Source organism: Buteo buteo, chromosome 17 (assembly GCF_964188355.1).
Source record: "Buteo buteo chromosome 17, bButBut1.hap1.1, whole genome shotgun sequence".
NCBI classification, from domain to species: domain Eukaryota; kingdom Metazoa; phylum Chordata; class Aves; order Accipitriformes; family Accipitridae; genus Buteo; species Buteo buteo.
In genome coordinates, this window is record NC_134187.1 from 16647170 (window position 1) to 16719258 (window position 72089).

At 39.1% G+C, this 72089-nt stretch overlaps 1 protein-coding gene across 2 annotated transcripts; it reads right to left on the reverse strand.

Moving 5' to 3' along the window:
• Nucleotides 1-4643: 4643 nt before the first annotated feature.
• TAF1B (TATA-box binding protein associated factor, RNA polymerase I subunit B) lies at nt 4644-57076 on the reverse strand. Of its 2 annotated transcripts, none has more exons than XM_075049158.1 (15): nt 56990-57076; nt 55923-56021; nt 55338-55425; nt 53397-53494; nt 53008-53103; nt 52259-52391; nt 48177-48333; nt 41519-41618; nt 17983-18130; nt 15651-15828; nt 15299-15345; nt 12445-12535; nt 11917-11987; nt 9583-9808; nt 4644-5316 (listed from the first exon to the last, which is right to left on the reverse strand). In XM_075049158.1, exons 1-15 carry the CDS (start codon nt 57005-57007, stop codon nt 5124-5126), a joined length of 1743 nt encoding a protein of 580 aa, XP_074905259.1. In that variant the 5' UTR covers nt 57008-57076; the 3' UTR covers nt 4644-5123. The 2 variants fall into 2 exon arrangements, with proteins under 2 accessions (XP_074905259.1, XP_074905260.1); XM_075049159.1 differs by lacking the exon at nt 56990-57076 and adding an exon at nt 56289-56480.
• Nucleotides 57077-72089: the final 15013 nt, after the last annotated feature.

The following is a 72089-nucleotide window of genomic DNA, read 5'->3' on the forward strand; positions in this document are numbered from 1 at the left end:
CCTAAAGATAATGTAGATGCTGTTGAGAGCAGACTATTCAGGGGCAGGAGGTGCAGCTCCATCAGCCTAAGGACCCTCTAAAATTACTACAGTGTGAATTAATTGATTTTGCAGCAGCCCATATATTTAAAAAGTCAGCCTGAAGCCTAGAATTTTATTAACGATAAAATCTTTAGCATGTTATCCAGTCTCATTGAACTCTTTGCTCAATATTGTGCTTCCTCCGGGTTTGACTTCTGTGTACATAGGTCCTGCCGCACAGGCCGACAGTGGTGTAGCAAAAGAACAGCATGTGCAGCTCTTTCGCTGCATACTGTTCTCTGCCTAATCCGCTTTGCTCCGCAGCATGGAAACCATCCAGCTGCCCAGTTAGGAGTTCCAAACGCCACGGATCTCAGTTCAGTGAACAAAAATGTTTTGTCACAATTTTATATCAATGCAGCACGACTTACTGTGTGGATGAGATCCAGGGACGGGTGGATTCTTTCACATCCTAGCAAGTTGCAAGTGGTGGTCACAGGGAGCCCTGCTGCACCACGTCACGGGGCCATGGTCGAAGTCCTGCTCAGAAGCACACGAACCAGCCTGCCTGCAGGTATGAAGCCTGCCTCGCTTGCGAGGAGCTGACAGCACACCAGGAACTTGCTAGCTCTGCAGTCTGATATCCTGACCTTGAAAACTGGAGCACTTGGATGTAGTTTTAGGACACCCTTCTCTTCCCTGGGCCTGTAAAGAGGTGGCATCTTCACCCTTCTCTCTTGCAGCAGCCTCTACTTGGCATGCAATGCTCGATCAGACAGCCATTGGAGGGATCCTCCATGAAAAGCCAGCACAGAAGCATCCCAGGATCCAGACCAAGCTATGAGATCACAACATAGACACTAAACACACTTGGTGGCATTCTCACGAGGCAATGGCAGGGTCTGCAGCTGATGGGCAAAGCCACTGCTAGAACAAGAGGGCAGTCTATGAGCAGACACAGAATACTTCTACAATGCAGAGCAGCCATGTGAGATTATCAGAGGAATGTGCTTGTATTTTCTTTTAAAACCACCTGATGTACTGCCAGAGGCAGAGTGTAGACACTGAGGATTGGGGAGCGTTCTGGCTCTGGAAATGCTGCCATTAGCAGTTGTACAAGGGCAGCTATAACCTCACGTGAGGACACAAGCATTCATCATCTCCTGTTCTGCAGCCCTTACTCACTCTCGCGTTCACCGTTTCAGCAGCATCCTAGCACAGGCAGCAGTGAGGAAAGCTCTTTCACGTACGCCTGTTTCCAGATCTTGGCATGTCCTTTATGCTCTCCCTCATCTAATCTGGCCAGGAACAAAGTAGCTTCACATGTGAGGAGGAACAAGATCAGTAACTGCGGAGGAGATATTGGAAAGCAAGCATTCTGCATTTAATGCAAGGACAAATGCAGTGAGACACTGCTTTGACCAATCCACATACTAATGCTCAGCCAGGAAATATGTATGACCACATGTGCTGGAAAGCCCATTTCATTTTGGATCAAAACAGGAGATTAATTAAATGGAGTTATCCTGACTCTTCTCTGCCTGTGAAGCAGCATAAAGCTTATTCAACCTGACATGGAGAAAGGACAGATGAACCAGGGAGCAGACACCTTATTCAGGGATTGATTTAACATTTTCAGACTTTACCTCTCCCAAACTTTTGAGCTTTCCAGGAAGTTATGAGAAAGCAAGTTATTAATTGCATTGCCTGCAACATTGCACAAAGCTTTCTCAAATATTCCAAACACGATTGTTTCAGGGGTCATGCTAAAAACGGGTTAGGAAAGATGTAATTGCAGTGAAGCCCATACAACACACTATGGCCAATAAATTAGACTAGCATTGCTTGCGGGCACTGAACTTTGCTGATTGTCATTCTCTGGTTAAATCAGGTTCAGGGCCCTCACTGCGTAAAAGGTTAAGGAGAAAGTCAAACACCTCTCCTTCATGTCTGGAAAATGGTAAAAAATATAAAAAGAAAAATGTATTTCACTGAGACTAAGTTGATATTGAGAACGCAGACACCCTGAGGTAGTGAAAAACTAGTAAGGTAAAATACCAGTTCTGCTGAAGGCTGTACCTTTCAAATGGAAATGAAACTTCCATCATATTTCTCCACTGAAACAACAGAAAAGTTGCATTATTTAGGAGAATTCATAAAGCAAGGTTACTTTTGTACTCTTAAAGATAGGAAAACTGTGTTAAAAAATGTAACACACAAACTAGGAAAACCCCTAATTCACTTTAGAAGGCACATCAAGGTCTCAGAATAACCAATTTGCTATTGTCTAAGTTAATAATTATTTAACTATTATAAGTCTTCTCAATATATACTGTTTTAAAAAATTAATCTAAAAAGAACCCACTTAACTTTATGTATATACTTAAGAACTCTCATTCAACTTTTAGAGTAAGAAACAAAACAAACCAAGTTCTCTACTTAAAATTTCCATGGGAAGAAGTATAAAAAAGTAGCTATCAGAAGGCTGAGCTTTACCTGAACATTTTCAGCAAATAGTTACAGAAAGGACCTGTAAATTAAAAGTAGATAGAAGAGGTGGTTGGAACTGCTGGGTTGTGGCAGACACCCTGCCCTTCAGCTATCTGCCTGTAGCTGTCTGTTCAACCAGCATGGCTCCACCTCAGGGTTACATTAACTGGACTCAAAGTAGTTGTCCCAAGAGAGCTCAATTACACTTCACTGAAGATAAGGCACTCTTGTGGCTGGTCAGTCTCTTAAACATTGTTACTCCAACATAAGTGTTATTGATTAAACTGGATAGAACTAACATTAAGTATTTTAGGGGCACACCCTTTACTTTTAAATCTGACTCTTAACCTATGTGTCCAGAAGGCACGTGGCTCTTGATTAACTGCAAGCTTTATTCCTGTTTATTAAAGTACAGCCTTAATTTATTCAAACATCTAAGGGAGCTTTGTTACGTTTGTAACAATGTAACAATGAGTACAGTATTTTTAATTTATGAAGCTCAGATTTTACTACTACAGTAGTTTTAAAAGAAAGGTATACCTATAATTAAATGCATAAGTCTTTCAAATAAAGACTTCTGAATTAAATGAATCCTTTGTGTATAACAAGGTGTCTTTTAGATAGCTAATTCAAAACTTTAACAGATATTATAGTAAAAAGAATGAGACACTTTCAGTCACTTGAGCGAGCACTGTTGAAAACAGTGACAATGTGTATTACACTTCTGTAGATTTTTAACCGATACAAATACTCATCCAGAACAAGAACAATCAATAATTTTACCAAATATTTACAAACTTTAGTAATTCACTCAGGTGAGGTCAAACATAATAGATAATGGCTAATTTTAAAACACAAACACCAGACACAAGATGAGATTCAAATTGGTATATTCTGAGGCCATTAATGCAAACATCAGTTCAACACACATCTTGTCAGAAGTCTGAGGTATCTAGTGCAACGTGGCAATAGATTTAGACATACTAAACGGTAGCGACTTATGAAAACTCTAACACATACAACAAGTAACAACTCAGTCTGCTCTTTCCTCTTCCCCCATCAAGCACAGTTTAGCTCTGTATGGCTAAAACTGTGCCTTCTCTTCTGCGTGTTACAATCACTTTATGGGACAATTGCTCTAAATCCCTGTTCTACAGTAACTACTTAAAATATCTGAAAACCTAAAAACTTTCACCCAAACTGTCTTTTCTGTCACCTTAAATCAGGACACCACGCTTAATTACCTCCTGCCTCTACTGAGCCAATGAAGCCTCCTGGTTTGCCAGTATTTCCAAGTAACTATTGCAACTTAACAGTCCTGTCTGCTCTACCCGTGCTTGAAATACCACTTTATCACTCCAGACAGGTAGGGCAGCACATCTCCTCTCCTACCATTTGCCTGTTCCCAGTTTTTAGACAATGGCTTCACGGATTGAACTGCAACAGATTTTAAAAACTTCCATCATACTCGGAGTCTATGTGCTGAACTGATTACCTTCCCAGATTACATCTCACTGAAGCCCTTGCTCAGAAAGGTAGCTATTACTCTTTGTAAAGTCTGCAGGCACCATTTTTCTCTGTTGCTGTTGATTTAGGTTTTGATCAAATAGATTTGGCAACTTCTGTACTCCGTACTGACGGTTGGAGTTGCTGAATTTTATTTCATTCAACTGAAAGCAGCTTTATTCACCTGGGTATCCACTCAGCATCTCTGTTCAACATATGCATATGTTATGGTGTTTTTAATGTAGTGGCAGCACCCAACTTCATTTACACGTTGTCTGGGACAATTTAAATACGACTGAGCATGAGAAACTGGTAGAATGGCTGAGACACAAGCTGCTGGATTATAAAGCAGTCAGAAGAAATTCAAACGCAATAGAAGAATAACAGGAGGACCTGGCAGTTACCATTGCACAAGAAATAGGATGGGCAGTTCCAGGTATAAAAGTAGCTGCAAAATCTGTGAAGCCTGGAATGCAACATGAACCTGAAAGGTGGTAACTTGAATGAGAGGCTCAGGCATAACAAGAGATGGGGAGATAAACAGGATGCAAGGAAATGTAGAAAACAGTGCCAGAGTTGCTCCAGAACAGCCTGTTTAGAAACCATGACTGAAAAACTCACTGCAGTGAAAACATCAACCAACTGCTGCTTTTATTTGTTAACACACTATTTCAAAACAAAGTAAACATTACTTTCTAGAAATATATTTGCTGTCATACAACAGTAGGTAAAAAAATAGATAATACCTCAATTGCAAAATCTCGCAATGTAATTAGATGCTAACATGCCGTCCAGTACACTCAAAGCATGTACAAATATGCCCCAAAAATGGTAATTTCATAGCTTCCTGTTGGCTCTGATACAAAGTAAGGAAATAAATTGTGATAAACAGTTTCCTTGATAATTTTCCCAGCTGGAAACCAGTGACTTAAATTATAGATTAAATGACACTACAACCAAAGTACAGTAGTAGATCTCAGCACTACTATCTTAACAAAAAATTTCCATGCAGGCAAAAGGATCATTACAACTTTAGATGTAATACCATGGTTTGGGATCCAACCAACTAATTTACATGGTTTTAATACTGTTATTTTTAGGCCTTTTTACTTCCTTAGGGTTGTCTTGTATTTTGGCTTTTTACAGAGTTTTTTATTAAAAAGTTTGTGCTCTATCACACACACCTCATCATGGATATAAGAGGGCTGTATCCTCAGAAGAAAGGAGAATAACCTTAGTACAAAATGGTAACTCTGGGGAAAGTCCACTTCTCTGTAATGAGCCAGATGACCACACAATCTGAAAAGAAAGGTAAAAATAAAAAAAGCCCTAAATTACAAGTGTATTTAGTTAGTATTTAGCTAGCATTAATATATTTAATTGTAATCAGATAAAACCTCTACATTTTACCAACAGCATAAATCACAATTCTGGTCCACAATGTCAATTCTGTGAAGGGATCCACTCCTGCAAAACCTTGAAGTAGACCAAGACATGTTCAGAGATGGTGCAGACACGGTAAGAAGGAAAAGCCTGTATAGCTTCTTGCCCTATGAAGCAGGATCATACTCAACCAGGCAAAGAATACATTCTTTGCCACTGAGGACTAAATTGAACCAGTGTTCATTGTGCCAACTTTTAGCAAATTTAGTAAAGTGTGAAGATGGCTAACTTGCCCTATTTTTAAAATTCCTAAGACTATCCAATGCAGACACCCTAGGCTCTTTTCTAGATTCTTTGCCCACACTCTCCATAGGGTCCCCTCTCTCCTCTTCCTGAAACTATGCCATGGGATTATAATCCATCCATTTCTTGTCCATTGCCTCTGTGTGCTAAATATAAATCACCTGTCTAGAAACAAGAGAGAGAAGCTGAGTTCAAGTCAAGGTAGTAATATAGGAAACACTGGGGCAAACATTGACCAGATTGACAGAAAGTAATTAGTGCTATAGCAACCTTCTGCTTAATTATTTTGTAGCTTTCACAGTGAAAATGTTAATGAAAATGATGAGTTGATTTTATTGGTGAAATATATAATAAAAACAGTAGGCTGAACTTGCTGGTAACAAGTGTCAGACTGAACAAAAGATGACACAGAGGACAGACTGCAGAGACAGCTCTGTAAACATTAAGTTCAGCAACTTAGGTTGGAAAAATATCCTGTTCTGGGTTAGACTAAAATTTGTTTTTATTAAAAGTTGTAAGTTTAAAATAGTATAAAATCCAGCTGTTTTGATTTTTTAAAAAATCTTTTACATTGATAGGGGGATTCAGGTGCTATTCACCATAAAATCCTATGCATGTTCTAGCTTACTAGGTATTGCCCTGGGATGTGGAGAAACAGAGTTTAAAATTTCCCCTCTGTCTGATTCAGAGCAGCGGTCTTAAATATTCACCAGAACAAGGACTGGAATCTGTCTGTCCCAATTTATGGGCAAGTGTGCTAATTACTAGACTATAGAGTCATTTGCTTGCTCCCTCTGGCCCAACAAACATTTACATTTTACCTCAAAGTGGAGGAACAGACGGACCCATCCTGGAGTGTCATGCAAGCCATACTTCAAGGAGCGGAGTCTTTGTTTAAAGCCTCCCAAAGTCTGGCAGATTGGAAATCTGAAACTATCATGTCGTACATCCCATCCTATGGACTATCTCACGTTCCCCGAAAGCTGCCAGTGACTTCTTACAAAAACTAAATTTAATCAGATGTTTCAGCAGTGTCAGAATGCACTAGCTGACCCCCACAAGCCAATGTGTTGGCTAAATTCAAACTTAATTGAGAAATGTTGGTCGAACCAAACCTGCATTTTTTGCCTAATATGAATTAAGACATTTTGCTATGGGTTAGTCAACCCTAAGATTCAGCAACTAGAGCTCTGATGGCCGTTTAGGTGTCAAATCTCAGTTTTCATCGGGGGGGGGGGGGCAGGGGAGTGATATTGTATATTCTGAGGCAAATGTGTAATTACATCAGTACTGTAAAGCACCTATTTGATTAACTGCAGTTATACCTTTTCACAAGAGTACCTAAACACACACAATTTTGCCCCATTTTGTGCTATTTTTGTGCTATTTACCCTAAGAGCATATCTGAAGAGTTAAAGAAAAAATCCAGGTGATTTTAAATTTAGATGTAATAAGGGAAATCCATTTTTCTCAACATTTTTCCACACATTGTAATACCTCATCATATATAGAATCATAGAATCATTTATGTTGAAAAAGACCTTTAAGATCATCTAGTCCAACCGTAAAACTCCTATCACCTAACCACTTCTATAGCAAATCAATTTAGAATCCAGTTTAAAACTGAAAGTTCTAAAATAAAAGAAAATGTAAGAGCATTTCCCCAACCATTTGACTGATCTCAGCTTTGCCCACACTGAAATCATGCTTTAGTCCTAGGATTAAAGCATTTCAGTAGTCCCAGTTAGACCATGCTGATTTTTAGAGAAAGAGAATTTGTAAGTTTTTTTTTACTTCTATTACACATACACACACTTGCATAGGATAAACCCTCATATCTGAAGGAGTAGATGTTGTTTTCCAAAGTTAAGTAAGTGTCAGATGTATAATTAACTACTTGCATTGCAAATGATATAATGGGAAATTTAACTGGTAGGAATTTAAATTCAAATCTTGTTTCATGAAGGCTATGACAGTTTGCCATTAACATTTTAATATATTACATATGAAAATGTAGGCTTAAAAACAGACTTTGCATGAAAGATTATTCACACAAACATACACCGAAATATCCACTCATTCAGTGTGTACATAAGATTTACGCAAATTTGTGGTAAAGGGATTATTACCTCTCCTCCCTTCACAAAAAAAAGTTCTTATTCATACAAAAGAATGAATCCATGCAACCAAAGCTCTTGTAATATAACACTGTGTTTACATTATTCCAACTCATTTCTGTCATGGTGGATATGTGAAAGGTAATGTGGAAAGAAAATAGAGATAAGCAAATAAATCCACTGAAAGACAGAAAAGACTGCATACATGTAAAAGCCGGTTATTTTCAAGGGGACTATTTAAAAAATCAGGAACATATCGCCAATATTCTGTAGGGGCTATTGCTCTCTTAAGCATGCCATTTAGAAGTATATACCAGATAAAGATTTAAGATGTTATTTAACGCACTAATGAAATCTCATTTCACATTAATGTAACCTGACCTCCTTTCCAAAAAACACCCTCCAATTGCACACATGAGAAATTCAGGAGAATCCAAGCCATCTGCAAAGTTCATCTTTTTCACTGATACTCACCGCTACCTTCCTCTTTTGGATTAGGGTTTCATGATATAACCAATGGCAGAACCAAAATCTGGTGTATGATCCAGAAGCCGTATCTACGCTACCCGGGGAGTTTACAAGAAACACTGTTTTAGATATTTCCTATTCCTTGGAGTAAATGCTGCTGAACTCCTACACTCTGTCAGCAAGGCTTTTGCTGTCTGTCTCTGGCCATGGTCCTCTGCCAGCACCCACCAAGTAGAAAACTCACCGTTTTTTGCAGAATTTGATGCAAGAGGAGAAGGTATTAAAGGAAGAGTGAGAAGTTCGACAGAAACCAGGCAGATACTCAAATCAGGACATGGTTTAGTAGGCATGGTGGTGTTGGGTTGATGGTGGGACCTGATGATCTTAAAGGTCTTTTCCAACCTAAATGATTCTATGATTCTATAAATATCCATATAACTTTGTACAAGGCTGGATTAGCTGGGCTATCATTCTCCTTGCTACTTAGGTCCTTTAAAGAAAATAATTTTACTAACAAATACATATACCCTTAATTGAAAAAAAAATTCTCTTTCACTTGTGAAGGCAGGATTTGGGAACAGTTCTCTAGTAAGACAGACACTAAACTTCCTTAATAGCATAAAATGTTTTCTTTTCCCATATTTCTTCTTTTACTTTTCCAGTAAAATAAATTTCTTCTTTTACTTTTCTACTTGTAAAAAATACAACTGTTGATTGTCGATATGCTTAGATGAAATAGTGGTAAAGTCCTTTTCACTCGTAATTATTTTTTTTTTTAAATATGGTCTGGAGGTATTAATTGCCTGCTTATTTGAACTCCGACTGCTGATTTTAACTTTAATTTTGATTAAGGCCACCACAAAAGCACTATAGTGATTTAGAAAATCAATTTCCTATGCTTTTGGGGGGGCCAGGGGAGAGAGAGGAATGGAATCATTTTTCCATTCTCTGGAGAGCTGTGGTGCAAGTTTTTTCTAAAATACTATGAAGAAGAAAGTGAAGTGAGTATTTGTACCTAGCTGCTACTCTTGCCATGTGACTCTAGTTGTTGATTTTGTCTCATCTCCTCTCTTCTCAAAAGCTCACTTTGATCACTCTTCGTATTACAATTTGTCTACTCCCAATCCAAGACTAACCATTCTGCACATGCCCCTTTCTACAAATGATTTTAACTATATGTGAATACATAGCTGTGCACACACCCCATATTTGTCATTAGTAAAATATATATATGTGGCACTTTACTTTCAGGGGAACTTTCCAAAATGTATTTAACAAAAATTTGAATACTTACTTCTCAGTACATAGTTTAACAGTACACAGCCAATAGTCAGGGTTCATGGCGGTAAGCAAACCACATTTTTCTTGCAAAATTCCCTTCAGGCTATGCCCGTGAAAACAACTCCCATCTGTGTTTTCTTCATACCAACTTAACTGAAAACTTGAAGGATTTGGCTTTTCAGCAGGTTGCACTGAACCAGACAGCTTGCCAAACTGATTTTGTAAGTTCACAACCATTCCTGTACAAATAGAAACAAAAAGAATAAGGCAAAAGTATTAAGTATTAGAAAACTGTTTAGAGGCAATTCATACAGGAAGAAAATAGGGTATTTGTGCCATATCTTTTTTTCTTTTTTTTCTTTAAACCTCTGTGTGGAATACTGAGAAACCTTGAAGGTCTGCATGTTCTCTCCCCCATTCCATTTAAAAATCAACTCTGTCATGTGTTTTAGGGAAAGATTTTGAAAGATAATTCAAAATGCCATGTCTTTCATACCTAATAATATTAATACTGGGGCACTCCAAAAGCATTTCCCCAAGTTTGATACTGCTGGTATTTTTATCCTGATAGAAAACACAGGCCAGGATGCCTTTCGCTATTATTTACCTGGTTGTATGCTATCTCTCAGATTGGCTAAGATTTTTTTAGTAGTTTCCTGTGTATCAGAATTAAGGAAGCCTGGTTTCATACACATATGGATTTAAGGTTAAGCTTTTCCTAGTGCAAATTTCAACTGGGGAAAAAAACCAACAAAAAAACCACTTCACCTTTCCTCACTGCTAGTGAAAGAACGACAAACTTTCATAAGTTACTGAGGCTGAGAAGGGAAAGAATGTATGACGATAGATCAGCACACAAAATATGACCACCTAAGCCTTGTTCCCCTATGGTAAAAAGCAGGTTAAAAACCACTGTTGTTGGAGCTTCAACTTCTTTTATGACCTGTATCTGAATAAAATCATTCATAAACTGGGAAAAAAAGCAGAAAAGAAATTCTAAAGGAATCGAAGGACTGGGAAGCTTATCTTTCAAGAGGACACTAAAATCTACCATCAAAAACAAAGGCCAAGGAAGGTTTCTGAAAACCTGTATCTGGCACGTTTTAGAACACTCTCTGTCTCTACTATTTTAAATTTGTTTTAAGATGAATCTTGCCCAGTTACAATGGCATTATGTGATACTCCTGCCTGCAACAACTAGTGGTAAAGCTCCATAATCTAAGTGGTCCTCTTCTAGCTTGAAAAGAAGCAGAGCCAGAAGAGGAATCTAGAGTGCCACAGAAATGATGAACAATTAATCATTATCCACTTTTTCTTATAAACACAGGAATTAAAAGGCATCTGAGCAAACAATCAGCTTGAAATAAACAAATCTAAACATGTTTTCCATGGAACATGACTTGACTGCAGGATCACCCCTACTGAAGTTTGAAGAGTAAGAACATTCAAAAAGCCCCAATTGCATTCTTGAAAGAGAAATCTGACGTGAGTTATTCAAACCAAACAGGATTATACAAGTTGTTTATAAGTCCTTGAGCCAGTCACTTCCAGAAACTGGAAGAGTATATAAAGGGAAAAATATCACTTGCCACACTTAACACCTCTCTCCAAATATCTGTTGCTTACTAGATACTTACTAGATATTCTTAAATGTAGGATGAAGAACTTCAGACCTAATTTGGTTGAATAGAATTCTGATTTTCCGTATTTCCACAGATAAGTGGTTTTGTTGGTTTTTGTGTTTGCTTCTACATCAGCGTAAACCCCAGTCATTTCTTGTAAGTACTTCTAGAGCTACTAAAATAAAGTAGATGTACCTGCATTCTGACCACATATAGCTATAGCTATTCAAGTAAAGTCACGTTCAGGCAAGCCTTCCTCACTTTCTATAGAGGACTGCAAGAAGGAATGGGAGAGGAGAGGGACATGCAAGGTCTACCAAAGGACATACTGGGATATCCATACCAAAGGATATGAGAAACTAAAGGAGAAAATGGACAGAAAAGCTATGGAAGACCAGCAACAATTCATGAAGATCACAGTTATATAAAGGCAGCTGACAAACCAATAAAGTTGAGGACAGAGTACTCATTCTGAGATGTGGTTCCGTAGGTCATTAGGAAGACTGGGAAAGGCAGTTTCAGTTAAGCATGAGGAAAATGTCTGTTTGAAGAATTCCAGCCACAGGTTGTAAAATAGTACTACATTAATTGTACCCAGAGATGAGAGAGAGAAGGGAAATTATTTTAAGATGTAAATGTTATCACAGTCAGGGCTGCAGATTTTCTACGATGGGAAAAGTTGGAGCAGATTTCTGCGTTGCTGGGAGGAAGCAAAGTTTACTCACGTCTTCTCTTAAGAACTTTAGATTTCTTCTTGGCTGAATAAAACAGTGGCTTTTCACATCTCCACAGATACCTACCAGTAAGAGACATAAGAATTGTTAAGAAAAAGAAAGCTGAAGCAAACAAGTAAAAGAATAGTAATTTCTTACAAATACTGCTAGAACTATTAAATTAAAAATCAAAATAATCTAATGGTTAGTGCTATTAAAAGTCACTGACCCCCCAACACTTTTAGGAAGTCTTTTTTCAGAGTAGGCAAACTGAGGCATGTAAGCCTAGATTTAGTGTAATCAGTTAATTGTTCAGCTGTATAAGCTACTTGTCACAGAAAGTGAGCATTTAATTAATATGCTGCATAAACATTATCAGCGTAAATAGAAAATTAAGATAGGGATTTAATCACTCTATTCACCCAAGCTTGATGGATAGAAATGTGGAGCAAATTCCTAACTTTTAAAATTTCTGTGGGGGTCAGGATTTCATGTAAACTGTCTACCTTAACAAAGAAAAAGTACTTAAAAACCTCTTACTTGGCTCTTTCTTCATCCAATTTCTTTTGCTCCACATCCAAGGAACATTTTATCACCTTGTACCACTTTTTGAACTCAAAATATGGACCACCTGAATAAAACATACACATTTTAGGTTGGGAAGAAGTGAAAGAAATGTGTAGTACACAGAAGGTGGTCTCCACACAGTCAGACCCTGTGTCTTCCACCTGTATACAAACCTACCCTGAATTCTATGTGCTTAAAGAAAGGATACTTGATCTAACAATTCCGTAAGAAAGAGAAATGGAGAAATGCAGTGAAAGAACAGCATGTCATAAGCGCGAAGAAGCCCCTTAGCTTAGAATAGACTTCATAAATTCAGCATAATTCAAATCTTTTCCCTCCTTTCTGAAAGTTAAGCCTAGAAACTACCTCCTCTCTACCAAAGGAACTAGATCTCCACAGTGCAAAGTGGCCTCCACCTGTTTGAAAGCTGACTTCAAGGGATTAATGTAACTATTAAGATCTAAACGAGCTCAGATGTAAAATTTCAAACAGTTTCATCAACTCCCCACTGACTATCCTACTAGCCATGAAACCTTACAGGGCTGGAAAGATAAACTAGACAATTGTATTCACTTCTTATCAGCTTCCCATGTTTCTGAGCACAGGAACTTCACTCCTTGATATGTGAACAAATATTTACCAGCACGTGCAAAAACATTAAGGCATATGGCATTCTAGCAGCACATTTATCATTGGTGGTCCAAAGAGGCACAGGACGGAAGCAGACCAACTGTGTACAGTAAGTATAAGAATTCCAAACAGAACTATGGTGTAGATTTATATATTTAAAATATAATCAACTCTTATTACCTGTGGGTGGATTATCTGCACTGTGAATTAACTAGGCTTTGCATTTCCCCATCATCCCAGCTGCACTGCATGTGATGCTTGCATCATGCTTAGCTTTGCCAGCTAGCTGTTTAAAGCATTTTTAAGGTGAATATACTGTTCTTATAATCAAGCTTATATACATATTGTATTATCTGCATTTTTGCTATTGGGGTTATCCTGCCACAGGATGTCTTAAATGCTAGAAATATAGATGGAGTCAAAAAGCAACAGACAAATGAAGGAAAGACAGACCCTTCAGTAGTTCTTAAAATTCAAAGGTATGGATACAACTTCTTTTATGAACTCCTTAAACCCAGAGGTTTAAGTAAGTACTTCTAAACTGCTGGGAAGGCAGTTTTCTGGGAGGAGGGTGTGGAAATTTTTGTTAAACTTCATATGAATTATTAAGCATCTGTCACAAGCAAAACCATTGTCAGAGGCAGGATGCTACACTATAATAACCATTTACCTGGCCAGTACTGCTAGCCTGATGTTCATATAGCAGAGCTGACTGGACAATACACAGGTCTGTAATATACATACACATATATACATCTCAGTCAATTCTTATTTAAACATAAACTGTACTGTGTATGTGTGCAGTTCATAGAACATACACACATAAGCACACTAGGTAACTACAACTATCTACTGTACAGCTTCCAGTCTGGCTTGAAAGACTGTAGGAGCTGAAATACTATTTTTTTATTAAAAAAAACCAAAAAAACTAGAGAAAGGATAGTTAAATTGAGAATGCAGTCAACATAAATGGGATCTTTAAAACTCAGTATTAACCATTATTCATTTCAGCACACTAACTTTGGGAAAATGCCAGAGGCAGTTTTGAGCTCTGGCACTAATCAGTGCTCTAACAGAAATTCTCAAGTCAGCTCCTCTGTGCAGCTGCTCACCATCACCCCAACATTTTAAGGATAGGGACAACATAACAGAGCATATGGATCATTTTACACCAGCAGATTTTAAAGTAGAAAAGTGGGCAAAGAATGAGCTGTTAATTCCCAAGGGCAATGAGACTTGTTAATAAGGGAGAAACCCCATTAAGACATTAATGGCTTTGAGCCTCAGCTTGTAAGCAGTTGCACAACTTCTACTCTTGTCACTATTATGTACTTCAAGTTTTCAAGGGAAAAAAAAAAAAGATCCAAAATAAGTTTGTGTATCCACTTGAAAATGAGAATTACTGGTTTTAGTTAATAGTGATGACTGTCTCAAGATACAGCAGTAATTGTGCTCATGCATGGCTAACACCGATTTTATTATTGAGTTAAATTTTTAAAAAGTAACAGAAGGGTCAAAATGGACCCAAAACTGGATGGAAGGCATACAAGATAAATCACTATAACACATTTGTGATCTTATCTTCAACTGTGATCTGGATCAGGCCATGGAACATCTTCCTGAAGATTTCTAATCTTTGAGTTGGTCTTTCTGCCCTCAAAGAACCATGTTCACACCATTATCTTCTCTATCTTAATTGCTGCTAGCTTTTTGACACTCTCTCAGGATTATTTGGACTAAGAAAACAGATTACATCTGAAATGTTACACACTAAGACATTTTATTTAACAAGACTAAACAAGTTTGGATTTTATCATAAATGTGTTTTGATGCCCCTAATAAGTATCTGCTATTTACGATCAAAGTGCGTTCCCTCTTTACTGCGTATCCATTCATCTTCATCTAGCATGCATAAAATTCTAAAACAAGAGGCAAACATGCACAAGGAGAAGCAGAAAGGTACCTAGCAAAATGTGTACCAAATTCCCCTACCCAGTACAATAAGAATTATGCAGGTAAACCGAGACGATTTTTCATGAACAGGATCTACTGTTTTCTTTGAATAAAGATTTTCCCTAAAAGAATAAATGACAACAACACATTTTAATGATCAATAAGACAAGACTTTCTAAGCCTGATTACAAAGTTATTTAATTCACAAAATCATAAGACTGCTTCTACTAGAATATTTACGTACCTTCTTTGTTATTTTTATTTCTTTCTTCAGCAAACTCTGAAAGTAACCTGAAAAAAATATAAAAATCAGGTTACTTTGTAGATCCAGATACTGCACTTTTCACATTAAATTCAAATACAACCGACAAAAATTACACCCTAATTTTATTCCAAGTTTCAGATTCAAACAGATGATTTTTAAAAATAAGTAATATTTAATGTCTAAAATTACTTCAGGTGTATGTTTTATGCTACTGAACTGAATCAAAATTCAAATACTATAAATTTAATATTACTAAAGAAAGAATGATCCAAGACAATCATTTGCATTATTTGAAATTCGGGCTTTGCTACAGATTTGCCTGTACACTTACCATTCATAGTGATCATCTAATAAAAACAATAATTTGAGCACAACTACGATAACTGCTGCAGCAAGAACATCGTATTTCACTTTTCTTGTTGACTTGTTTCCAGGCACAAGAGTCAGGAAATCCACTTCTCCAATACAGATCTTTTTCACCACTCGACAAGTCCAATTATGCAATTCATCTGATTAATGCAAATAAAAATATAAAATGAGTATGTTGAGACAAGCTAGAAGTACTTCTACAGTGCAAATGTTGGTATTTGAGGAAAACAATGCTTCAGTCTGTTAGGACCACTAGACAGCATTTTTTTTCACGCTGATAAGTATTTTGGGGTGTTTTTAAAAATACTAGGCAACCTTCACTGTGCTTACATGAAAAAGAGCCGTGACGTACTATATATTCACATGGAGAAACAACCCCCCCTTTTTAATAGTGTTTTGATGTTACTCAAATGATGTTGTTAGATCATCCTGAACATTCCTGCGGGAAAACCTATCTTAAATCTACATAAATATAGTTTCAAAAAAACCCAAAAGCTTGTCACAAACTTTTTTCCTGCATGTTGACTAAACACCCATGCAGGGATGGACTCAGTACTGCAAAGAGGAACAGGGGCTAGTTTTAAAGAAGCTAGTTGGTTATGAACAGCAGCCTAATCATGGCAGGGCAGCGCTTGCTGCTACCCTGACAAAACTCAGCTGAGGTACAGACAATCCCAGCCTAGGTTAAAACTGGCTTTACATTGTAAAGCCTGGTTGCACCCGCTAGCACAGGTTATGTCAAAAAGATATAACTACAGCTCCAAAAGCAGCACTAAAGTATCTACACAGTCTCTTATTAGTCTATGCTCATTTTTCACAGATACAAATCCCCCAAATTTCTCACCTTTCCTGTTCAGCAAGAAATACAGGAGTTGATTACATCACCATCAGATTCCACAAAGGTTAGCAATGTATGACTAAGTACAACCTTAATCCAGCTACACTTTATACTCTCTTGCTGCTTACAAAGAGTTCAGTAGGAACTAATTTTTAATCCTCTCGCATATAACAGTAAAAGTTAAAAAAAATCTGGAAACCAAATTTTCTTATAAATACTGTCAGTATATTTTCTTTCATTTCAGATACTTAAAATGGCCTTTTCATTAGTATTTAGTGTCCTAAGAAACATTGCCAATCCATTGCTTGCTTTATTTTTTTGTCCTAAGAAACATTGCCAATCCATTGCTTGCTTTATTTTTTTAGGAGTTGTTAGACAACAGTAGTCCTTTTTCAATTTGTAAAAAGAATGCTTCTACATGATAAAAACTTTGTTGCAAGGAAAAAGTAAAGAACAATATATTCTTTTTCTACAGTAATTTTCAAAGAGTACTTAGCTTTGTACTTCTCTAATAAATCTGAAAGTGCCAAATTTCCAGCTTTTTCTTTGTTTCAATTGATACTTCAAAATCTGAAAAATAATGTGATCCTCTACAGGATCACAACACTGGTGTAAAACTACAAAATTAGAATTTCAGCCCTAAATCTGTTGGATATCTCCTCTTCATTTAACTGTGAGTAAACAGAAAAGCCAAGTAGCTTAACTCAACATAACTAATTGCAAAATAAGACAATAAAACTCCCCAAACTATTAATTGTTGGAATGCTTTGAGGAAAAAAATAATAATATTAATTTACAGGCTATTGGTCTGTATAAGTCATCTTCACTGACAGTGGTATTTGATAGAAACTATGGTAGCCCAACAGACAGTTCACATACTAGGACTTACTAGTCTTTCTTTGGCAATTCAGTATTCAAGACTTAATTTTAGGATAAACAAAAATATTCAATATTTATGCAATATATGAGCTCAAAACTAAATCAAAAATCAAGTGAGACAGTAGCTGACTTGTTACACAGCATTGCTTGTTAATATAAAAATAAATGCTAATATGCAATATTATAGAATATACAGTCAATATTATATATGAGACAATTCAGTGCTAAGCAATCAGGTCCCAACTTCATGAATCATTTAGCTAAAGTTAATAAATCACATGAATTCAACTAGTGCCTCTTAGTTCACATGGATACAGAAAGATTTGAAATGAAGTATCCACTTCACAACCTTAGAGAGTCAGCACCAGAGTGCCCCTGCATATCTGGGCCTATAATACATACTCTATATGTTTGATGAAGGTGCTTTCTATATAAATTATATTTCAGTTCAAGCTTAAATGGGTATAAATCAGAAGGAAAAGAGTAGGCACTTTTAAAGTAGTAATTCAAGTCTTTTTGCTAGAGTTTAATAAACCAAAGAAAAATTTTATCAGTTTGGGTTTGGGAAAATATTTACCCGGTAAATTAGCTTCCATCAAGTACTTTATGCACAACATGTCTGGATGAAGAAAGCAGCTGTCTGTTATATCTGGAAATCGAGGCAGGTCTAAAAACGCTGCAAGCTCAAGCATTTTGTTGTATACTTCTTCATATACAGGCCACGACTGAAAGACAGGGTTAGAGGGTGTTATACATTTGCTCTATTATCATATTTGTAATGATTTTAAATTAGTTATCAATGTTAAATTCTGTATTATTTAACACTGAATTATTTATACAGACTTTTTTAGCATTCTCTATGACTAAACATACATGAAAGAATGGAACCAGACTGCAGTACTGCAAAGAGAAACATGTGCTAGTTTTAAAACCCATGAAACATATAAGGAACAAACAGAAAGTTGCTTCAGACCTGCAACCAACCCATTACCTTTTTTGTGAAGTGATCAGTGTATCTCCAGATGCTCCAAAATTGAAAGACTGTTGGAAAAAAAAAACAACCCAGGTGCAATTGAGGGTGAACTCTCTAAAGAGCTAAGAGATCACAGAACCACAGAAGGGTGGAGGTTGGCAGGGACTGCTTGAGATCATCAAGTCCAAGCCCCTGCTTGGGTCAGCTAGAGCAGGCTGCCCAGAACCATGTCCAGTCAGATTTTTAATTATCTCCATAGATGGCAGTTCCATAAGGTCTGTGGAAAATCTCCTCCAGTGTTTCACCACCCTCACTGTACAAAAGAAAAAAGGTTGGCTTTCCTTATGCTTGAATGGAATTTCTTGTATTTTAATTTGTGCCCATTTCCTCTCATCCTGTCACTGCATACTACCAAGGAGGATCTGTTTTTTCTCCTTTGCACCCTCCTGCAGGTATCATGTCATACCCACCCTGAGTCTTCTCTTCTCCATCTCCAGGCTAAACAGTCCCAGCTCTCTCAGTCTCCCCTTGTTTGTCAGATGTTCCGCTCCCTTCATCATCTTCACGGCCCTTTACTGGACTCACTCCACTATGTCCATATCTCCTTTGTACTGGGGAGCCCAGAACTGTACCCAGCACGCCGAGTAGAGAGGAAGGATCACCTCCCTTGATCTGCTAGCAATGCTCTGCCTAAAGCAGCCTGGGATGACATTGGTGGTCTTTGCCACAAGGGCACACTGCTGGCTCAAAGTCATCTTCACAGCATCTTGTCCACCAGAACTCCCAGGGCCTTCTCTGAAAAGCTGCTTTCCAGCCGGTCAGCCACCCAGCACATGCTGGTGTCTATGGTTATTATGCAATGCATATTTATATATATATTTATCATATTTATCAACAAGAATGTGATCAATATGAGGCTAACAGGCCTTTAGTTCCCCAGATCCTCCTTCCTGCCCTTCTTGAAGACAGGGGTGATGTCTGCTTTCTTCCAGTTCTCTAGAAACTCCCCCAGCCACCCTGACTTTTCAAAAATTATTGACAGTGTGCTTGCAATGACACTAGCCAGTTCCCTCAGCACTTATGGCAGCATCCCATCACGGCCCGTAAATCTTCATACGTCCAGTTTGTTTATATATTCCCTAACCTGCTCCTTCTCCACCAAGGGTAAGTCTGCCTTCCCCTAGACTTTCCCACTGGTTTCAAGGACCTGGGATTGGTGAAGGCCGTTCTTATCAGCAAAGACTGAGGCAAAAATAGCATTCATCACCTTAGCCTTCTCCTTAGTCTTTGTGACCATGTCCCCATTCCCATTCAGCAGCAGGCCCACATTCTCTAGAACCTTTCCACAGAATCTTCAGTATAACTTCATTTTAAAAAAATATTTAATTCCATATTTACATATTTATTCATGAAATTAAATCTGCTATTCTCTTTGCAAAACTATTGACTGCATGAATAAAGTTCTCCCAATTTCTACCAAGATTTTCCTGCTAGAGAAGAATATAACTTGCAGACAGATTTTGACATACTTCTTCATAATGAACTCAGCAGGACCTGAAGTTTGCGTAAGTATGGACTGTAAGGTTTGACCCTCATTTCTTAATACCTGACCTGTTTCATTAAACATTCTTAGTTGTCTGTATTTTAAATCATTACTTGAGTTTACCTCTTAAAGTGATAACTTTCACTGCTTCAGGCTACTTTACCATTTTAAACGTATAAAAAGCAATGCTTTTTCTGCTTAGGTTGGTGGTTCTAATTCAGCAGAGCACTTTATCACATATTTATATTTTATCAAGTCAATTTGTGCATAAGATACTTTCCTTTAAAAGGAATTTAGCAGGGGTTTACACTTTGTGCACAAGTTCAAAACTTTCCTGAACAAGAGCGAGTTCAGGCTTCTGGGTTTTTCATAGACCAGATTAAAAACAGAGCAATCATGTTTACAACAAGAAGACTGAAATAATGTGTTTTTATTCAATCATTTGGTTTCATCTATTTTAATATAAGCTATGTAGCCAATGCTCACATTTTATTGTTTTGAATGACTGCCAACATTTCCTTTTTTTAAATGATCTCCCCTCAGACTGCAGTTCAGACTTGCTTAACTGCATGAACACATGCTTAAGCAAATGAATAATTCTGCTGTCACTTACTGTTACACATGCAACTTTTTGTAACAGTTAGGAAGTTGTATCATGTTCATTATATTTTCTAAACAGTTTCTAAACAGCAAGTCTAAAAATTGGCTTAGAGTGCTACAGGACTATCTTGAGAAACAAGAAAAACATGCATTACCAGACTTCTACAGAAGACCAGGCTCACAGTACTTTCCGTTCCTCTTAAAAAGCGATGCTAAATTGAATACCAAAACGATCTTGGAAGAAAACATGAATCATATGTAACTTCTCTTGAGTGTATTTGAGGAAAAATTAAAGTCCCAGATAATTCAAGTAAAAGAATTACATAAATACTATTCCTAATTAGATATAAAGGAAATATGTTTTTCCCTTTAATGAAAAGCAGTTAATTAGTAGCTTCTTAATAATATATCAGAGATGAAAATAAATTAAGACACTCTGAATTCAGTCATTTGAAGCATTCCCATTCTCAAACATTGAACTATCACCAGAGAAGCTATCTGAACAGTCAAATTAACACAGAGGTACTATAAGGATTATAGCTTTTAATTGGAGGACTCAAGGTAGACACCTATATCACCTTATACCTGAGCTTCTCTCACTGTATCAAGGTAAGGAGACAGCTTTCCTATCCTAGGTGCTAATGAATCATCCCTTCCTCCTCATGCCCAACACTGACTTTTGTTTCAAAGCTTTTGTTTGCAATTTAGAGAAGGCAATTTGGTTCTTTTTCAAAATGGCTAGAAAACACTCTGCTTTGCAACGACAGCTGATGCTTTCTTCTTTTTTAAAGGGCAAACACAAGTGTTGTAAAAACTACAAATAAAAATTAATACCAAGAGCTATCACTTGGCTTATTTTAAGAAGAGTGTTAACAGACAAAAACTCTTCTTAGCTGATCTGTGTTCATAAAGAGTTGTAAACGCAATTGGGACATGCAGATCTAGAAAGGGCATACTAATCCACCATAAAGATCAACCAAATCAATTGTTACTTTCCAGGGCTTAATTCCCTAAGCTCAAAAACATTCACTCTAGTACTTGTGTTTCTACAACACAGCACTGAGTCATGACGATGCAAGTTGAACCAAACACCATTGCTTCCAGAAGTACGCAGTAATCTCTTGAAGTGTAAACTGCAAGCATAAGCAGGATCCAACACAAGATCACATCTCAGTAGGACACATCATAGCAAAGGGCTGAAGGCTGAAAGGTTGAGGACTGAGGAGACTGTAGACTTACTTCACTTATCAAGCACTGATAATTTTTACCAGTCACTACATACCCTGTTTAATTCTGAAAAAGCTGAGAGTTCATACGGCGAATCTCTTATTCTGCAAAGTTTCATACATACTGCAGGGGTTAAAACAGAAAGAACACCCAAATTCCACACAACCAACATAGCAAGTGTTAGGACAGTATTAAAAAGCAAAATAAAGCAAATAAGCAGCCCCCAAGTTAATAAAAGTTATCACCTTCTGCCTAGCTATATATCTCCACCAGAGGAGAAGAACCTGATAAAACAAGTTGCACTGAAAGTCAACCAGCAAATCAACTGGGAAAGCAAGATCCAGAGCTGGGGCCTCCCTCCTTCAGGTGAAAAAACTCTGCCTCCAGCACCCCATGATTAAACCCCAAGGGAGGAGTACTTGGACAAGAGAGGACAGTGTTAGATCATACACCACACACTCTCCAAGTATAACTTTCACTTATCTAATCATAAACTAAAAAATTTTGCGTTACACATTTTCAAGTTGTATTTCTGTGCTAAATATTAGGACAACCCCTGTGTCCATCAGCACATGGAGTTACTGAGCTCTCACCTTGTTTCGAGAACCCGGGAAACACTCCACACATAAAATTCAGCTACAAACCCTTGAGGGCACTTAATTTCAGGAAGACTGACAGAAAATCCTTTTATAGTTATGCCACCTGCTAGCCTTTTCATGTGTTTTGCAAGCTGGGATTTCTTCAAGACTGATGAACAACGCTGAGAGAGTCTATAACTTGTCTAGATTGGGTACAGAGGTTATCGAGAACTTTTCTTAACAGCTTTGTCTTCAAAATATTTGTATCTTATTCCCACATGTGACAAATAAGGTAGCTTCAGGTCTTCTCCAGAAAGCAGTACAGAAGATTAGTACTACTTGAGAACAGTTTTTTCTTTTCTTTCCCTCCCTACTGACTTCAGCTGAGCATAGAACAAAATACACACTGTTGAGTAGGTGAAGAAGTGTCTAGAACAAGATTTTCATGATGATAAATATTCATTAGACTATTTAAATCGATTGCCTTTATCTTTCAAAGTTACATGGAATTTTTCACCTGTATTAGAAAAGAACAAGCTGGTTTTCAGAAGCAGATGAGCCAAACTATTAGCATGATAATCAGATCACAGTAACAGGTAATTGTTTTGGGTAAGCCAAGATTGCAGCCTCTCCTACTTGTTTGGACAATATCAGAATGTTGCTGATCAACAAGTAGAAAACAGTATGCATTGGCTGGCTTTCTAGATTAATTTGCAGGCTCCATAGCTTCTTGTTTTAAATGTGGTCTGACTGACTCTCTTCTTAGATGACTGTATAGGCCGTTTCCTTCTCCTGTATCAGGACAATATCCCAGCAGGCATTACTTACATATTCACAGTTCAGTTTATTTTATTGTGATAATTTTCTATCCTTTCTGAAATGAATTAATTATAGAATTGTTTTAAATTCTCCCTTTTATATTTCTCCCCCTCCATCCTCCTCTCCCATTCAGTACTTTTTTCACAGCACAGTTCCCTTCCTCATCATTCTTCTACTTGCGAATTTCCATCCCGGGAACTTTTTCTTCCCATGCCTGCACATTCTCTAAGGCTCTACCTTCACCTGTGCTGCTCATGTTCAGCAGTGGACATCTTTCCCAAGTGATGTTTTTAATGACTATTTAATACTGGAATTTAATAAGGTCCAACTTCATCTTTTTCATTATCAGCTTTTTGTAGGTATCTGGGAATCTTTGACATTTAGAGTTTGGACATGCTTGCAATTATCTAAAAAACAGTATGGCTTCATCATTTTTAAGATGACAAATCCAACCTAGGCCAGGTTTGAAAAAGAGTGTACCAATGTTTTCAGGAAATGGACTAAGAAAGCAATTTAACTTGAAGGTTTGGAAAACATCAGGTTATGAGGCTTGGAGAAGGGGTTTCTGCAACACAATCCAGAATTTTGGTTCAATCCTTGAGTAAAGCAAGGCATGTCCATAAAACAAAAGGTATTTATTGTAAAAGTAATAAACCAAATAGATGCCCTAATGTGTGTAAACATCTTTGAATGCAGCCTGCATTGAAACACACATTCCCAGGAACCCAAGCTAGCTTTAAATTTATGTAAAGTAAAATTAGGGACCAACAACGAGCATGCACAGCAGTCTAGTGCTCTATGGAGCCTGGCTCACCTTACTTTGCTTCTGCTGCTTAACTGGTTCAGATATATCTGGTCATCTGCAGCATAAGCCTGATGTGGGACGACACCAGCCACAGTGCACACAGGTTACATAAAAGAATTGACAGTAAAGACAATAACTGTATCAGTTGTAAAATTTACACCCAAATTAGTATTTAAAACTGAATGAAATGACCTTGTGAACCAATTGTTACATACCAGATCCTTAATGTGGTCAGCAAGCCTAAACTCCTAGACTACTAAAGGGTTTTGGGTTTTTTTCATGTTTTTTGTGTACTCTCACAGTACTACCAGTCTGGCTACCTCCCATACAAACACACACTGATGAATCTTCTGATGTATATTTTTTAAACGACATTTTTTTTCCCCTTGCCTAACCTCTATCTACCTCTCAGGGACCATCATCATCCCACCTGGAACAGCAGCAAAGTAATGCAACAGCCATCACACACAAATTAAATGTGCTTTAACATTGGGTATTACTATGAATATAAGCAACACTCACTAAAAATTTTTTGCCATCTAACCTAGCTGGAAAAAACCTAATGTAGTCAACTCTGTTGCACAGTTAGATTCTGTGTAGTTTCTTCATGAACGCCTTCTTTGCCAGAGCATAGGGTATACAGAAAAGACATACGCAATGTTTAAAGGCAATCTCTAAAGGTCCCTTCCAACCCAAACCATTCTATGATTCTATGACATTGTAAGCACTGTTACCAGTGCTGTATAGAAATGTCCCAGCCTTGTGAACTGCTGGCGAGAGTGAAAGTATACTGGGGAGAACCACTGCACCCTGCTCCTATGTCCTTTCCTAGGTCACCATCAGAAACAGGAGACCAGATTCAACGAGCCTCGCATTTGACTCAGTGCAGCCATTTTTATGTGGACTAAATGAGCACATACATTTCTTCAAACCCTGATATCCATGAATCACTTAAAGGTGCTGATGTAACAGCAAGAGGGTGTGCCTGGAATTATTAAAAGGGAACCAAATGACAAGAAGAACAAACGTGAAACTGCTACAACTCCATTTAGACAACTGCTAAGAAATACACAGCTCATGAGACTTCTTCCACTAGAAAAGACATAAAGAATCCAAGCACACAATTAAAGCTGCTGCTTTACAAGCCTGCCATTGAGCAGAAGGGTAACTGAAAGGTTAAGACAGGAAAATAAAATCAATTTGTCCACCTTGAAGACAGGCAAACAGGTTGCCCAAGTTATCTGCCTCGCAACAAATGGGTAGAGGAAAAAAAGAAAAAGTCAAGATGCCATTTGAAAACCATAGAAATCGTCACACTGGCAGCCTCTCTCTTGCTCTCTCCTTTGATAACTCTTTCAGCTGAAACAGCTATTACATCTTAAAATCCCAAATTTCTCCTGATCATTGTTGCAGAGGAAGTGAGAAGAATCTTTGTATAGAAAAAAGAATTAATTTTAGAAGATAACTCAATGAACAATGTTTATGCATTTTTGAAAGAAAAAAAATCTAGACATGCTAGGATATTAGCCTGCATTAAATTGACAGAGGCAGTTTTTACTTAAGAATTCAAGATGGCATGCAGATGAGCCAGCAACCCACACACAAGAGACAAAGCTAATGATTTTTGTTGGATGCATAGTAGACCTTTCAATAGGCTACTTTCAGAGGAAGACATCTTTTTCATTACACAATTCCTGGCTAAAGAGGTTTTTGAATAAATGAGTTTCAAAATTAATAAACCAACAGACACACGTGCTTGAGCGCTAGCCTGTTCATGCTCACCAGCTAACTCTGGCAAATATCACTTTTCTAAAAAACGTAATCTTTCTACAAATGGAGATAGTAATCCAGTAAGGAGATGAACTGTCATAATGTATTGAAAATTAAGAGTTTGGGAACAAATTTTGCTGAATTTCATAAATATTGTGGTAGGTTTGTTTTCTTTCTTCATTAAGTAATGCTTAAAGACAGGTATAGACAAGCTAGAGTTTCTGTTACACAACAGCAAGCTCCCATGATAAACTTGATTACAATAACCCTTTCAGCAGTGAACTTCCTCCTCAGCTTTTTTTTTTTTCTTTCAAATAAAAGCCTCACCCTTGCTTCTTTCCATTCTACACTACTTTCTATCCTGAACTAGGACTGCAGGCACCTGTTAATATGCACAAAAAATACAGAGTTAGACAGAAAAAAAAAATCCCACAAAGACACCCACCCCCAACAAAAATAAGATTACAAGGTATCTCAAAACACCAGCAGACCAAAGCAGGAATCACTGCTTGTTTTGGAAAGTAAAAGCAGCATAGCTGATTAGCAGAATTTGTATGGCTAGAATTTTATACTTCTTAGAAGATTTTTTTTAAATAAACAAGAATGACTGGCTTCTGTCTTAATTTGAATTCTTTAAATAGTTACCACTTAAAAAAAAAATAAAAATCATATGGCAATTAAGCTCATTCAAGTTTTAGTCAGGAAAAGAAGGTCTTGCACATCAGACCTTGAATGTTTTGAGAAAAGGACCTCAGCAAACAGAAGAACGTGTCTAAAAGCCAGTCTGGTGGATACACTTTCCAGGGAAGCAGAAAGCCATTGTCGTTCCAGTCTGAACACTCTGGGAGAAAACAGAGCAAACAATTTGACCTGCATCCATGAGTTTATTAATAGATTTAATCAGGAATTAGTCTGTTTGAATCAGACCCAAACCAAAATATAAATATGCAATCCACCAAAACCTGGAATGCGAGACAATCCAAACGGCTGCAGTTTCCTATAAGCTGCGTAGTGACTTGAAGACATGGGTATTAGCCAGTAGCAGATCATTAAGAGATATGAAATCCTTTTGAAAAGCCAGTGTCAAAAAAAAAAAAAAAAAAAAGAAATACGCGGCCAACTTTACAGGATTTCGGAAATCTTCAGGTTTCCTCATGGTGCCACAAACCCACTCAGTTGCCTCAGGCAGCTCTCTTTGTTCCAGTTTTCCACCTTGTGATAGAGCAGCACATCACCATCCCTGAGAGCCCAGCCCTGGATGAGCAGCCACAAGGCAGCTGAAGGCACCATCGCGTGATGAGGGGGAATGACCAGCATCAAAAGAAGAGAAAGAACCAAATATTCTGCAACTGTGCTGGCTTCACATGGCACGCACTAATGCAGGCTTAAACTCCCACTTTAAATGAAGAAAAGGAAAAGATCTACAGAGCAGCTCACTATTTTCTGCATGCTAAACTAAGACACTATCTTAGTTTAGAAACAACATGAGATGAAATGATTAATGACTACACCCTAGCACACTTATACGTCAGTCTCAGCTAAAAGCAAATTCATTCCAGTAATTCCTAAATTCCATATGCTTAACTTTAAAACCTTAATCGCTATTCAAAGACATGAAAAGATAGTATTAGCTTAATCTATTCATAAATCCAAGACCTGTGCTTACTTTTAGGGCCAAAAGAGAACTGAAGGCTGTTTAGAAATATTACAGGTAAAGTGCAAAAACCATTCAGATGCTGTTTCTGCCATTCCAGGATGGCTCCCCTATGACCTAGAAGTGATTTACTCTTAGGTAGCTTTTCACGTTTCTCCTCTTGCCACATTTCTAGGCCAGACTTCTTGCAAGAATTCCTTCTTCCTCCTCCTTGCATTGGTATCATCACTACTACTCAACAGAAAGAAACTTTACATTGTGAGTTTTTAAACAAGCATTCCTCTAGTTCCTCCACCAAAACAAACCAAAGGATCACTAGAAAAATACAAGCATGCAAACCCTTTTTTCAAAAAGCAAAGTTTTTGCTTAAGAAAACTGTGTAGTTTTCATTGCCGAGGTTTCTTTGCCATAGGCTATAGATACCCCTTTTAAGCAGTGATTTTGCATACTTTCACCATTTAATCATTCATCAACATTTTTCAAGTTGGATAAGAAACATGCCCAGATCTCTAAATCTGAAACTTTAAAGGACGGTATTTAGTTCACCCAACTTAAAGGCTTGAACTATGACTTAAAAAAAAGTTGTTGTGAGATCACTAGTTAATGAAAAATGAAGTTTTACGATCTTAAAAGTCTCCCCAGAACATAAACCCCACAAACTGAAACCCCAACTGAAATCCCAGAACAAAAAAAAAAGTGGCTGTACCACATCAATCCAAAAAAAGATCTATTTAGCCTTGCATCCATCAGTGAGCAAGACAGATACACAGGGAAGAATTTATGAACAAAGCAAGCCACAACACTATCAAATGTCTGTCCAGCTTCACACCATTTGTGGCTGAGTCAGTAGTGACATCTCTGCATCTTTTAGTTCCAGATCCCTTTTCCTTCATAGCTTTTGTCCAGTCATTATCTGGCCCTTTTAACATCCAGAACATCCTAACACAAGGATTTTTACTGGTTACCCACAAAATGTATAAAACTGCATTTCCTGCTGTTTGATTCTGAACCTGCAAAGGAGCAACCTTTTCTGACGCCTCCCAATCCTTGTCTTGGAAGAATCATGAAATGGTTTGGGTTGGAAGGGACCTTAAAGATCATCTAGTTCCAAGCCCCCTGCCATGGGCAGGGACACCTTCCACTAGACCAGGTTGCTCAAAGCCCCATCCAACCTGGCCTTGAACGCTTCCAGGGATGGGGCATCCACTACCTCTCTGGGCAACCTGTTCCAGTGCCTCACCACTCTCACAGTAAAGAATTTCTTCCTTACGTCCAATCTAAACCTACACTCTTTCACTCTAAAACTGTTGCCCCTTGTCCTGTCACTACAGGAGCTGGTAAAAAGTCTTTCTCCATCTTTTTATAAGCACCCTTTAAGCACTGAAAGGCTGCAGTAAGATCTCCCTGGAGCCTTCTCTTCTCCAGGCTGAACAACCCCAACTCTCTCAGCCTGCCTTCATAGGAGAGGTGCTCCAGCCCTCTGATCATCTTTGTGGCCCTCCTCTGGACTCGCTCCAATAGGTCCATCTCTTTCTTACATTGGGGGCCCCAGAGCTAATTGCAGTACTCCAGGTGGGGTCTCACGAGAGCACAGAAGAGGGGCAGAATCACCTCTCTCGACTTGCTGGCCACACTTCTTCTGATGCAGCCCAGGATGTGATTGGCTTTCTGGGCTGTGAGTGCATACAGCTGGCTCATTCAGTTTTTCATCCACCAATACCCAATATCCCCAAGTCCTTCTCCTCAGGGCTGCTCTCAATCCACTCATTGCCCAGCCTGTATTTGTGCTTGGGATTGCCCCAACCCATGTGCAGGACCTTGCACTTGGCCTTGTTGAACTTAATGAGGTTCACACAGGCCTACCTCTGAAGCCTGTCAAGGTCCCCTCTAGATGGCATCCCTTCACTCCAGTGTGTCGACCGTATCACACAGCTTGGTGTCATAGGCAAACTTGCTGAGGGTGCACTCAATCCCACTGTCCATGTTGCCAACAAAGACATCACTGGGACAATGGCGCTTGTCCCAATACCAACCCCTGAGGAATACCACTTGTCACTGGTCTCCACTTGGACATTGAGACACTGACCACAACTCTGACCATCCAGCCAATTCCTTATCCACTGCATGGTCCATCCATCAAATCCATGTCTCTCCAATTTAGAGACAATGATGTCATGTGGGACAGTGTCAAATGCTTTGCACAAGTCCAGGTAGATGATGTCTGTTGCTCTTCCCTTATCCACCAATGCTGTAACCCTGTTGTAGAAGGCCACTGAATTTGCCAGGCACGATGTGCTCTTAGTGAAGCCACGTTGGCTCCTTTGAACCTCCTTTGAACAGCTGCCTCCTAAACATGTTCTACAAACTATCGCCACATCTTCCTCTTAGTCACCTCTTCTTTAGGTTGAAAGGTAAGTAGATATTATTAATTGTTTCTTGTAGGAAAATTGTCCCTACATTTGATCATCTTTGTTGTGACTCTCTGTACCTGTTAGTTCTTCTGCAACTTTGAGAAGAGGGAGGGTAAGAAAAGCAAAAAACCCAACCAGAATTCCTTATAGTATTTCAGATATGGGTGCATAATAGATTTATACATTAACATAAAGTTGTTTTTATCTCCATTCCTTTATTAGAAGTTATTAGAAAATAATTCCAATGTAGCTGGGCTACAACAACTGCATGTTTGAAAATAGCATCATGAAGGGATTACAGAAACATGTATAATTAACATCACACAGATATTTAAACTAAGGCTGGTACATGAACATAACAGCATTGATAACATCAGCTTTCAGAGAATGCTACAAATTGTATCCTTTAAAAATAAAATCACTTCCTACTTAACAAATATAATAGCATGGACAAATCTGTTGACTGACATGTACTTTGTGGGTATGCTTGGACACAAAACAGACATTGGTGGGAAAAAAGTGTATCTGTGTGCTTTAATAGTAGCTCATGGGTCAATGAATGACTATCTTTTTTTAAACCAAAAACTAACCTGTAATGCTTACCCACTGTAATGATGCCATACAAAAACCGCAAAACTTGCATTGTATCTGTGTTAAGGTCTTCTCCTTCCCACTCAATTTTTCTCTACTTACTACTATTTTCTTCAAATAGACCAAGTTTTGGGTTTTTTTTAAGTCAACTGTTGGACAGGAAGAAAATTTGAGAAATTTCAGGCTGTATTTGCTCCATCTGAATTCTCATAACCGTGAAGCTCAGAGATTATATACTTCAGAAGATGCAGAATGGGGAAGGTTTGCCACTTTTTTTTCCTCCACCCACCCCCACCATCTGATCAAGAGGGTAGCATTTTTTCAAGACTTGTTCCAGACTGATCATAACATAGGATTAAGAATTTTATCAAGAAAGAAGAGAATAAAAGTGAAAAAATGAGACCGAATAGATTGATGAAGACTAAGCAATTTGTAGGTATACTTTTGTTTACACTGGGATTTTTTGTTTAAAATTATCATTCTTCTTTAAAAATGACTTCTGCAAGTACAGGTAGTCTTGCATCAATGACATGTATTTTACCTTTTCCTACAAGGGTTACTCATAAAAAATGGTCAGCAGACCATTTTATTTTAAAAACCATCTTCAGACTAGAAAATGATTTGACGTATCAGCATTCAAAACAGTAATGTCAGTTTAGATTGTTGTCACCTACCCAATCAGCTATACCAAAGCAGTCACCAAATGGTATAAATCATTTCCACAGTAAGAATTTCAGTACAGCAATCTCATGCAATATTCAGAATACAAAAGTATACAGAGGAATTTCACTCCTCCTTAGACAGTGGGACAAAAAACATAAAGCCGTAGAACAGTGATTCACTTCATCTGCCCCTCCTAGAAGAGTACTATAATTAGGAGACTAAATCCACACCCACAACTACAGGAACAGGAGGACTTAAGAAATACTGTCAAGTTTATAAACTTTTATTCACGTACCCAAACTCTGTAATGAAGCAAATGCTAATCCTTCTGCTTTTAAGTTGATGAAATTATTACCATAAATAGCATCTCTGATATAAACAATCACAAAGAATGAAATAACATTTGCTGTATACAAGCACTCAGCCACATTGCATCCAATTTAGGGTACAAATCAAGGAATGATACCAGCAAACCTGAGGGAGGCATTAGCCTGAAGAGCAGGTCAAACACCTGTACTTTTAACAATGCTAAAAACAGTCATCATGAAATTTCAAAGGATCTTCAGTGGTCAATATTACAGCTTCATATAAGCTTAGAGTTTACCCAGAGTACCTAGCCCCCAGCTCTACGCTTGGAGAAAGGCAGGTATGAGCAGCGTGCTCTACAGCCATTCCTAAGTAACGTTGTCCTCACAGACATCATGCTCTTCCCTGAGCACCCTATGGTTTAAGTACAGACCTCACTCATTCCGGTGTTGCAACAAAGTTCACTGCTCATTTATTTTATTGTGTGAGAAGATTCATTTTTTCTGTATTAGAAAGAATGATGAAAAAGTACTTTGGCTTTGTTCTCAGTGTAAGGTGGGAAGAATTACCACTGTGCATGAAAGCAGCATGCAAACTCTATGAGCTTGCCCAGCCCTCCAGGAAAAGAGCTGAGTGTAGGCAAGAAGAGAGAAGCATCAATACTGTAATAACAGTCCCTCTGCTAATCTCTGTCTATCCTTCTTCAGTATCTACATTTAAGTTATCTAATGACAATGCTCTCAGTTAGTTAGAGAGGTAGCTACTTTTCAAAGCCTCCCAAGGAAGATCCTATCTATCTAAGTTTAGGCACTTCAAACACAGTAAAATATTTTGTCAATTTGTACTATGCTCCTGACTGCAGGAAACAAAAAAAAAATCAGAAGCAGCTCAAGGTATCTAACAAGAAAATGCAAAAAAGTGTTTCCATTGTGAATAAGCCGAGCAATACACTTTGATACAGAAGTGACAGACAGTTTCCATGTGTTATTCAGTACTGCAAATTCAAAGAACTAGTTTTTAAGAAACCTGTAATACTGATGCTACTTCTGGTCAGAACATAGCCAAATTATTCAACCAATCCTAGCAGCATAAATTACATGAACACGCTCACACTTTATAGCAAGCTGGCAGCCATGATTAGAAATTAATGAGGATTGAATGCCAAATTACTTCTAAAATTGAGCCATTAGCCTCGAAAGCTGAAGACTACAACCAAGTCCTAGTTCTGGTTGTATATACCAGGTAATTGTCAAAATATTGAGCAATCATATTTTCTTAATCCATGAGAAACCCTCCAATTTTATGTTTTCCTCTAGGCTACCTGACAGTTGTTCTGCCCCCAGCATTCACAGGGAAATCAAAATCAGAAGGCATCTTAAACCACTTAAACTTGTCAGCTAAATTTACAAAACAAAATGGCTTTTACTATGCTTGAACAATGCTGAATTGATTCAAATGCATTTTTGTGGCACATCCCCATTTAATTTAAACCAGTTTTTACCGAACAACTGAGTTGTTAGATGGTCACAAGGTGCAAAACGTCTATAGAGCGCGAGTATTAATAACTGCACTCCAGCTGTCATGTTGCCTGTAATGAAGAGAATCAGAAAGAGGGGCTGAATCTGAGGTTCGGTATCTGAGGTATGGTAACCTTCTTGGCATAGTAAAACTCAGCAACATTTAACCATATTGTAACATAAATTATTAACATTACATCATCATTTTGAACTTGGAAGACAAGTTCCGCACTGGGTAGTACTGCACCAGGATACAAGTCCCGACTTTAAATCTTGTTCTCATATAGGATAGTAAATGATACAAAAATGTGTAGCTCCTAGATATGAAAGCACATGCTTTAGACCTCTCCAAATACAGTCCTAGCAGGTCACTACACTCCCAGACAGGTCTGTCATACCCCTCTTTTTATTGTGGGATAATGGGATAAAGGGAAAACCACAAATAAAAGATCCCCCTTTTGAAGCAGAGGGGAGATTTGACTGCATAGTGCTCCGGGACAATCTCCTGGATAAAAAGAGGCAAGAAACAGCACTATAGATATTCTGCAATGAAACAAGAGGTAAAGGTGACTTAGCCATAAGCAGCAGGGAAACTAAAAAAACAAAATCCAAAACCTCGAATTTCAATGCCACAGGTAAATGGGTAAGTCATGAAACAAACATAAAGAAAAAGCAAGATTGTTCTATAACTGAAAAAAAAAATACAAATCCACCTCGTTAAAATCATATGTAAGGAAGAGAAAAATTACGTCTGCAAAAAAGCAAACCAGTATCTGATAAAACTGAGTATTTTACAAAGGAGAGGCCCAGATAATTTACATACAAGAAGCTTCAAGGAAATAACTGAAGAGCTCTCTGAAACACAAATGTTGGGTTTTAAATAATCTTAAGAAATTCTAAACATCAAAGGACTCTCCAAATTAATATGCAGTATTTAAAAAAATGTAAAAGGGGAAATTCAGGAACTCTAGAATGATTAGCCTGGCACAGATCCTGAACAAAATAATACAATGGTAATGGGAAAAACAGAAGCTAAATATATCCCATCAGTCAAGCAACCTTCAGGTCAGGAGAGGAGAGAGCCAACTGAAACTCCAGCTCCCACAAGGAGCTGCTCTGAAAAACCTTTTTCATTCTTTATGGGATAGCTAAAGGGGACCCAAATCAAAATTACCACAAAGTCTCACTAGAAGACTAACTCATAATTGTACTCAAAATTCAAGAGCTGCTCTGCTGGAAAGCAAAGCATGCAGAACAAAGGAGCAAAACAGAAGCATCCTTGATAGCAGAGGAGTATCTTGACAAATTCATTTCAGAAATTGGATCTCTCGCATCCTCAGCAGAAGTGAGATTTGATCGAAGCTGACACAGAAAGATGGGTGGCAGAAGGATTAGTGGCAGAGAAACACAGATACAAAAGTGCTGCCAAGAATAAAATCAAGCAAAATTAAAAAAAAAATTAAAGAAAGAAACGGAAGAGAAGAACAAAAAGAAAATACAAGCTATAGAATACTGTAAAAGAAGAAACCAAAGAATTGGAAAGTTTCCAGACAGCATAGAGAAGAATGATCTCCTCTCAATGTTTAAAGCAAGCCTTTCATTCCTAAATAAAAGAGGAAAGAAATTTAATAATCCAAGCTAGGGAGGGTGTGTGTGTGAACATATGTGTGCAAGGTATATACTCCTCCAACTCAAATCAACTCAAATAAAATAAATCCAAAGCATCATACAGAATAAAACACTCTGCACTGAAGTGGCACATTCTCAAAAGAGCTGAAGTTTTCCAGTCTACTTTATAAACACGTTATGGTACCTACTTCAATACCTCTCACAGGCAAAGGAAAAGTAAGACCTTTAAGGAAAAGGATGAATTAGACCTTTTCTTAGGGCAGCAAATATTTCTTTCCAAACTCATCCTTTTCCCATCAAAGCCAACACCAGTTCATAATGAAGCATGAATTAAAATTCTTATTAAACTGAACACAATGGAGAGCTGCCCAGAGCTACTGACCTCATCTGACACAGACAAAAATAGATATAATTTTAATATAGAATGACAAGCTATTAAGCATGAAAGAAAAAAGATAACAAGGAGAAGAAAGAAACAAGAAGCCTTTCAGTTAGGTGGAAGAAAGGGGAGAAAAACCTGACATGTGCTTTTGTGTTTCATGATTCTTCTCCTCTTGTCCACAACACTGATTTCTGACAAGCACAGTATATTGCTGCCACTTTACCAGGATGCATTCAAGAATTTTCCACAAGCAAAGGTAAGGAAGATTCTAACATCCCACTCAGCTGGAAGTTCAGAAAGCATTTCTGTATCATGCAAAAAACTGGAGTAACACTAGGAGTTATTTAAGAATCAAGACATCTAGGGATGGAAATATGTAAATTATATAGAACAGAATTCAAGCAGTGCTTCTGTTAATATGGCTAAGATGGAGGTAGGATGTGTAAAAGAAAACAAAAAAATAACAATGTATACCAAGACAACCAAAAAGTAACCTGGATATTAATTTTCTCACATTGCAAGGTCAAAGCTCTCTAAGTACGTACATTTCTTGTTATGGGCAGCAATATTCAGTGGACTATTAAAAAAAAACCAAACCAATCACCACCAAATAAAACCCACAGAGGAAGACAGAAAGGAATAGAATTCAACTCTAAAACAAAAAAGTAAGCATTTTTTAAATATAGATTCCTACCCAGCAAAATATATCAACACTGTCAACACTGAAGCATTCAGTGGCCTTGTAAAAGACAGAAGGTTTCAGACAGACTTGGAATTGTGCAGCTACTTCCATCTAAGATTAAAAAAGAAAAAAAAAAAAAAAAAAGAAGAAAAAAAGAGAAAGGCTTGTATAGAGTAGCCATTCCGTGACCACACTCCAGGGCAGAAGAAGTAGCAAGGATAATTCAGCAAATACCCATTTCTTTTGTCTTCGAGGGCATGTTGGTGGACAATTCTGAGCAGAATTCATCTAACACCCACCAAACTCAACTTTCTCCTAGGCCCCCCATGCCACCGAGAAGAAGAGATTCTTAATAACGTAGGAAGAAGAGTTATTTTGAAGTTGGAGGAGAGATTGAGAGAAGGGAATTTCGCTGAGGTCACACATTGGGCTCCTTGCCAAGTTCAGAAACTTGTGCATCTAAAAAGATGACCATTCCCAAAGATCTTCAGAACAACAGGATCTGAAAGATATTTATGAGACTACACCTATCCTGTTCCACACAGCACATACTCCAAAGTGACCTGTGTGTTATCTTCAATACTTTAGTAAATCATGTTGCCCAACAGCCATGGGAGTGACGTGCTTACCTACATATACATGTACATTTAAGTTCGCATGTGTGCATGTTAAGAACTTGAGAACCAAAAACAAAAATTATTTTTGGACATAAAAAAAAAAATCAACCTACAATGCATTAAGGGTAAAATATGCCAAAAATTAATAAGTTTTCTAAAAAGTAATGAAAGCTAAAGGTAAACTTGAGACAACAAAGCAGAACCAACTTTAAAGCACAAACAAAATGATTACATAAAAATCAGGTGTACAGTCCCGAGTCAAAAATGTAAGGAAAAGCAGATCTAAGGCAAGGACAAGTTGTTGCTACCTCAAGAGAAAAGGGATGCTTTAATCAATTTTGTATGAGGATAAAGATAAATCCCTAAAAACAAAATAGAGGATGCGTATCTTCAGGATGTATCCCTACTTCAAGCAGAAATGGAAGAGGGAATTTGTGTGTAGCTCCACTGCAGGACAGATACTATCAATAAAAAGAAAACAAGCTGAAAGCAAAGTAGCCATGGAACTTTATATATACTACTAATAATTTACAAATTCATTTTTAACTCCTATACTAGTGGGCTTTCAAAGAAATAGACATCCTGTGCATTCAAAAGGAAACAAAGATGACTTCCACCTAAAAGAAAAGATGACTGCGTTCATCAAAGATGTATTGGCTACTGGCACAAGCCTCAAGATCAGCAGGGATTACTGTAGTTACACAAATTGCAAATAGCAAGAAAAAAACCTTCATCTCCTGCATAGAACAAAACCCAAAACTTTAGTATCTTACTCTTTTTTGATGCATAAAAAAAAGGTTTTAATCAGATGGAATAAGAATACTTGGTTTAGAAAAAGGAGATTTTGCAGAATAAGATGAAAACTTGCTTTTCTTCTCTTGTATTGGGAACTTAGAACTTCTGAACTAACAACTAAGCAGAAGCATCCTGCTACAGCTGCTGTTTGCCCTGTGAGTCCTCTGATTGTGCATTTAGGTAAAACCCATTTACCAAAGGCTAACTTCTAACACACACATGACTAAAAGAGGAAGGGATAAATAGAATGACTAATCAAGTGAAGGCTTAGAAAAGAGACTTGGAGCAATGGAAAGATAAACACATATGGACGATAAACAACTCATTTTATGCAAAGATCTTCTTTATAAAGTACTTTTCTCCTTCATAAAATATTTGTGAGGTAGTGTCGTGGTTTAACCCCAGCCAGCAACTAAGCACCACGCAGCCGCTCACTCACTCCCCCCCCACCCAGTGGGATGGGGGAGAAAATCAGGAAAAGAAGTAAAACTCCTGGGTTGAGATAAGAACGGTTTAATAGAACAGAAAAGAAGAAACTAATAATGATAATGATAACACTAACAAAATGACAGCAGTAGTAATAAAAGGATTGAAATGTACAAATGATGCGCAGGGCAATTGCTCACCACCCGCCAACCGACACCCAGCCAGTCCCCGAGCCGCGAATCCCTGCCCCCCCCTTCCCAGTTCCTAAACTAGATGGGACGTCACATGGTATGGAATACACCGTTGGCCAGTTTGGGTCAGGTGCCCTGGCTGGGCATGAGAAGCTGAAAAATCCTTGACTATAGTCTAAACACCACTGAGCAACAACTGAAAACATCAGTGTTATCAGCATTCTTCACATACTGAACTCAAAACACAGCACTGTACCAGCTACTAGGAAGACAGTTAATTCTATCCCAGCTGAAACCAGGACAGGTAGTACTTATCTCCAAATAGGACCTGACACGTGTCTAACAGTTACGCATCATGATAAAGATGACACGGAGAAGTGGAAGCTCCTTTTCTCTTTATTTATGAGGCAGTCACGCCCAGAGCTCCCAGACTTCTGGACACAGGTGTCCAGATACAATAACCTTTGTGGCAGGTATTTTAAATAAAGTTCAGTTTGGGCAGAATGAAGTACTATGCCCTTCTTATTAGCTGTTCCATTACTAAAATATGAAGGGCTTATCTGCCGCCTACACTGAAAATGTGAAATAGAATACAAGGCATACTATACCATTTGAATCATAGCATAACTTGAGGTTGGAAGGGCCCTCTGGAGATCACAGAGTCCAACGCCTCTGCTCAAAGGAGGGTCAACTACACCAAGTTGCTCAGGATTGCGTCCAGTCAGGTTTTTTGCATCTCCAAAGATGCAGACTCCACAGTGGTTCAGGGCCACCTGTTCCAGCATTCAATCACTCTTACGGTAAAAAAAAAATTATGTTTAAATGGAATTTCCTGTATTTCAGTTCATGCCCGTTGACTCCTGTCCTTCCACCGCGCACCACCAAGAAGAGAGCCTGACTCCATCCCCACTTCTTCCTGTCAGGTGTTTATACACATTACTGAAATCTCCCCTCAGCCTTCTCTTCTCAGTGATAAAAATCCCAGCTCTCTCAGCCTCTCCTTGTATGACAGATGCTGCAATCAGCTCTAATTGCTAAACTGTATGCAGAACAGGGAAAATTTGTCAGTGATATGGACTCCATTCCTGTATTACATAGCACAGAGGTTCATCAGCTGGAAAGCCTGAGACTAGTCACATTCCTTGCATATGAAATGTTACTACTAAATGACAAGGCATAAAAAAAAAAATTGTGCATGTACACATACACACACCACTACATAGAAAGAGAGAAAGAAGATGTGACTCACCTTGTAATAATTGTTGCATTTATTTTTTTCTAAAGCTATAACAACTTCAGCCTTGTACAAATTCAGTATATTTTGGGTGTCTGGGAAATTGTTACTGAAAAAAACCAAAACTTTAAGCCACTGAGAATGTTTTTATATAAGATAAGCCTTATCCAGTTAGGCTTCCTCTGTACTTAATTGATAAAATGATACTTAGTATGACTTCAAATCCCTCAAGCTACTGTGACATAACTACTTCTTGATTCAAATTTGGGCTGCAAGGAATTAGCACAGGACACAATTAAATGCGCTAAACATCTGTTCAAAATTAAAAAGAGACATATTGAATAGTCCTGTCAGTTATCAAGATTTTTTAACATGTTTGCAGCTTACGTTCACCAGACTTGAAGCACAACAAACAATGGCATTAGAGCATCTGACCTGCCCGGTTATTAACAGTCATAATCCCATAAAGGTTTTGAAGATAATTGTCTATAGAATATTGTGTACAGAACACCAAGGAGAAAAGAATGAAGGCTGTATTTTCAGGATGGAGTATTACACAGTCTGACTTTCTGCTCCAAGACAATAACCTCATCTTGAATTTCTCAAAACTCAGATGTCAAAACTAGATACAGCAAGCTATTGGTAATCTCAGTGCTGCAATGAGCAGCAAGATCAGTTCTGAAACATAAGATGCAGGAAACTGCTAGTAAGGTTTTTGCAATTATCAGCTCAATGACGTAGCCAAAAATGTTAATACTAAATAAACCTGAGGATGCATTACTAAAGGAACATTGAAGGTAGAGTAGGGAGCAGATATTCCTAGAAAGAGGAAGCCACAAGAATACTGGAGTGGATGGAAAACAAACTGTACAGTAAGCTTACAGAACTTTACCTATGTACCTCAATGAAAACACAGTTAAGAGATGACTTGATTAGTATGTATATCTACTTACACTTTGGAAGTGAGGGGTGCAGGTGTCAGTATCACAGATAAGCAAGATAGAAGTCAAAAGCTACACAAATTCAGCTTTTAGATCTGCAATTTCCTGTAAACTAAATAGCAGACCACACTAGATACAGAGTCATCATAAGCAATATTAAGACAAAAAAAATTGGATTTGTTTTTTTTTTCCCCAGTTTGTAAAAAAAGGAAAATGCATATATGCTATATAAGTGTTTAAGACAGAGGGTGAAGCGGCTAGACTTCCTTATCTATATAAAAGTGGAACGAGATTATATCGACCAGATTGTGCCTTTCAAATTGTTAAGTCCCGCTCCCACACCAGGACATGCTACAATCCATACTGGAAGTGTGCTTATGGAGGGACAGTAGAATAATCCAAACTGACAGCTCTGGGAGAAAGTAAGCTAATAGGGACTGATGGAATCACTTTCAGGATTGGCATCAGATCATCCTGCATGCCAGGAACAGCTCTATCCCAAAAGAAAGCAGTAGGATCCTCCAAGGCCAACTGTCATCTCCTCTCTGCAAACCAGATCTCCCACTCTGAGGCATGGTACAAATTTCACAGCTGCAATTCATACCAGAATTTTACCTGTGCGATTTGTAGGATTGGGAGAGGGGGCATTATTTTATTTAGTCAGTCCAGAATAGAAGTTCTGTGTAACTATTTTTGAGAGACAAAAACAACTCCAAAAGATGGAGGCAAAGAAGGACAGAGACACTGAGCATTAAAAGAGTTTAAAAAAAAAAAAAAAAGTTCACACACACATTTCAACCTAATGTATCTTTCCTATTAAGGAAAGATCTAAGGCCAAAAAAGAAATCAAGAGGTCTTATATTAAATTTATCTCCTGATTTTAAAAGTTGAGGTCATAGTTATTATTTATGCAGACAGGATAGCAGTGGTTTAAAAAAAAAAAAAAAAGAAAGGCTACAGATTAGCTTCTGAAGAACTCACGACCTGCTGAATATAAGCTACATATTGGAGAACGGTAACATTACTTGCAACATCATCACTGAGGGCTTGGGCTACAAACACCTTACAGCAGACCAAAACCTAGCTTTTCCTGTGAGCAGAATTACTGCTATCTGCTCTTAAAAGCTAAGATTTTATTTGCACGCTTCAAAAATCCATTATAAACTTCTTTTCTGCAACAAAAAGACCTGTGGGCAATCATTACCACAATACATAATAACCTTAAATATGGGAAATTTACATTTTACTCAAGACTGTCCATCACTATGCAGCTTCTAGAAGGGCCATAACCCCTTATGTAGATTTTAGGTTTGATATATTTCAACCAGTACAGCAAGAAAGAGAACAAGAGATAGCATCTAAACCATATTTTATGAAAAGAATCTGGAATTACAAACAAATTCAAGAGAAGTTTTAAATAAGCACCAAAAAGGATAATATATTGCCCTTAGACATGAAGCCAAATCCTATTTCTGAGTGTTCCAAGAACAGCTCTGAATAACTTTTTCTCCACAAGTACTTATTGATTTCGTTTTAACCTAGGTAATCAGCTTAATAAGACTGGTTAAAGATTAAAGCACTCCGAGTCATGGAGTGCACTGTTTTCTGCACAGGCTCCAATAACGCAAAACATGAACTCTACAATATAAGAATAGATTTAATCAACTTATTAGTACAGTGACCAAAAAAATTAAAAAGCCACAAGATTACTAGGTTTTGGTTGGTTTTTTTTAATCTTTCCCTTTAAGAAAAAAATTACCTCTACACAAAAGATCTTAAGGTCAAGTCCGCATAATTTCATCTTCTCTGGAAAATGCTGAAAAACATTCAAATATGGAATATGACCTTCCACAACAAACCTGCATAAAGAAAAACGAAGACCAAATCAAAATAGTATTTAGTATGTCAAATGCATATGTTTATTCTAAAATTAATATACAGATCAGCTTCTGATTAGAAATAACATCAGTATTATACTGCCTAAGCAATTCTATCTGAAGTTACACAACCCTAAATGCTCCATAGGACAAAAATCAGTTCAATCATTTAACAGGCCTTTAAGTTCAAGCACAGATATGACTGACAAATGATAATGTTATGGCAGTAAGCTTGCAATCAACACACTTACAGGGAGTTTGTTCTGCACATTCTTCAGCTACTGCATTTCTGAAACTGCTTTAAGACCCCTTCAAATGGTATGGGAATTTTTTTAATTCTAAAGCTTTAAGTAAATTTTACTTTTAAAACACACACTGTCTGCAGGAGGAGTTTGAGTCAGGTAATGTAGGGAGGAAAGTCACAGAATGATAAGCAGATACACATAACTGAAACCCCATTAATTAAGTATATATATTTTTTTAAAGTATTATTTGGGTATGAATAGAAATTATTTTGTATACTAATAAATACAAAATTTTTTTTTTCTTTTATTTGCACCCAAATACTGCATTTTTTGTTAAAAACTGGCTTTGGTAAGTGGCTGACAGCATTATTTGGGATTTTTCTTGACTTTTTCATATATATATATATATGTATATAAGATGGGACTCAACAACAGATACCAATAAGAAGCCACCACCACACCAAATCCCTGCTCTTATCTAGCATCTTAGCTGACATTCACACCAGGCAAAGCAAGCACTGAACAAGCATGGATCCTCACAAGGGAACAGACACTACTCTCATTCCAAATTAAAGCATATTAGTGGTCTCCCATAGGACTAAGCTAGAACTGCCTTCCCGTCTCCTCTTCTCCAAAACAATTTTGTTAGAGTACATTAAACTTGAATTAGTTAATATTTCAAACAGAGAAGACCCTGTTCTTTGAACAATATTAGAGATTTGAAAACAATTTTCTCTCCTGCCAGCTGTGTTATCTGCACAGATATCTGTGTTATCTTTCTGATCTTGCTACACAGATTAGTAACTTCTGGGTCTACAACTCTGCAAGTCCCTCCTGGGTTCCTCCAGTGGTTGTAAGGCTGAGCTCTGCATCTGCTCTCAATGTGGGCAGTACCTAAACACTTTGATCACTTAGTTGGATCCAATCCCACAAGCTGAAACACTGAGTTCCTCATAAAGCACAGCAATCTGCCACTTTCATTCAAAATGCATCTGGAGGAAAGAAAAAAAAGAACAAAACCAAGGCAGAACAATGTCTTCATAGACAGAGCAGCCATTGTTGAGGAGGATTGACCTCCCTCTTGAGCCTATGGCAATTCACAAGCTCACATTCCCTCTCCCAGTCCAGTGCCCTAATCACCACTTGTTGCATGTTATGTAGTGTGTATCTGTTGAAGTTGACTAAAATTCTATTTAAAGGCTAGTTACTGCAAAGTTTACAGTTACATCCTAATTTTTTTTAAAACATTAACTGAATTTTCAGTTTAATTAAAAAAATTGAATTCAAATGGGTATTAAAATGATAAATGCATTTCTTAATCAAAACTCCCTCTCAGTTAGAATTAACCCATCATTTTATAATGATTTCTGAAAAATAACAGCAATCTGAAAGAACACATTGCCCAACACTTTTTATTCTGAAGCTCTGCATATTAGTCTCTTAAATGAAGAGGTAAAAGTCGCTGCACATTAAAAAGTCGCTAATTAAATTGTGTGATGTACATTTTGCTAAGGAAATTTCAGTAGCTTTCCTCAACCAGTGTAAATAGTATTTCCCCACCCTGAGTAGAGATGTCCACGTGCACAGTGAGATTATCATCCAAACCCAGCACTCGTTGCTTGTCCTTGCCATCCTGCCTGAGCAGCTGAGCAGCTTGCACAACAGCTCATTAAGCCCATTTTAGTCAAGGTCAGCTGCGCTAAATTGAAAAACTTAAACTTGAGAGATGGTGTCACAAAATGGATTGAGCCAACCTGAAAGCTCAACATAACTAGTCATCCTTCCCTCCTCCTGGTCTGCTGTGTGCTCCTGCTGCTTATCATCCTCTTCCACAAAAGACTACCTGTTACCCTATTGCCAGAAAGAAGGGTTTCTTTTCCCATCATCTAACAAACTGAGAAGGCTCACAGATGGCTCCAACAAGTGCAAGAGTTGGCAGAGGGAAGGGGATGCATCACACAGGCTGGAGGAGAGAAGAAAGGGAAGCAAGACCTTCCTCTTTCAGCAAAAGTGACCCATTACTGGCTCAGCTGATGATAAGCTTTGGCTGACACGTGTTAAGGCGCAATCACACGATTAGCAGTCAGATCTGAAGAGCTGGTACCAAGACACCAAGAGCAGCAAGCTCCTGAGCCAGCACAGCAGCAGCTGGAAGAGGACAAGCAATCAGGACCTTCCTTCTAGTGTGGTGTAGTGCTGACTGCAGCCAAACCACCTTAACAGCTTGCTGCCTCTGAAATGGGAAATCCCACCCTCCCTTCAGTCCTCTGCCACACACTCCTCCCTGCTGACAAAAGCACTTGTGTGACTTCTCAGACAGAGGATTAGATTGAGAACTAGTCTTTTGTTTTCCAGGGTTTGATTTCAACCAGACAGATTTCCAGACTTGGCTGACTGCAGGAACATTATTGCCAGCACAAGCCAGAAAGGGACTGTGGTGAAGCAAATAAACCTATGCTAAAATGTCCAGTGAAGTTTTATTTTGCAAAATTAGTTTTTTGCAGATCTACTTCTTTCAACTAATACACCATAAACTGGATGAATGCTAGTAACTAGGGCAAGAGAAAGGGCAGGAATGTTCATGCAGGACCACAGCAACAGAAACTTGGATCAGCTTAAACTGATGCTGGAACTACATCCTTATACTGCAAGAGACAAGCAATGTCCATCAAAATGGCTTTATAAAAAAGAAAGGAAGTTTTCACTAACTTGGCTGTACCAAGTCAAAGCATTGCAACTATTCAAAAAAATAACGACATCTTTCCTAGCTTAAAATCACTATCTCCATACTAAAGAATGCTCTTCTCTCTCAGGTTAAGAGTTGTTTTTACATTTTAAAAATGCATGAAACAGCATAAATACCCTGTTATGAATACAATGTGCTAATGATTCAAGTTTTTAACACTTACTCCAAAAGCCCAGATTTGGAATAGCACTTCAGAACAGTTTCTTCTGTCTGCTGTTCTTCCAAACCTTTCATTTAGCAAGCAGACGATCAAAACACTTCTAAGACTACATTGTATCAGTGAAGTGCTTGAAAACTCAACTGGCAGATACAGTACACAGTCCATGTTCTTTTAATTACAGCAGCAGGATACATTAGTAAGGTCCAAGAATGAAAAAAATCCTAGGTCCTCTGCATACTACAAGGAAATGATGCATCTGTTAAAGCCACACAGTAATGCCACAAACTGATTACAAGTTTGGTCTTGCCAGCACAGCTAGGTATAACCTCATTTGAAAGGCATTAGTTCTCACAATCTCAGAGTCTAGCATCTTGAAACTTTTTCCACAAGCCCACAATTCTATTCATTATTTAGATAAATAATATACAGCGTATAGAGTTTTGTGAGATTATTCACAATGGAAAAGGATTCAATGTGTTGCATAAACTTGAGTAGAAGGTTGTTAAAAATGTTATATTTAAACCAAAAAGTCCCTGTCAGAGGAGGTAATTGTAGTGTTTTTCTGCTAAGTATGTCAAGTAGCAAGGAGGAGTATATTTTTGGTGTTGTAAATCCTTTAAAAGCTGGCAGATTGCCCTACCATGGTGCCTAAGCATGTATCATAAGGGAGGAGTGGTAGTCAGCTGACTTCAGGGTAGGGAGAAAACCAAACTGAGGAAAAAACAAGGCAGAACTTCAAGCACAACTGTAATTCAGCTGGTTTAAATAAAACAATTTGCCTATAAGGATTTAAAAGGTAATGCTGAATACTTAATGTTTTCTCTGCATAGTTTTCATCTCTGGTCTGTCACTATTTTGATCTGTGTATCTTAATGCATGCAAAAATGTGAACACTGTCTGATTTTTTAAACTTAAATATTCAGAAGTTAGAAAACAAGTGGTTTATGGTAGTTCATGCAATTTAAAATTATTTTCCCTTCTTCATCAAGCTTGTGAAAGGCAAAGACCTTAAGTGTAGGGAGGGAAGCATGATAATGTAATTATGGCCTTATATAACTATCGTATCATGCAAAACTTTGCAATACAAATGACACTCTTTTAAACATCACTTTCTGCATTTAATTCAGTTCATATGTTTACTGCATTTAAAGTCACTGAATCATTCCAATTTAGCCACTTTTAATGTATTAAACCCATAAATTGTATCTAATTACATGATATCTTCTCATTCAATTAATCTTATTTCAATTAGTTTCTGATTATGCCTCTTCTGTGCTATATTTGGTACTTGATTTTTTTTTTCTCTCCTTTTCCAGCTTTTTTTTTACTGTTTTCATGTTTCTTCTAAATCCTCTCAAGCAAATGCACACAGCTCTTAAGGATCTCAGTACGAAGGATGTTCTCCAGGTTCTGGATCATTTTCATGGATCTCTTCTGCAGTCCCCAATTTTTAAAGCGCCAAATACAACAATATACTATTAATATGCAAACAGCACAATTACCTTTCCTCTTAACAGCTGACTTTGACAGTTGGGGTTTTTTGTTGTTGTTGTTTGGTTGTCTTTTTTCAAACCACACCATCATACTAAGACAGGAACTTGTGAGGATGTATTTGCCTCGTATGACCGCATATGCCTTCCAGAGACAGTTTCCAAGATACAGTAACCAAAGAACAGATATTTAATTATTCAGTTTTCTCTCCAAATAGGATGGGCTAAACCATAATTCTTTACTGTGAACCATTTGCTCTGTCCCAGTAATCGTAATTTACTACTTGGATTTTTGCCATGTACAAACATTATCAGATAGGATTTATATATTTATCTTCTAACAATTGACAGAAATTCAGAGTATACTATGGTAGTTCTGACTCCTACAGAATTTCCTTGGGAAGACAGTAGTCAGTAATAAATCTTGTTATTGAAAACTACTTTTGAGTTCTACTATTTCTTGATCTACTCAATAAATACTTCTGTATTGCAGGATGCTAGTTTTAATTCTGAATACTGTGGCATTTTGCTGAACATTTTGCAAGCATCATTTATGCAACAGCATATCTAGTCATGCAAATATGCAATGGTTTGTGCAATTCTAATCAATGAAGGCAACAGCCACCCCCTAATGTTAAATCAAAGGGTTAAACATTGTTGTGCATAGAAATAAATTAGCTAGTATTAACTACTGCACTTTGAGACATACAAACCTCCCCTTTTTAAGAAGTACTTGAAAAAGAACATTCTTCAATACCCATCCTTCTCAGAAAGCTTGTACAAAGCTAGAAAAGTGCAGGTTGAAGTTGGCACTCCAGGGGAGAGAGGCCATCAGGCTCTGGGGTAAACTTCCTTTGCGTTTGTCACACTTTCAGCAGCAGTACTAGTTACACACACCACAGGTGAGGGATGATGTACTCATTGCCTTGCCTTTTAGCTTACAGGTTATATATTTGAAAAATATATTTGAAATCTACCATATTTTCTACAGTTTTTCCTTTATTTGGTCCAAGTTTTCAATTTCATTTTTCAATGTACTTGAGTCTTTCTGTTCCTTACATTTTGGCAAAGCAACATTTTTTCATCATCTTTTTAGAAATACCCAATATTTCAACACTTGTTAAAAATGAGTATCAGTATACAAAAGGTCTTCCAAGGAAAATCTAAGAATTCCTGAATTTAAACTATTTGGGCCCGATTTAAAATATTTATTGCTAACAGGAAAAGTTGATGAATTGTTTTTCATTCCCTAAGTAAATAAGGAAAGTGTTCATAGCTGTGTTGTAGGAGGAGAAGGGAACTGCATTGTCAGCAATAGTTTGACGGTCTCCATTTAGCATAAAACCTCATTATTAGAACATTTTATTTCTACTATATTAAAAGCTGTATTATTCTGAACCCTGATAATGACAGATACAAAGATACGAAGACAAAAAACTACCTCCTATATTAATTTCTGTGCCCAACTCCATTGCTTGAAGCTACTTAGCTACCTTTCAGATCACTATATACTGCTGGTATTGTTTGTATGATGACACTGACGTAAGTCCTGGAGAATGTTTACTCATTTAATTCTGGCATGCTGACAACAGCAAATGTGTGACCATACACACCTCCAGTGAATCTTAAGAAATTTTGAAGGAGAAGGATAAAAAGCTTCTTTAGCTCCAAAACCTTCTCCCTTACAGGTCTTTGAGATTCATTTTGATCAATAGAGGAGAACATTCTCCAAAAGCAGCTGCATGAATTGTTATGTCAAAGAAAAGATAAGACAACTAAATATAGAGAACTTCTCACTATTACTGAGAAAATTAGTAAGAGGGCAATAGTACAGGTCTAATTTTTAAAATATTTATTATTTATAAAAGCAACAAATATTTCACTAGAGACTATTCATACCTTAAGAGATCAGATAACGTCATTGGTTCTCTCAACCAGAGTAATGCCATGTAACAAAATGAAAGGGTCATTGGCATCGTCATCCTCAGTTTCTCCTTTTGGTTCTTCATTAAATACAAGCTACCATCTACCGATCCAGAGCACAGAGAGGTGCTTTCTTGGGTTTATGTTAAAAACAGAAAAGAAAAAAAAATTAATTGAATTGATATACACACAATCCATAGTATACAGAAATCAAAATAAAAGAACCTACAAGGACCCTTGTTCAGCAACTAACAATATTTTGAAATCATTACTTTGGTAGTTGGGTAGTCTGTGTCCTTTTCTGCTAAACAGTTTAACTCTAATTTATTCATCTCCCACAAAAGGAGAAGGCAACCTCTTTCATAAACTGCTGCTTCACTTGACTAACACACTGGATCATATGAAGAGACAAAACTCCCTCTGGCATCCATCAAAACAGACTTTTTGTTGGGAACTACAGTTAAACCTGAGTTCTAGAAGGACAGTAACTACTATAAAACATATAACTAACAGTACTTATGAGCTGGAAATACTATTTTCCATTCGAGGCATAAGGGAACAGTGGGGAAACAAAGGAAAATTTGATGTACTTAAATCAATGCCTCAGAGCTGGGGATTAAAACACAGAGTTTTAAATTTCAGAACAGTCAGGATTTTAACGAGAAAATTATTTACACTGCAGAAATTTTACTGAGGTTGTGTATCCATCTGCCATATAATCTCTAACTGTGGAAACATAGGTATTCTTTTAAAAAACATATCTAATTCAATGAAAAAGAAATACCTTTAGAACAAAAATGTAGCAAATGGGGAAGAGGGTGAAAAGAAAAAAACCCGACAACCAACCAAACCTCCCTAAAACCACCCTGCTTCCTTACTAAAATGAATCACTGAAAACTAAGAGAAGCAGCAATGAGAAATTTAATTTAGTAGAGTGATTTATGAGTTAGGAACCTTTTCAGCAGTTAAACTTGCAAGTTCAGAGAAGGAGGAACTAAAAAAAGAAAAGCCTCTCTTCCCTACATCATGACCCAGGCAGGACAAATGAAAATGCACTTAAAGCACACCAGCACAAAATATCAGCATAGGTTCTGTACAGACTTTCTCACTGTGTTTCCCCACAGACTGTTCACCTGTTCAGACAGGAACAGCGAGGGCTGGATCCACAGCTCCCCAGCTTGGAACTGCAGGACTATGGCAAGCAGCCCGCAAAAAACAGTTTAAAACTTCAAGAGAGCTTGGCAGCTCCGTGGTTACGCTGGCAGGTGATAGCCAAGCCTGCAAGGTGACAGCGGTCAGCGGTAGAGGTCCAGCACCCACTGACAGGCAGTACGAAGACAAACACTGCAGATACCGTATTCCTGAGCCAGAACTGGTCTTTGATGCCACCTACCGACTCCTAAAACGGCGGTCAGTAGCACTATGGACACAGCCACAGGTTAAAAGAACCGGCTCGAACATACACCTCGTCCAGCCTAAGACAAAGTCTGGATGAGAGCATCCTACGAGGTCTATCATGTATAGATGCTTGAGAGGACAAAAGCAGGAACATCAGTTAATACTTTTAGTCAACAGTTTCACCTTTTACATGGATACTTGTGCTTAAAGGCAGCTTCACAACTGAAGCTTCATTATTAATGTCACATTCAACTCAATTTAAAATAATCCTCATTATATTTCTGGCCTTAATGATGGCACACTATTTCCTTTTATTTCTTCCAGCTTATGCAAGGCATGACAACACACAATTACACACATCTAATAATTTAAGAGTTTAATAGGCTTCTCTAGCAATATCTCAGTGCTATACTCAGTGGAATTTGCTATGAACCCTACACAAAAATAACAACAACAAAAAAGCTTGCCAGTTGGACAAGCCTCTTAGGAAAAAAAAGGGTGTTGAGGTTTCCAGTCTGTAGCAATAACAGCTCAGTAAAAACAACACAGAAAAGGAAACCTATGAATCTTCACAAGAATTTATAGTTGACTACAACACATTTAGTATTACTTGTGTTAAATTTAAATACACAAAACAATTTCTGTGTTTGTTTGATTTCATCAAAATGTACTTTCAGTGTCACTGAACTCAATTCATTTTGAGTGCTTTTAGTGAAATCGGTATGACTAATTAAAACTGAAGTCAATCTCTGAAACAACAGACCAAGAACACATTAAATTATGGCCTATCTTAAAACTATCTAGCTGTTCTAGAACTCTAAGAAACATAACTATAAAAGTTAGTACCAAGGAAGAAAGAAGTTTCTCTAGACATCAAAAAGGGTAAGAAAAAGGAATGGAATATCTTCACTAGAAATTTTTCGCTCAACTATTTCCTCTTCGTATAACATATATTCGTGTAACACCCAAGATCTGCTGTATGTACAAACATACAGTGACTCTTTACCTGAAAATTTAGTTATTTTATTATATAAGGATGAAAGGTACTTGTGTTATATTAAAAAAAAATTGTGTCACCATTTTTGCACCTTTTTCTCCTCTCTAATTCTGTTTGGATGTTTAAAAATTTCTTAATTTTTTTTAATTGCTGCAGATGAAGTTTCTCATTCTATTACCATTTCTGGACTTTATGAAATAAAGAGAAGAACATGAAAGAACAAGATGGCATTCTTCTGTGGGTAGACAGGCAATATCATAGAAGAACAGAAATGGGAAATAAAAAGGATAGTACATAACAGGGGAAAAAGAAACACTGAAACAGACAAAGAAGGAAAAGGCAAGCAAAGAATAAAGCAAAAAAGAAAAAACATCAGAAGTTTAAAACACTAGCAAAAGGTTTCAAATGTGTCTTGAAATGTATTTCCAATATCAGACACTGCAGCATTGTCTGGCATTACACTTGCCCAGTAGCACCAAACACTCCAATTTTCTATAACATTGTCGTGGTTTAACCCCAGCCAGCAACTAAGCACCACGCAGCCGCTCACTCACTCCCCCCCCACCCAGTGGGATGGGGGAGAAAATCAGGAAAAGAAGAAACTAATAATGATAATGATAACACTAACAAAATGACAGCAGTAGTAATAAAAGGATTGAAATGTACAAATGATGCACAGGGCAATTGCTCACCACCCGCCGACCGACACCCAGCCAGTCCCCGAGCCGCGAATCCCTGCCCCCCCCTTCCCAGTTCCTAAACTAGATGGGACGTCACATGGTATGGAATACACCGTTGGCCAGTTTGGGTCAGGTGCCCTGGCTGGGCATGAGAAGCTGAAAAATCCTTGACTATAGTCTAAACACTACTGAGCGACAACTGAAAACATCAGTGTGTTATCAACATTCTTCACATACTGAACACAAAACATAGCACTGCACCAGCTACTAGGAAGACAGTTAACTCTATCCCAACTGAAACCAGGACAAACATTTTATTTAAAAATGTTTAGCATTCTGTAAATATTTTCAAGTTGATATTGTGAACTGAAATGAGAAACTGATGGAATGCTAAAAGAAGATTTTTCATAGAAGGGTTTATAGGGAAAGTAGTAAAAAGAATGCAGAGACAAAAGACACAGAAGTACCAAAAATACTGTAAGGAAAAAGAATTAGAAAGCTAAATATATCTATGGGGTAGGGAAAAAAAAACAACACCCTCCCCCTCCCCCAACAAACTCATGTTTTTCAACATCAAATTCATGACTGACAGCTCTGCTATTAGCTAAACAAGTGCTTATTCTCTTTAAAGCTGCCATGTTTGTGAACATCTGGCTTTGCAGATATAATAGCAATTTTTTCCCACTCCCAACAGGAGGCATGGAGCAAACTCGCTATAAAATAGAACTTTCCCCTGCATTTCCCATTGTATTTCCAGGTCCTGTTCAACTTTCACCTCCTTGGGTGGGGTTGGGGGCGGGGGGGGGAAGTCTTCTATTTCTGGTAGAATATAAAGTACTCTAGTGGCAAACAGGACTGAAAACTTTACACTTTCCAACCAGTACCTCCAACTCATTGTACATGAATACACTTTATATATATTTATTTATATCAAAAAACCTACGCAAAAATGGTTTCCAGATAGTCCAGTTCATCGCTCCTACCTGAGACCTTGCTAGTTGATGAGGCAAAGCTGCAATCAGTCTGCAGATCCCCCTCACTTTCAGAGACAGACAACATGTGAAGAAGGCTAGGTCTCTCTAATTCACTGTCCGCATCAGTACTGCTATCACATACCTGTTTTTTGTAAATAAGTCATTGTATTATCTACTGTTATTATCTACTGTTTCAATCTGAAGAAACCAAATACAGTATGAGAGATGCAAGATCAACAGTAAATGAAGTTTAAACCTGAACTGTTCACATTTTTACTTTCTCTATGAATCACCAGTATGTAAAGAAACCTTGCAAAAAAAAAGTATTTTTAAAGGATTTCTCAAGATAAAAAGTCTTCTAGTGATTACAGTACATTTCAATCTGCTACAATGACCAGAAAGTTGGCAATACATAGAGTCAAAGCTTGATGAAATAAATAACTTCGAGAGCCAACAGGAAAGAATAGTAACTGATGATGCATTTTGTATTATAAATTCTGGTCTATCTACTGACTATCTATGCCAAGACAAAGCAATATTTTAAAAAAAGCAGTTTCCCATATTCAGAGAAGTATGTCTCTCAAAATAGGAAAAAAAAACGTACAACAAAATGGACACGTGGAGCCCTGTTTAGAAGACATCCTTCATACTGAAGTGACATAATACAAGCTAGATATGTAGCTTGAACAAAGAAGGTTTCTGTTGTTGCTTTTTAAAAAGATACCCAACATCTCATGGGATTTGAGCTTTTCACTTACTGATAATGCTTTGACAGTTTCCCCAGCTGGTCTGTTGCAATATGCCTGTTTGCTCTTCTGAAGGTAACACCTCCAAAAATTGCACAGAATTTCATCCTGATAAATACAAACGGATAGTGATTAGTACAAAGTTTACAAGGTCATTAATTGCTGAGAGAACAGAGCGTAATTTCTACCTCAGGAATCTGAATAATGTTCCAGCTCTAATTTTATTAACTGTGATTTATAAACTACGTTTTAAAATTACCAGAGAAGCTAAGTTTGTTTTCATATTCTCAACGTTTTTAAAGAGGGCATTGTTCAATTCACTTTAAAAATCATGATCTTTTAATATAACATCTCTTCTAATACACACAGTGCGTGTAGAACTCACACTGATATCTACATACCTTCATTTGTGGACATACTCCTAATGCTTCTAAAGCTTCAGCTTGTTTCTTGAGTACAAGCTGAAAGCCTTCACAAACATACCATTCACAGCCTCCATCTAAGTGGGGAAAAAAAAAAGTATGTTTTTTTGTTTGTACTGTTTTGGGGTTTTTTTAACCTTATGCACGCTTATTTCCACTTAATATTCTGTTCTCTTGGTATCAGGATAGAGACATGTCTCTCTATTCAATAATTTCAGATCCTAGAGCATAGACCAGGTACACAGAATACTCCATTTGTTCACAGTCTCAATCAAGAAGAAAAGCTACCTAGCAAGCACTGCTCTCCACACATTTCCCAATAGTAATATATTTCACTATAACTTCTAGTGCAGCTTTTGTAATCAAGTGGAGAGTTAAGTGACCAGTTTTAAAATAACTGAGAACCTGTCATTAAAAAAAGAAATATGACCATTTCTTTCCCATTCCCAGCACAGAAAACTGGAACACGTTATGGTGGTGAGTCAGGCAAAAACCAACCAATATCACCACAGTCTTCACCATTCTCTCCCACAGAATCATACACATTCAAATTAAAGAAACTTTCTCAGCTATTTCAAGCTTCTAGCAAATCTCAGCACAACATGAATTTCATAAGGAGGGGGCCTGCTCTGATCTATTCACTATTCCCTCAGATTGCATTACATTTAATTTTCACCTTTATATTTACAACTCCTTTTCTACAGGCTTCTGGTTTTAGAAATTTTCTCTGCATTTCTCAACTTCCTTTTCATTCCCTCCACACCTCTCCTTCATTATTTTTTGTTACAATCACACCTTGCATCTCACCATCTTAAAAGTTATCTGCCCAAAGCTTCTGCCTTGTTTTAATGATGTTGGCTGTAACTGTTAACCACAGATACAGCTTACTCCTATAAATGCATGAAAATAAGCTGCCGTAGTATAATGTAACAGCACTCATGGGAGGGACTGGGTGAAGCTAAGGATTTCTTAAGAAGCCTGGGGGTTGGCTAATGACCCTCCTAACAGGAGAGATAGAAAGCATGAAGTGGTACACAGCTCAGACTTTAGGAACAACACAGGATAAAGACAAGTGGAGGTGGTAAGGTTGTTCCCCTTTTCACTCCTCCCTTCACTTCCACACAATTGTTCTTTTCAAAGAAATGTACTAATCCCACCGCAGTAGAGCAAAGACAGGTCAGCACATCAGAGACAAAAATAACCCCATGCTTCATTTAGCATTGTAATGCATTTTTGCTTTTTGGAAGTGGCCACAACAGTATAACATCTATCCAGCCATCACAGTATACATACACAGCTCCAGCAGCAGCCTTACTATAACATCCTTATGGCATATATCATCATACATAATGACTACTATTCTTCTGAATCATGAAATTGAAAGTATAGAAGTGACTCTGGATGAAGGATGCAATATTAGTTTAGCTATTGTAACTGCGTGAAATCTCTTCCATGCAGGTTTGTGTGTAGGTTACAGGGCCAAGTACCTGTAATGCAAGCCAGACTGACATTCTAAGAGCTGGACCACCGTCACATCTCACTTAAGAAGACAGACAACTTTTCTGGTTTTGTGATAGCCATCGCAAGGAAGGAACAAAGGGATCACCACATCTGAATACATGCCACCAGTATCTTCAGTCAGTATTGGCTTCTACAAATCAACGTGGCAATAAGTAACACATAGCTCTGTTCAGTCCCCCAAAACCCACCACCAGGCTCACAGATGTTACCTGTGGCTCAGGAAGTCACCAAAGGTGACCGCTAAAGGTTGTGACAGCGTCTAGGGGCTATATTTTGTTCCTGTTCTTACAGTCTTTCCTAGCTATCTGCTTTTGGTCACCATCAAAGACATAATGGGCTAGGTGAACCCTGACTGAACAGCCACTCTTATGCAAAATACAGAGAGAAACTCATACGTACCAGTTTTTTCCTGCTTTCTTAAAACTTTGGAGATTGTCTGGACTCTTGTATTAGAAATAAAATCAGTGTTTACAACTTCTCTAGTTCTCTGCAAAACAGGAATATATCTCAGCAAGAAAAAAAGCCAGGCCTAACTTGCACAGATTGCCCCATCATAAGACATAATAGAAGGAGCTTGTTCAAATTTCCTAAACTAAAGAGAGACAGAACATTCTGAACTTTTCATTCTGAAATTGCAAAAATAGAGAATTACTATCCTGGACATACAGGTCATATGCATCAGGGTTTGCCTACACTGGTACTGTACTAAAGTGCAGCAATGCCCAGGTAATACTTCTAAGGCATCTAGACAGCATGCCGGCACTACAGCTACAGCAACACAGTGTCTTAAGATGGTTTATTTTAAATTTTGTGATTTCAAGGAACATGAGTTTTAAACAGTGTCAAGTAAAGCATGAAAAAGGAAGAATCACAATACTGCCTTCAAGTCCTAATGCCAAGGAGAAAAATCTAACATTTTCTTACTAAAAAAACAAGCAGCAAACAAAATAAACCTTTTCCAAGGCCTGTAGCTCAGCTTTTTACCTCAGTAACGTTGTGGCAAGATCTGCAATAAAATCTGCCTCCATCAGTGAGACCCCAGTTCACTTCTGAACATTGGACACAGCGTTCATTAAAATCTCTCTAAAAGGAAAAAAAAACAACAACACAAAACAACAGAGTTTCACACATGTTCAGGTAAAACAAATGGCACTACTACTAGGCTACCGCAGAGCTTTTGAGATTATTCACAGAGGAGAATATTTATGCCCTTTATGTTAGCTCTGGGCGATAACAAATAATCGTAGCATTTGCTATCAGTTGTAGATAACTGTGAACAAATAATTTTAGCTGGCAAGCATCAGCTCTTGCGTATGTGAACATTAGAACAAGGGGAATAATAATCCACACCTAGCGCACACATGACATGGCTTGAAAAAAAACGCGCATCAGAAACGGAAGCAGAGACAAAAAGTAGAGAGCAGGAGATGAAAGGAAAAATACATTTCCAGAACTGCGGAGAGACACATGCAGTGGAAGAAAGCCTGCACAAGGCGGTGGAGAGATGTGCCGGGAGAAAGGGAGACTTCCCGGAGAAGCCGGAGGAGGAAGGAGAGAAGAGGGAAAGCAACAGATTAAAATGAAGCGTTTTTCAGAAGCACGCCACACGAGCGTGCTGGGGCCGGGCAGCTCCCTTCGGGCCCGGGGGGGACGGCCGCCCAGCCGCCCGGCGACACACCCGCGGCCCCTCACCGACCCCCGCCGGGGACAACGCACCCGCTACCGCCGGCGGCCAAGCACCGACCCCGCGGCCGCCACGCCGAGGGCTGCGGGTCAGCGCCTCGCCCGCCGCCCCCGGGCCCCGGTCGTGCCCGGCGGGCGGGGCGGGGCCGGGCCGGGCCGGGGCAGGCAGCGTCTCCGCTCTCCCGCCGGAGCCGCCGAGCGCCGCCGGACCCCCCGCCCCGCTTCGCTCTGGTCCCCAGCCCGCAGCCGCCGAACGCCCGGCGCGGAAGCGCCTCCCACGCGGCCGCCGCGCTCCGCCAGCTCCCTCCGGCCCAGCGAAACCAGCCGCCCCCACCGTTCCCCGAGCCGCGGAGCCTCCCGGGCCCCACCGTGACCTCCTCGTCCATGCCAGCAGCCGCCCCGGCGCCCACACCATGGCAACCGCGCCGAGCGCCGGAACTGCGGGCCGGCCTGGAAACGGCAGCCCCGGCACTTGCGTTCCGCGCCCGCCGCGGGGCCGGGCACCTCCGGCCCGGCTGCGTCGGGCGGCCTCTCGGTTCATCAAGCCTGTCGCCGGCGGGGGGACGGCCATCTCCCGCCCGCTGCGGGCTCCCGCCCCGTCCCGTCCCGTCTCCCCTCACCGGGGAGCTCTCGGCGGGGCGCCTGGAAGGCGCTGAGGGACCTCTGCGCCCTGGCGCTGCTTGAGGTGGCGCCGGGGGCGCGGGAGTGCTGCGAGGCTCGGCGCTAGGCCCGTGGCAGTGGCCGAGGGGCCTGCACGGGCCCCGGGGGGAGAGCAGGACACCCAGGGGACATGGGTGCTTCCCGTCAGAGGGGACATTGGGTGTTTCGCTGAAGGGGCATGGGTGCTTCCCCTCAGAGGGGACATTGGGTGTCTCGCTGGGGGGGACATGGGTGCTTGCCCTCAGAGGGGACGTTGGGTGTTTCGCTGAGGGGACATGGGTGCTTGCCCTCAGAGGGGACATTGGGTTTTTCGCTGAGGGGACATGGGTGCTTGCCCTCAGAGGGGACGTTGCAAACTTCACTGAGGGGACATGGGTGTTTCACCTCTGAGGGAACACGGGGCGCTTGCCCACTGCAGCATCCCCGGGACCAGAGGGGACACATGCCCCTCCAGCCCCAGCCCACCGCTGTGCCTCTGCGCTGAGCTCCTGCGTCCTGGCCCTCACATCGCCCTGGCTGGCTACACATGGCCGGTGACCGCTGAGGCTGTGCAGAAGCTGTGGGAAGGGGGACTGCTGCTGCTTGTACAAAAGGAGGCCACAAGAACTCATTTAACTGTGTAAAGTGCTTGGAGATGCTTGAATGAGGGAAACTATGATTTGAAATTCGCTTTCAATTAAAAAAAACACCCCAAACCTCCAGATCTTGATGTAGGTCTCTAATTTCTTGCATGCTAATAATAATATTTAAAGATGTCTAAACACTGAGATCTGTTATTGCAATGAATTTGCCCACAAAATAGGAGAACAGGTTTAGGCCCCTTAAAAAAAAAAAAAGTCCACTAAGTGAAAGCATGGGAAAAAATTAAAGCTAAAATATACATAGAAAGAGGTGAAGCTGCCTTGACAGCTGTGGTTACATTGGTGTTGGAGGGTATGTACAGAGCTAGAGGGGAACTGTTTATGTTCAAGAAAAAAGTTATTACTCGTACCAACTGTGATCTTCTTTCAGTGTGGGATGATTATTTGTAACACCCATTAAAGAGAATTACGCATATAATTCCTGACATGTTAAAAAGGTGATTGTCAACCTCACAGAAATGTAGCTAATACTTTGATGGAACAGATCCTACTTGTGATTTTAATTTCCATATTTTTTGTTTGTGGAAATACTGTTCTGGGAAAGCAAGGCCATTTTGTGTGACAGAAAGAGTTTCATCTTTTTCTAATTAATTTCTAAGACAAAATACAACCTTGAAAAAAATCAGGGTAGCTGTATCTGTGAGAAAACAGGAAGAGCTGTGTTCCAGTTCAGAAGATGAGGCATTGCTCCTACTAGAGAGCAGTGCTCATGTGTGACTTGATACTGTGAGCAGGCAGTGGGCCTGCTCAGTGGATTTAACGAAATTGAAGAGCTTGTTTAAATTAAGTGTGGAAGTGACTGCTTTGATGAGGCAGGACCTCAGAGTTAGGACTTCTGTTTTCTAATTATTGCTGGTCAAAAAAATTGTTAAAGAAAGCGTAATCACAGGACTCTGCCAATTTGTCAAAACCAGAACCCTTCATATTCAGTGGCAGGAAGATAAGCACGACAAGAAGAAAAGTGTGGGTGACTGCATGGGGAACTGTATTGGTGTAATTCTGGGCATACTGGTGTAACGTGCCAGTAAAGTTTTTGAACAGGCACGCACTTACTCTCTGCTTTTGGACAAGCCACATTGCTTTTCTGAGCTGCATTTTCCATGCAGGTGAAAGAGAGATATGAAAAACTACCAAACTTTGGAAGGGAAGTTGTATAAAGACTAATACTGATAGAGCTAGTTACTTATTAGTAGCCAGGCTCTATATAAATGCAAAGCTTCTATCAGTATTTCTTAAGACCATCAACTAATTAGTGCAGACTAGTAATCTAGTAGCAAAAAATCAAAGCATAATAGGGGTAGCAAGTCTTATACCTATTTCTTAAATATTTTTTGAAATGACATGTATAAAACCGGTTTTTCAGCATATAAAATTATGTGTAACCTTTGTCCCTAATTACAAGTTACCCAAGCATACTGATAGGGGTATGATAATTTCAAAGCCAGGAGACAGACTGTCTTCCTGCTTTGGCTCACTTTTCTAATTAAGATCATTATGCATAGTAGTCAGATTGATTCAAGGCTTAGATAAATAATACGTCCTGTTGTTTCCATTGATTTGAATTTTTAATGAACTGAGTTCCATTGCTGATATCACATTTCTGGCTCTTGACTGCAGACTTTCTACATGTGAAAATGTAAAAAACTACATATTGGACTGAAAGACGTGTCCCTTGGCCTATCCTTTGGGATATTGCTCATGAAATTGTGCTGGCTCCAGGATATGAACTTCTGTAGCAGAGATTATCCCCAGAGTCTTTACCCATGGTCAGACACCTACTACAAAGAGTTAGAGCAGAAAAGCAACCTCAACTGCTCCAAAGATCGTGCAGATGAACACAGGGCAGATCTACCAGATTCAATTTTATAGAAAATATACATAGTTATTAGCACCCACAATTTCATTTTTGCACCATCTCTCCATGGAAGAACTTGTGTTTAAAGACAGACAAAAACCAGAAGGGAAATTAGGAAAACAAGAAGCCCATGGCTTCACTCCAACTGATCTTTAGAAGAGACCACACTATAGAAAGGGTCAAGGGGGAAAGCTCTGCCAAGAAGCAGTGTGGTGGAGGCAAGGGTGCAGAGAGACAATTGTGCAAGGAGCCAGCAGGAGAAGGGACAAAGGTGGGAACAGCAGCGAAGCGTAGGGGTTGCAGCAAGCTCGGCAGGGGAGGATAACCAGGGAGGGGCTGAGCTCTGTGGAGCTTTGAAGGAAGCGACAAGAAGAATGAATTTAACGTTATAGCTTAGACACACCCAACATTGCCCTGCAATAGTGTTTATTATACAGCTTCAGCTCTCAAATTTTGTTTTTTAAATACATTTCTAGCCCTGCTGTGGAAAACCTGAAAATATTACCTCAAACATCCAAAATGACAGAAAGCAGATAACTTTTTCCCAAAGTTTACTCAGGTTTTCTTAAGCTGTTCTTAGGATGTGAGCAGCATGAAGTTGAATTTTTGACTACCGAAAGTATCAATACTGCACCCAGGAGGGAGGGCAGACTTATCCAGTCTTACACACCACGTTCTGGGTTTGCACCGTCAGCTTCTGCTTTGCACATGTGCTGCCGCCCAGCCTGTCTCAGACAGGTACATTGCAGTGCCACAGTCTTGTTCCAGTTTCACCTGTGACTCTCTGTGGCACAGAGAGCTGGTAATCATCTGTGATGATCACCCAGTCAGGGATGTTTGGAGACACAGACCACAGGGGAAGACCTCACGTTCAGATGAGCTGCTCTAGGAGGTAAAACTCTTTGGGTTCAGCCTTCTCATGTGATCTGAAGCCATGCTAATGTGGTCAGCAACAAAATTACTTGGGAGGTCTGCCTGGGGATGCTGAAGTCCTGGCTGGAGTCAAGTAAAGACCTCATTGTGGGTCCTGGCCTTCAAAGGAGGGATCTCTTTCCTGAGGAGCATCAAGCTGCTATCTCTCTGTCCATACTAGCAGAGGTTGCATCCCTCTTATTGGGCAGCTAACATGAAACATTCCTTCAAATTGTAATACTTTAATATTTGTCAGACTTTGTCTAGTTTCCAGCTTTACAGAAAGAAAAATACACAGCATACTAAAGGGATCTTGGGTTCCTCTATAGCATTATGCATCTATAGAGCCCTGAAGATCATCCTCAAGATCATTCTCGATGTGTTTAATCCACAAATGCAGTGGTATTTTTAAAGGAATAGAGAGCCACCTTGTGGAGCTGGGATTCACAAAAGGGCTCCAAATTATACTGCTGGGAACAGCTACTCATTGCTAGGAATTCAGATCCAACAGGATCCTGGAGGTTGTTAATCTGGTAAACATGCACATGTCTGCGCATATTCAGTGAATGCATAGTGCATCACACAGCTTGTCTGCTGACTGAATCTGGGCAGCAAAGAAATATACTTGTGGGCAGTGGCAGGCAGGAATGTAAGACTGTCAGAAAAATGCAGAAAGCAGCAAAATCGGGGAAGCAAAGTAATGTACTCGTTATGTCCTAAACAGCCTTGGGCGGGGTGGGGGGTGTTCATGGGGCATTTGTCACCATATAATTAATTAAGTCCTCAAAAGTGCTGATAAGTTTTGGAATCATTATGTGCAGATTTCTGTCACAGGCTTATTTTCTCCGGCAGTCGGTCACTAACATTGAGAATTAGGATTGCCAGAGCCCAAATACTGGCCCATGCTCCATAACCAGAGAAATAGCAAAGATGGGATCACTGATGGACATAATCCATAACTGGAAGTATTCTCTAGTCTTTGTTCCTGCATAGAAGTAAGGAGTAGTCTTGGTTCTGATGTTGCAATAGGGGCTATACAATGGTTCGTTTACCATTTCTCTCCCATCATTTCTCATTATGAACTCTGAACTGCTTGTCAGTAACAATATGTGGATACCAGCACATGGTCTTACCAAAAAAGAGGTGTTTGATTTTTTTCAGTACCTTTATGCAGCAGCAACTTTATCTTCAGCACATATTGTCATTAAATGTTGTCTTAAAAATGTGTTTTATATAAGCACAAATTTTAAAAAGTCTAAGTGGTAGACCTTAAATATCTAAAGAAACTCACACAAAAAAGAAGGGCCTGTGGTGCTAGAGTCATTCTCCAGGTGCTAGAGAAGCCATTGGTGAGGTAAATGGTTGGTAATCCGCTGATAATCAGTCTGGTTAGTCAATCATGACACAACTGAGTCCAGGGCAGGACTTGAACACTGAGCAGTCTTATACGCTTTTTACCTATCTTCTAGTGAGATAAGTTTCAGCTCCAGAAGCTTTTTTAATTAGTTACACACTAGCAGAGATCTAAGGTAAATTAAATTTCAAAAAAGATACCACTTTCAAAATACTTGTTAGCCAAACCATCGTTAATATCGCAAAGCATGCTACAAAGCAAGTAGCATGTGAAAGCAACCTCAGAAGTCATACTTCTGAGGTGAAGTCTTGACAGACAAGCCCAGCATATCCTTTATGCTTAGTAGAGTTTAGTTTTCCCTTTTGTTCAGACATTGTTTTGGTAAACAGGAGATATCTATTGGTATCCTTAATGGTTGCTTCAGACTGGTTTAATTTTTTCCCCAGTAATTTAAATGTAACCACATATAAGATGCCATGTGGAAGTAGGAGAAAAATCATAAAAAGACGCAACAAGGCTATGGCAAGGAGCCAACAACTTCTATTCTGGTTTCAAAAATATGGAAATCTCAAAAATACGGAAATCTCAAAAAATACTTGCACCTTTTCCTATCATACTTCATTCCATCGTGCTTCCAAGAGGCCATGGTACATGGATCCATGGAGCACTGGGAGCAGGTTTCCGATGTTTATTCCAAAAAACCCATGATAGATGATTCCACATTAGAATACATAGAGGTGAAGGAGAGCCAAATCTAGAAGCAATAGAAATGAACAGGATGCAAACCCCTATTTTCAGAAAGTTCCCAAGCTTTGGACTCAAGTCTGCCCTTCCCAAGTTGTGTCTGTCAAGAAGAACCAGTAGGATCCAGAAGAACCAGTAGGATCACCCTAGCCAGGATGCTGTACTCTTCAAAACTAATGTGCATGTTCAAGGTTACAAAAGATGTTTGATAAATGCCGTTTTAAACTAGACATGGTCCTGGCAAAGTGAATGTTCTGCAAAGAAATTTAAGCTGAAAACAGTATTTAATATAACTTTAAAATAAAGAAAAAATTCCCTTTCTCAATTTCTATTCCCCATCCACAATACACAGCTTTTATGATAATTTTTATTGTAAAAACTTATGAAGGATTGTGGCATTTAAAAGGAAAGTATAGAAACATGTGTTTTCTGTTCTAACTACAACATTTTAAAAATTGCAATTAAATTTCTAGGATCCCCTGCAGTTCATGAACTATTTTTTAAAGGGGGGGGCTAGAAAAAGTAGTTGTGATTGCTATAATAATAAAAATGAAAATATAGTAATATAGAGGTATAGGTCTGCTTTGACTTACAATCTCATTTCCCCAGTGGCCTTTGCCCTCCTTTTCTCACCATCTATTTTTGTGTCCTTTCTGAAGAAAGAATAGATCACCATCCCTATTCAAAGCTTGGTTAAGCCTGTAAGTTACAGCATGCTATGGGACCTACATAGCTTCATACCACCGTGAATATATTGTGCCTCAGCAACGTTCAGTACTGCTTTGAGCTTACCTGTGCACTGGGCCATTTGTGTTGGTGGTGTTACTAAAAAGACCATAATGACAAGGGGACAGAGCCATGACAGTTCCTTTTTGTCTCACCCCTGCATAATATCCTTGAAAGAACTTATTTCTGTAGATAACACAGAAAGGTCGCAGAGGAAAGCTTTGCTCCTGCAATGCTGAAGACGGCACGTGTCTTCATTTCAGGTATCAATTATACAATGGGAACATCAAAAGTGCAGAAGGGCTTTGGCCAGGACTCAGATGCACCTGAGACTCTGTGAGGACCTGTTTGAGTATAGCAAATTGAATTGCAGCCCTGTTTTATCCGTACAGTTCTGGGAAATTTTTGGTTTAAGAAGATGCATTTAGCAGTGACAAAGGGATCAAGCATTATAATCAGGAGAAAAATGCTGAAACCATTTTTTAAGAGCTTTTGTGCAGGGAGGATGGGAAGAGGAAAGTTAGGGATGTGTCATGCTTATTGATATCTTTCATCTTAAGACTTCTTAAACAATATAGTCTCTACTCGAGGACAGTGATTTAATTATGATTGAAAATCATCCATCTGGTGGCGTTTTAATGCCATTAAACGTATTCATTGTGTTCCTGCACTAGTTGTTTTCCTGGTTTTAAACATAAAGCTATTTGGTTGTTCATTGAAGTATAAGCTTCAAGATGCCATCCAAAGCCCATTAAAAACAGTAGAAAATTTTTCACTCATTTTAGTGAATTTTTGATCATGGCCTCTTGGACACTGACTTGGGCTAGGTGTATGTATGCATACTGTAGCAATTATCACAGAAGAATGTATTTAGCCTTAGCTCACCCTTGGGAAACAGAAGTATTGCTGTCACCACTTGCAGATGGATCTGTAGATCTGGACACCATGAGTTGTCTTAGTCAGATCAGTGCATAATCCTGCTGTAAATCTGAGTGATAGCTTACTATTGCATCAGGGATTTCTTTCCCTGCCGTGTCTCTGTTATTTATACCTTCTTTTCTGTTCCTGGCACATGAAGAACTTATAAGTAATTAATTTTCTTACAGCCCCCACTTCTTGGGTCAGTCTGCACACAGAAAATGTTTCATGTTGGCTATAGAGTTTTAAAAAAATAGTAATTCTCTTGCCCTATTCCTGCTGCCTACCTAGAGTACCTCTTCAAATGACCTGTCCTCAGAATAGCCTTTGAAACCGGGGAGGTGGGATGCAGATCCCTGACACATGGAGTGCTCTGGGAATCCCACCCTCGCCCCAAGGAAAATCCAGCATGTACTTGTGTAATAAAGTCACCCTCACTTAGTAGTCTGATCACACTCTGAAGGCAGCATGTGAAATCATGTGGCCTCACGGAGTAGGGATTTGGAGCTTGACTTTACTCAGGGATTTTTTTTCAATAGTAGCCAAATAGATGCTTGCTTTCTCACATGAATATAATGTGTGGTAAAAAGGCCACGTGCCCGAATTACTGGTGCCTTCACAATCTTTATTCCATTTCTTCTTTTTAGCCACACACGTAAGACACTATGCGCTAATTCAAGAGTATACCCAAGATAGGGAAGGGATAATTTACTGATGTAAAAATTCTAATCATTGGAAAGGAAGAAAAAAGAGATCTGAAAGTCAGACCAGGAATCTTATTTTCATCTTATCCCTGTCCATATGACAAGGGCAAGCAAATCCAAACAAAGGCATAAACAGCATACACCCATCCCCAGAATTGCTCATACCATTTAGGCAATTTAAAGCAGTAAACAAAGATAAGCGATCTGCACAGAAGCAGCTTTAGGTGACCACAAATGGATACCGCTGTTTAATTCAACCCTCTCTCACCTAAACAAGTTTGTTTTCTCAGCGGTGTTTGTTTGTACTAGGGAGTGCTAGGGAAAAAATTCCATCCTCCTCCAGATTATCAGCTTCAATGTTGTGAAAATTCAGTATTTCCCCAGCCTGAGAATATATTCCTCCTACAGACACACTCTGTATTTTGCGATCTTGCCAACATTTGTTGGTTGGGGTTTTTTTCCCTGTAACTCATAGCGTTTTGCTGGGACTGGACCTGGTCTCCTAAAAAGGAGAAACCCTACAAAGCTCAGTCTGGAAGGGAAACAGCATCTGATCAGCATTCTGTCTCAAGAGGCAGGGAAGTGGGGAGAGAAGAGATGAGGCAGAAGTAGATATGTGAAGGTTTGGAAAAATAAATTGAGGGATGGTGGCAGAGGAGGGGTTTTCCCCCTTTTCTGATGCTGAAAAATTGAAAAGTTGAGGAAAAACTTAAGAAAAACTTGTGTGTGAAATATTTTTTAAAATCCACAGTGAAATAATTGCTAGGCTAGAAAGTTGAAAATTACATACACTTCAAGTTGTCAAAATGTTTTTCTGTAGCTCATACACATTTCAATCTTTTCCACTTTCCTGTGAAAACATACAGTATTAGGCAATGGCACAATCCTTGTGATACTGCTGGCCTGGGTACTGGAGGCCATGCTTACTCTCAGTTCTTACTGAGCCATAACTTGGTTAACCTCTCAGGTACAGTAATTCAGTACGAAGATCCCATCCATTCTGGGTTGCTTTCATTTGTCTTCCTTCTTGTCTTTCTGTGCAACACCAGACCTGGGAAGGTGGAATAAAGGAGCCTACGGTATTTTCTCCTCTGTCTGAAGTTTCATGGACTCCCTGAGTAGGCAGAGGAGCACACCTGGGCCTGGATGCATGTGCAGAGGAAGGCTGGTGTACAGGCTGGGAATGGAGAGGGGAAACAGATGTAGGATGAGAACTTCTGCATCAGGGACCACGTTCCAGAAATGTGGGGGATACCACAGTTCTCCCCTATCTACACCCAAGGACAAGAAAGTCTTGGAAATATCAAGAGACAGATCAAAATCCACAACTACTTCTCCAAAGCAAGTGGGGCTCATTGTTTGATACTTAGGGCCTGGCACAGGAGCTGTGACAGTCCTTGACATATCTCAAGCTTTGGCAAGGTAGCAAGAAGTTGTCTATATTTGCCTCTCTACTGTACCCCAGTGCATTCATTCACCTGGCAAACAAAAGGTCTGCACATACAAGGCGAATACATGAAATTGGTGCACAATTAACATCTGAAGTGAAAATCTGTCCATCTTCCACCCTTATTCATTCACAAACCCATGAGAAAAAACAGCACATGATTTATTAGTTAACTTTGTGATTTCTAAACTTACAGGAAGGTTCTTTCAACAAGATTATACAATAAAGTATGTTAAAATAATCCATTCACAAAGCAAGTCTGAAATAACTTTGAAGCACAGGCTGACAACAACAGAAAGTACTTGTATGTGACCCTTAGCTTCAAAAGAGTTAAAAAGGTGCTGGCAAAGGCACAGAGATTATCTCCACCCACGCAGGAAAACATACATGGCTGAGTAGCTCTGTAGCAGCACGCAGGGAAACAAAACAGTCTAGCCCAGAATTATCCTTGTGAAGGAAAAAGTGCTCTCTGCTGGGTAGCAGAGAGTTTCCAACCTGGCAAACAGATCAGAGACCTGCAGTCAGGTCTGAATGCTCCATCTTTGTGTCTCCATCACTCTTTGGATAGGGTATAACCAATGAGAGAAAGAATGGCTAAAACATACACACTTTCTGGCTATAAAAGAAGATGGAAAATATGATCTAGGTTTTTACAGCTTCCGCTGATGTCAACGGTCTGGGTGTCCCAGGCAGATGCTGATCAGCTGCTGTGGAGCACGCACCAGCGTCTGGGGAGATGCTGCTGGGGTGTGCCAGACTGGCAGAGCTCTGACATTGCTGCTCCCTGGGTTTCCCAGGCACTTTCCAGACAAATGCTGTTATGCACTCCTTGCTCCAAAGACTTCATCATTAAGGAAGCTAAAGTAATACGTGAGGAGACTGAGGAGAAGCAAAACTTAACTATATTTATATATATATGTATATTTAATATGTAGCTGCAATTCTCACAGCTCTCCACTCAACCATCACTTTCTGGGAATGTCTTGTATTAAGAAGCAGGGCTTGAGGATCGATTAACACACCTCTTAAATATTCTCCATGCCTAGCTCAGAAAAGTATCACGAAGAACATTCCCACTAGAACCAGAAAATACAGAACATTCTTCTAAGTCTTTGTCTAAGGCAGAAAGATACAGAAAAATGCATGTTTGCTACTTCTTTTTGCAACTGTCTATTCATGAATCATGAATTGATTATCACTGAACCCCAGGGTCTGTCACTTTCTTTCTGTCTGGGATGCTTACCATCAGGAGAGTGTGAGGTTCTTTAGAAGTGCAGTCGCTGTGGCCAGTACACAGCAGGAACCGGTCGTTTGTGGCATGCATATGCCAAATGGGGCCTTTTTTCCCGTTCACTTTCCCTGCCCTTCCCAGAGAAAGGTGTTCACTCCTTTTCTCTCCTGGTCACTCTGGTCAGTACCCTTTTAACCCCAAAGACACAGATTGAAGCACCTGAAGGAGACAATTTCTTAACTCTCAGGATTTTCACTATAGGACCCTTTGGGAACAGCTGACAACCCTTTGCAAAGTTTCCTATTCCCTCTTATCTCTCGCCTTCTTTTCCTGGGTATTGCTGCATGGAAAAGCCATGCATGGCTAAGAAGCAGTGCTGAGAGCCACCAGCGTCCCAGTGCTGGGGAGAACTTGATGGCACGCTCTGGCATGGATGGCAGGAGGCTGCTGAGGCAGGAAACCATCTGGCCAGCTGCATTCAGGTGTCGGGTGTATTTAGGATCTCACTGATATGGCTGCATCCAAATTCACTTGTACTTGCGTTTCTGGGGTCTAGGCTCCTGGTGTTGCCAATAGCACCCTCATTCAGAAAGTGTACCCCAGTCGTCTCATTTCAGCTTATCAAGAACATTGATAATAAATTCAAGCTCCTAATTTCAATCAATTGGATCATATTTGGGTTAGATGCCTAAAGTAGGCAGTGTGATAAACATGCCTTGCTCCCAAAGTGACAGGAGCTGCTGAAACAATATATCCATATTTCCATAATTGCATGCCTTCATGCTTATACTGAAGGGCATCTGATCGTTTAAAAAATAATAGATTTCTCAGTTCACTGTCTGAGAAAGTGGAAAAGATTTTCATATCTGTTCCCGTTTCCTTTTCTAAGCATCCTTAATGCTGGCTAGAGGAGACCGGGGTTTTGTGGAGGTTTGCTACAGCACAGGTATTGCTGCTGTATCTCTGCATCTGCCTTGCTGCAGTGACTGCTGTCAAACCTGTCCCTTCCCATCCCCTACACTGGTAGTTTTTCTTTGCATATTACAGTTTCTAAAGCATCGGTATGGATACACAGTGTACACTTTCAAACACCTCTCAAGAAAAAACAACTAGGAAGCTTTCTATGCCATGACAGAAGTTTGGTTTGGCTGTTGTGTTGCACCAAGGCTGGTATCATTATGTTGCCTTGTTTAACACAGATTGCCTTCCAGTACAGTTTATACTTCTACACATTTATATGCTTGATTGCCAAATTAGAAACAAGTAAATATGGTGAAACAAATACAAACAGTGCAAAGGAGTTTTCAAGCTTTCAATAGTAGCCCTGGTTTGCACAAGTTGTGCAGCTGTGTCCAGCCCTGGAGCGGAGCTGCAAGGCTGGCTGTTGGCCATCAACTGCTGCAGAGCCGTCAATACAACTGGTGTTTTCTGGTCCTTTATAAATAACAGCTATGGGAAGTCTGGTGATGACATTCTTGAAGCAAAAGCTTAATAGAGATCAGAGGGCTTGCCTTAAAAATAAAAATTAGAAAAAAGGAAAAAAAACTAATTCAGAGAATGGGAAGCAGTAAAGAAGTGTCTATATAGTTTCGCTCATACAAGCAAAATAAGATGCATAAATCATTCTCCTCATGCTGGAAAAAAGGTGTAGCCCCAGGACTAATAGCAGTGGTGGAACCTATGACGTCAGCATTTTAGCACTATGTAGAAACACATATCCTGCTAAAACATTGATGGGAGTGACGAAGTCGTGTGCACACAACAGTTCCTACAGTTACTGCTCATGGACCTGTGTCATCTCACGTGGATCCAGTTTGTAGACAGTCACCTTTGTATTATGGTGAGATAGTGAATTAGGTAGAAAATTGTGCTGCCTCATTAAGGCAAGATTCCAGCATCTCAGCTGGGGAATATCGAATGGTGGGCAGAAGTAGTGTTTGGAGAAGATGCGTAAGATTTGCATCAGGAGGAGAGCTTCAGTTTTTCTCTTTACAGCTTCCTTTTTGGTTGATTGCGGTGGTAAGGATGGCAAACAAACCAGATGGCTTGGAACAGGGTACAGTTCCTTTCCAGCTCTTGCTAAAGTCTTTTCCAGCATCTTAGCTGACTGGAATGGAAAAGGCCATGTCCTTCTTTCTGAGAGTCACCTCCTCAGAGAGAGCCCAGGACACTGCCTTTTGGGGGTTATTCTCAAAAGAGAACCTCTCCTGGAGGTGGGAGCTGCACCTGCAAGAGGTGCACACTGAGGTCTTCTAACACATTCCTCAATATAAAATGACACTGTGTTACTTCCAAGCAATACAAATAAAGATGCTTATGGCATGTTGTTTTTAGAAATGAACTTCTTCCATCTCAAATTGTACACCTAAGAGATCACAAAGTACTAATGCATTCTTCAAAGCTTTGCGTAATAATTCTGCTTTTTAATCTGTGGCAGTTAAACCATCTAACAACTAAATTCTTGTACTTCCAATAAATATTTGTATCTGGATGCCTCCCAGTAAAAAATCATGGAATCACATTAATATCATACATTGCATTATACAAGTTAATTTATCCTTGAATAGATCATTAAATATATATTGATTTTAAATGATATCACTCATACCCACTGAAGTTCTGCTGATAAACCATATATAGCAGAAAGAGCTGCATAAATATTTATTAATTGAGCCCCTAAGCTAATGGCTACAGTAATAAATCATTTGTCATGTGTCCAGATAATAAAATTGGGCTGAATTCCTAACTGATGCAATGCCACCATCTTCAAAACACACTGTTTAGCTCATTGTCCTTAGATAATGTGTTACTTGTATTTGACAAAATGTTTTAAAATTATATGGGGTGTATGTACAGCTTTACAGGCCAGTTCTGGAAAATCTTATGGCTTTTCCTTAACAAAGGCCTTTCTGTAGGAATAAGGGTTTCAAATGTTGTGTTTCTAGGGGTTCACTTATTTCAGCTTCCTAGTATATAAATAGGTCAGGGGCCTACTGGAGTGCTGGTAGCTATCCCAGTCCTTGATGGATGAAGTATGAATGGAAATGTAATCCTCTACTGTCATCTTGATTTTTTTTCGTTATTTAAATCCCAATATTGCTTTCACACCAGTCTCCCATTAAACATATCATTGATTTATCTGGATTGTACCACAGAGACTGACAGTAGATAATTCATCACACATTTTAAATACCATGAGATTGTATCTGCTGCTTCAACACTGAGCTATAAACAGCCACTTCTTTAATGTATTTGACTTCTCAGACTTTCTATCAGTCTGGGATTTCCACTTCTTCTGATTTTACGGATTTGCTTTACAAGTTTGGAAGCTTTAGGATTTTTGACAGTTTCCAGTTTACACATAGTTTTCTTGAGGCAATCATCAAGGAGGGGCCACGGTCATTCTTGCAGGGAAAAAACCTTTGCCAAACTAAGTAGATTTGGAGGACTTCTTTCCAAGCAGGACTCAGAGAGAGAAACAAAAGGTATTACTCTCACATCTGGCCAGAATTACCAACTGTTACTGTTTGAGCAGATTTAATAATCCTGTTACAAATCTGGGAGCTCGGTGTAATTTAGCTGCCAGTAAGCACCGGGACAAGCGTGCCCAGCACCCCAACAGCCAGCCCTGGGGGGTCCTGGGTGGAGGTTTGCCTGGCACAGTCATGAACACTGCTCTCCTCCAGGCCTGTGCCTGTCTCCCACATATATATTCAGACTCTGCTGATGGCTGGGTCCAGACACAATAAATCCCACAGAGCCCGGAACTGCACTGGCCATGAGTCAGATAGGAAGCTATGGGCTACCCAGCCTCCACACATTTATTTAATATTTCTGAATTTACTGCTTGTAAAACTGCAACAGAGGAGCCCAGCCAGAAAGTTCTGGTCCACTAGCACTGATCTGGATTAACCCCCAGTCAACGCCTGAAGCTGGGCTTGCAGAGGCTGCTCTTTTGTACGTCTTGCAGGGATTTTTTTCTTTCTGGTCAACTTTCCCTGAACCCAGCAGGAACAGAATTGCCTTAAGTGTGTGGTATGATTGACTGCAGGAGCTGCCTCGGTGGCTGTGCTTTATTTTTCAATAATGCCATTCTCAAGGCTTCTTCTGGAATTTGGGTAGTTTATCTATTGATCCAATGAATTGCTGCTTTTGCCAGCTATTTGTCATCTTTTGCTACCATTTGAAATATAGGAATACATTTTAGAGAGGGGGCTTGTTTTATATTTGTTCTTGGCAGCTTGGTGAAGTCTTTTATTCCAGTAGCAACACGGAG

What these genes read in the sequence shown, in the direction of transcription:
- TAF1B (XM_075049158.1), bottom strand. An exon ending in ATCAACTAGCAAGGTCTCAG is followed by an intron (nt 48,334 to 52,258) that starts GTAGGAGCGATG and finishes CATAAACCCAAG; the next exon opens with AAAGCACCTCTCTGTGCTCT. An exon ending in TTAAGATCTTTTGTGTAGAG is followed by an intron (nt 18,131 to 41,518) that starts GTAATTTTTTTC and finishes CCTGTCTTTCAG; the next exon opens with TCGTGGCCTGTATATGAAGA.